Source organism: Xiphophorus hellerii, chromosome 24 (assembly GCF_003331165.1).
Source record: "Xiphophorus hellerii strain 12219 chromosome 24, Xiphophorus_hellerii-4.1, whole genome shotgun sequence".
Classification (NCBI taxonomy): domain Eukaryota; kingdom Metazoa; phylum Chordata; class Actinopteri; order Cyprinodontiformes; family Poeciliidae; genus Xiphophorus; species Xiphophorus hellerii.
Genome location: NC_045695.1, coordinates 6,931,275 through 6,992,204, shown reverse-complemented (window position 1 = coordinate 6,992,204; position 60,930 = coordinate 6,931,275). Strand labels below are relative to the sequence as shown.

General features: G+C 39.3%; 2 protein-coding genes across 8 annotated transcripts; one reads left to right on the top strand and one right to left on the bottom strand.

Annotated features, from left to right (window-relative positions):
- The first annotated feature begins 3,508 nt into the window (after nt 1–3,508).
- Nucleotides 3,509–47,265, top strand: LOC116715522 (protein FAM184A-like). 7 transcript variants are annotated; one of them, XM_032555952.1, is made up of 25 exons: nt 3,509–3,893; nt 9,024–9,101; nt 10,543–10,677; nt 10,771–10,869; nt 13,260–13,466; nt 13,923–14,096; nt 14,179–14,340; nt 15,328–15,463; nt 17,013–17,194; nt 17,286–17,471; nt 20,951–21,073; nt 21,148–21,309; nt 25,512–25,633; nt 26,650–26,800; nt 33,445–33,559; nt 34,071–34,168; nt 35,135–35,288; nt 35,921–36,048; nt 36,136–36,320; nt 37,695–37,841; nt 37,978–38,095; nt 38,509–38,613; nt 42,147–42,272; nt 42,396–42,499; nt 44,040–47,265. In XM_032555952.1, exons 1-25 carry the CDS (start codon nt 3,726–3,728, stop codon nt 44,152–44,154), a joined length of 3,480 nt encoding a protein of 1,159 aa, XP_032411843.1. In that variant the 5' UTR covers nt 3,509–3,725; the 3' UTR covers nt 44,155–47,265. The 7 variants fall into 7 exon arrangements, with proteins under 7 accessions (XP_032411843.1, XP_032411846.1, XP_032411845.1 ...); XM_032555954.1 differs by having other exon boundaries at nt 3,510–3,893; nt 42,396–42,511; nt 44,040–44,158; XM_032555955.1 differs by lacking the exon at nt 42,147–42,272.
- A 2,100-nt stretch (nt 47,266–49,365) lies between these two features.
- pln2 (phospholamban 2) lies at nt 49,366–55,901 on the bottom strand. The gene is made up of 2 exons (XM_032556027.1): nt 55,787–55,901; nt 49,366–49,858 (listed from the first exon to the last, which is right to left on the bottom strand). Exon 2 carries the CDS (start codon nt 49,744–49,746, stop codon nt 49,585–49,587), a length of 162 nt encoding a protein of 53 aa, XP_032411918.1. The 5' UTR covers nt 49,747–49,858; nt 55,787–55,901; the 3' UTR covers nt 49,366–49,584.
- Between the last annotated feature and the right edge of the window lie 5,029 nt (nt 55,902–60,930).

The following is a 60,930-nucleotide window of genomic DNA, read 5'->3' as shown; positions in this document are numbered from 1 at the left end:
ATGCTGTTTGACCTATGATCTCAGGGATTATGGATTATGAACCCATGAAATCATGTAGGACGGGTGAGAGGAAACAGGTGATCTGAATAAGAATATACAGCATATCAGGAAAAGAAAAGCTGCAAAAAGGTGAGGATGTATGGGGCTGAAATGAGGTCTGGTTTGACGTCCTCTGTAACATTTATTTTGATAAAAGTAAAACTTTTAGCATCAGCGGGCGTTCACAAATTATAACATTTAAGAGGCTAATTTATTCACACACCAGATAAATGATCTTAACATAAACTCATCATTCACTGCAGGACAACAATCAATAACATGGAATATTTTAGCATTATATTGCAATTTTTTAGACGCGGAGGATGGATTCCCACTGCGGAATTTCACAAAATACTAACTTTTTAAAAGCGCACCAAAGAAATAAATCCAATACTTCTGTTTTACGTTTATCCGGGTTGACCAGCTGGTGTTTTGATGTCGATTCTGAAGCTTTCCATTTGCTTTCCAGGTGCGCCTCAGCGTGAAAGCATTCGATTTTCGTTCCTGCTTCTTCCCTCTGCAGTTGACTCGGATGATGACGGTTGAGGCAGCACAGCATGGACCCACCTGGTAAGGTTGGGTTCATTGTATAGCATAATATATAGAGTTTCTGCCAGGCGACCAGTTTTTGAGCAACAGTAGTAGATAAGACAGCCATTCTGCAGGAAACATCAGGACTTCTCGTCTTAATTGCAGACACCAACCAGATTTCTATAAGTGTTTTATTGCGACTTGACTCGAAATGGCTGCAAAAAGACCTTTGATGATAAACTTTGCCAATTCCAATATGCCGCTTGATGCTCTTCACAAACTACTTCCATGTGGTTTATTGTTGCCAGATTTTCCTGAAAACCATTCAGAGTTGCCGCTCAACGTTTTCCTGCTGCACAACAGAATCCAAATAAACCTCTCCGAAGGAAGACTTTAATTAAGTACTTAATTAAAGAAGGAAAAATTCAAGTAGGACACAAACTGACACATTGAAACAGACCGTGATTAGTTGGTTTATGCCTCATGTGATGTCGTCAGAAGGTTGATTTGGGAGGGCAGATCTTGTCTTGATTGAGTAAAGAAAAAGTAACTTCAGTTCATCCGTACCAATTGTGTTTAAATTTGTATTTAAATTTTGCTCATCTTCAAATGAAATGAGACGTTTGGTAACCAGCCTTTTATGACATCAATTCTTCACTTTGACAATAAAATGTATTTAATTTACACATTTTTAACTAAGCAGAGGTAGTGAGGATCCAAATTATATAGTTCTTTGCGTATGGATTTTATTTTGAGCAAGAGACAGCATTTTCTTTTGGTTTCAGCTGACAAGATCCCTTCTAGTCAGCTGGTCCTACATTTCTCTCACCTACAAAAAAAAGAAAGAAAATAAACATGGAAGTTTACAGCATGATTATCATATTTATTTTAAGTTTCTGTGAATATGCCATAAAACTGCCCGTGGCTATTTTGGACTGACCAGAACCTTCATCCATTTTTGTAAGAAAAACTCATGTGGGAATCCCTGCTTGACTTAGAATGTCTCTTATATAACAAAAGCATCACTTTGTCATCACTTCAGAGTGTCTGGGACATCAAGGCTCTAAGGTTTTCACACCTGCTGCACTTTAGCTACTTCAGGATTCCCAAATGTCTCTAGGAGAAGAAACCAGTCTAAGTGAACTTCTGTTCCAATCACTTTCAAAGGCAAAAAGCGAGTTATGTTTGATGTCACTGACTGCTTTTCTCATTATAGACACATCGACTCATGTTGTGCTGTGAACAAGTATTAGCTGTCTTGTAGTAATTTTCCACCACACAGATTTCTTCTTTTTTGCGCTTTTGTCACACTTGAATGTTCAAAAGAACTTTAATGTCCATGTACAGTCATGTCATGTCACAAAGTCAGGTCTTCAAACACGGCAGATGCTAAATTGAACGCTCTACACCTGCTACACCTGCTACAGACCTGCAGCGGCTGTAAGAATTAAGAAAAAGCAGGCGCACAGGATCACGGACGTCTTGCGGGTCAGAGGTGACTTCCTCATGAAGGACAGGCCTCTCAAATGGGGGATAGAAGACGGAGACTGGGCTTGGGGTCGTGGTGAGGAAAATTGGCTGCTGGTAGGTTAAAATAAAAATAGATTTGCTCAACAGATTCTCATCACTCGTTATTTTGCTCCTCTTCATGGCATCTGCAGCCCATAAGTTGTATTGGCAAGGATGTACTGCCACCTGCAGGAAATAACGCACAATTGAAACGAATGTAGAGGTGGAGAGCTCAATGTATGGCAAGCTATTGGAATATTTATTCCGTAATCACTACCAAAAGTGATGTCTAATATCTCACTACATTTAATTAACAGGAACAAACAAGTGGAAGATTGTTTTGTGATAGTTAAGTATTTGGGTTAAAAAGCCAAACATGTAAGCTGTTCTACCCAAATTCTGTCAACTACAAGCATAATGTCAACTTAAAAACTATCAGCTATGCAATATACATTGTGTTGGTATATTACAGAAAATCTGAATAAAGTATGTTTGAGGTCGTCTGTGTGTAAACATATAAAAAAACGTTTAAGGGTTATTACAACTTTTGCAGAGAGCATATTAAAATCCAAAGTAAAAAGATGATGTATATTCAAAAGTAAAAAGGTGAAAATATAAAGTTGAACAACAGTCTGCAGTTCAACAGTAACTTTCACCTTTTTTTCTATTTGAAAAATAAAAAATAACAATAAAAACTGATCTCTTTTTGTAGTTGAAGCTTTCTACCAGTAGAGGTCAGTGTAGGATTGATCGATGCTACAGTGCACTATTTTTGGCATATTGAGCCTACTCATATTTTATTCTCATTAATATTTATGTGATTATTCTGCATTACGGTTTTATCCTGAAATAATTTGGCCTGGTTAAACCATTTTCTCCACATTTAAAAAAAAAAAAATCCCTTGTACTCACAATTAAATTAGTTTTATTTTACTTCAATTAGACAAAATATAATTTTCATCTGGTTTTCCTCAGGAGATTTATATATTTTATATTTATTTTATGTTTGTTTATTATATTTATTTTTACTTTATATATTATATATTTGGCAAATTGACAAAGACAATAATACCAAATTTTCAAACTTATTCTGTTGGCATTTTATTGCATTCTCAAAATTGTGTTCAGCTCATTCATGGCTCAATAAAAGGCCTCTAAAGAACATTGACACGCTTACTTTGGACACTTTTAATTTACAGATTTATCAAAACTTTTATCTATTTGTTTCTCTTTTCTTTTGACAAAATATGTTTTCTTCTTGAAACAATTCACCTATTTAATTTTTTATTGTTTTTAGCTTTAATAATTTTGTATTTTAGCCCATAAACAAAGTGAGAAATATACAATATTTTTCAGAATACTTTGTTTTGATGTAAGTCATCTGGCCTTGAGCGCGCGCTATTGGACCAGCATCTGGCGCGCGTCCGCCTCCCCCTCATCACTCCAGCCGCTCGCGCCCGCTGAGGTTGCGTGCGTCGGAGCGTCCTCGCGCCGCTCTCCCCGTCCCGAGCTCGTTTCCTCCTCTCTGAAGCAGAAAGATTATCTCCGCAGACGCGACAACAATGGGAGGACTGGACGCGTGTGGCGGCTCCCGCTCCATCTTACTATAATTCACACCGTCGCACTTGGCTTTATTCCCGGCGAAAATGGCGACGGGGGCAGGCTGGCAGCCTCCGTACAACACCTCGACTAGCAACAGCAAATACACCCAGTCTCCAACAGGGTCCGGCATGTTTTACGACGGGAGCTTAACGCTGGAATACACCCCAGACCTGCACCTGAAGATGAGCAAGAAGATAGCCCAGCTAACAAAGGTGTGTGCGTGGAAGTGAATGGATGACGTAGGGTGTAGTGGTTAAGTCATTTAGAGCAGGTGGGGATGTAGATGGAGTAGTACTGGTGTGGGATGCAATGCCATTTGTAAACACGGTCTTCTACAGTTATGAAGCTATGTAAACATCCTAACTCTGCAACATGCATCATTTTTAAAAGCATATTTCCATGTTTCTGCATTAAGCTTCACCAATGAGATTTAGATTTTAATTGGTGTCTATTTGTTAATTTTGAAATTGGTGCAACACAATGTAGGAGTAAACCTAAATTTGTGCACATCATAGTTTACTCTAATCACATTCCATATAGTCAATAAGCCATAGATGCAAATATTTCTCGTGACTTCAGCTGCTGCCATATCCCTGCTTAACCTGTGTGTGGTTCTCCTCCAAAGCCAGGAGGACCGATCTGAATTATGTAATCTATGGAGGGGTTGCAGGGGCTCGGCTGAGCTGCTTCTTTGTTGTCCACACCTGAAAACCGTTGGAGGATGCAGAGATAGTATGAGATTCAAGGTGGCAGCTCCGTTTAGAGCTTCGGGGCTTCTGGTGTGATGGCGTTGCACCAAGAGAGGCAAGAGCAGGAGTACAAAACGGGAGATTTACATAACAGTTACGGTGATATTATAAACCCGAAGCGGGCTTGGGGATGACGATCTAGGATTAGTGTCTGGGTAGCGGCACAAAAAATGAAAATTGACACTTGTGTGATGATGTTGGGATTAAAATCACTTCTTGTCTGGATGTTTTCCACGTGTTTCCAAACAGTTAAAAGGAAGTTCAACTTGGAAAACCCTCCAATTGATTAAAATGTTTGATAATAAACTTCTCAAGTTGCTTCATTTTTAGTAAAATAACTGACAGATTTACTGCTGTTCTTTGTAGAATTGTTTTAAGTTAGTCACATTCCATGGTTTTTGGGCTTGAGTGTTCTACTTGATCACACGCCACAGCAGATTTAAGTTTGGGCTTTGACTAGGCCACTTTAAAAAACATTTTGTTGGACTTATTGTGTTTTGAATTAGGTGAGCTTAAGATCACCAACTGATTGTTAGATGGTCCTCTTCAGATTTTTTTATTTTTTTTAGAAATTACAACAAATTATTCAGATCCTGTAGCAGGAATGTCATCACACGACCATGTGAACTACTTTCCATGTATTGGGATGTTTTATTTCTGTTTTACACTCACGTTTCCCAGTGTGAGTTGGATTATTCTCGGTAGGGGATCCCCAGTTATAGACTCAGTGAAGGTTTCTGTCCTTCAGCTTTTGTCCACATCTTTCAACTTCATATCTAGGCTTTGCTCACTTCAGTGGCTGGCTTGCAGCTGTGGATTCCACTGGAGCAGCAAAGCGGGACATGCTGCGGGTTTTAAAATACGGGACAACAGAAAGCAACATTTTGGAGAAATTCCTGATTCGCTGTGTAATGCATTTCAGTCTGAAAGGTTTTGGTGTCAGAGGTTTGCTGTATGTAGCTAAAAATTTCCATGATCTGGTGCATGAAAACATTGGACCAACAGGCATCTCCCCCTGAGAAACGGGCTTTCATTAATCCTTTAATTACTGAATATGATGTTAATCCTCTGAAAACAATGAGAGCACAGACGTAGAGTTGCATTAGAGGCACATGCTGCAGTTGTTCTTCTCCTCAATATTTGTGGCCTTTCTCTCGAGCTCAATCAATAGCCGCTGACTGTGGCCTCAGAAGCCTCCCTCCTCGGTGAGCTGTTGTCATTTTTCTTATTCAGCCTCATCCATCCTGCGCAGAGCAGCTCTGTACCTGACATCTAGATCCTGATAAAAGTAGCACGACGCTAAATCCAATTTATTATCGACGCATTGGATGAGAGTATGCTATTGGCTGCTTTTTTTCTGCTTTTAATGAGAGGCCTAGTTGATTTGTAGGGTCATAATCTATTAAAAAACACTCTGAAGCCTTCCCATTGAGAGATTTCTATCACAAAGCTATCTATTTTGATCTGTTTTTCTCTAAAGGTTAGATGACTATTTTAAAAAAAAAATCTGAAAACAGATGTCAGTTTTAGTTTAATTTTATTACTTTTCAGATTTAAACATTTCCCTTTGTGCTTATTTTTAAATTCCTCTTGCATCGGCGGACAAATTTTATTTCATAGCAGTAGCGACAATTGTAGCTCTTTGAATTGAAAAGATTGCTGAGCCTTGGCTTACCACATTACCAATATGTCAGTCAACACCAGATGGGGATGAAAAAACAAAATCTTAGTACTCCTTCTGCCATTTTCTGTCATTTCTTGGGGATTTTTCTACTAAAATATATGCAAAGAAACCACGAAGCACCAGGTCCAAGCTGGACTTTGAACGCTTTGAGTCGTATTGTTTGAAAAATGTTTGAGCTCTTTTTGTTTTCAGCCTCTGATGACACGTTTCCTGTCGAAACTCCAGCTAAAATGGAGAAACAAGATTCCTGATTTATGTTTATGAGAGAGATTTGAAAAAACTCACTGGCATTGTCTTCAGAAACCTAATACCATGACCTTCCTTCTTCTTCTCCTCCTTCTTTGTTCTATGGAGAATTTCTTTCAGAACATAATTGTTTTCATTCTTTTGTGCTTTTTTTCTCAATTACATTTAACGACAAAATGAAAGTTTGCTCCAAAAAATGAAGTCCAGACCACGAATCCAAATTGTTTTCTATGTTCACATTGAACTCTTCCGCTACATCGACATGCTGCAGTACGACAGAGCGCAGGATAACGAGTTCAGTCAACAGCGGAGTTTAGGATACCAGGGGATGTTTGATGGCTTTGCCAAATGATTATTTGTTGAGCGGCGTTTATCAGGAATATATTTCACTCTCTAACAGGATTTAATTGCACTTGAATTGAGAGATTGCGGGAGAATATTTATGCAAAGCCAGCTTTAGCCCAAAAACCACTGCAAGGTGCCTCCATTCCTCTGAGATGGTGAAACAAAGTAGAAAGAGAGGCTGGAGAGAGAGATAGAGAAATAAAGAACAAAAAGAGGGAGAGATAAAAGGATGAAAGCACAGGGAGAGTGAGGAGCCGGAGATGAAAGCAGCAGGCACGCCAGCGTCATTAAAATAATCATGTATAATTGAAGGAACATTTCCATGGGTGACTCAAAGCTTGGAATCTGAGCTCAGAGTCAAGGAGAGGAGAAAATCCACCTTCAGTTCCTCTACTGAGCCGATCCACGATTCACCACTGGAGAAGAACATTCGAGCAGGAAATCCACATCAGCAGAAATCTGTCTGCTCTGGATGTTGAGAGTATATGAGTTAAAGTTTATAGGCTGTTGATTCGCTGCTTTCTGTCTTTTTAAGACTGTAGAGGTAAAGATGTTTTCTTTGAATCTCTTGGTTCTGACTCAGATGCCCATAAGAAAGAGAGATTGGGTGGGTTTTTTAAAATAATTTTCCGTTTTTGTTTTATGTTGTCATAGAGATACATCCCCACTACCTTTCGTTTATTTTTTTTTCATGGAGATGTGGTTTAAATTGTATTCATGGCTGTTAACTATAAAACACAAAGAAGGACAAATGCACTGTTTTTCAATTCGAGTTAGTTTGTTCCTGTTTATACATCTTTTATGTCCTTTACGCATTACAGATAATTTTTTCTGTTAAACTCCAATCAGTGCTGCAGATTGTATGCCAGGGTTTTCCCCAGTGTCATTCATCCACGGGCCGCTGGATGACTGACTGCTAATATACATTTGCAGACTAATGGTGGAAGGTTTTAGTTTTGAATGGAAATCTGATCGTCTAATTGGTGCATCTTGGCTAAACGTCAGAGTTAGTCATCAAAATATCCGGAGGAAGTGACAAGTGAGAAAAATTTTGATTTTTAAAAAAAATGTATATTGATAACAGTAATATGGAGGCCAGATTTTGAGCTCAAATTTGTTGCAAACCCGGGTTCAAAACAATCACATCAGTGGCTTTGCTTTTCACTCCCTGTTGTCTTTCCATCTATGATTTCATTAGGATTTTTTTAAACAGATTTAAAATATTAATAAATACTATCAGACCCTCCATTCCCTCTGGAGTAAACTCTGTGAGAAATGTTAAAAAACTAGGACACCACGCTGCCTATTTTCAAGTCCTCAAACTCCTTAAATGACAAGGAAAAAATTAATGGTCATAAAGTAGATGCCTAAAGGTAACAATATGCATTTATAACCTACAGCAATGTAGCGTTACAGGTTGAAAGATGGCGCCTGTCTGGTGTCAGCATGTTGTTTTCATTCATTAGAGACTTTAGTTCTGGATGGAAAACTTGTGAACATTTCTTCAAAAGCGATTACACGTTGAAGTATTGATGTATTGCGTCGTCTCAGAAAGCTTTTACGAAACTGCCACTGCTGCATCGCTTTAAAAGTGGCGTTAAATGTCAGAAAGTCATTCATCTTTCTTCTCTAGAGGACATCACAAGCCTGTCTAATGCATGTCGTACAGTATGTTTAAGTGAAAACCCTTTTTAACTTCACCTATTACCGGAGCAAATTTTGGACCGTCTGGTTCCGACAGGTCCGCGTTTCAGCTGACCGTGACCGAACATTAGCTGCTCTCCGGGGGCTTCAATTTGCTGGAGCTTAAGGGTTTTAAAGCTTCTGCATATCATTTACCTCCAGCACTCATAAAAACCTGCTTATATTCCTGAGAGCGAGCGCAAGCATGACTGACAAGATGTTATTCACTTAAGCCTGTGCGTGGAGAGTGCAGCAGGAAAAGGAGGGGATATCCTGTATCCATATTGGAGCTTGTGCCGGGCACGAATTTCTCCTCATGTTTTGTCATGTCATCATGGTGACTTGATTGAGTCATGTTAATCTGATTGGTGGTGAAACGTCCACATCTTTTCCAAAAGGATGGAGTGAAAAATGTTGGGTTTTATTTTGCATCACTTAGTGAGGCAAAGCTTTGTCTGCCTACAGTCTGGAACATGTTTGCCTCTTTCACTGATGTTATTGGTATTGATTTTTGCACAGTTGATCTTCTTTTTTCCCTCCCCCATCCTTCTCCGTACAACTATTGATCCTATATTGAAGCTGTTAATAAGAGTTTTTGTTCCCATCTCCATGCTGTCATCTCCTTCTGCCTCTAGGTAATTTATGCGCTCAACACCAAGAACGACGAACACGAGGAGGAAATCGAGTCTCTGAAAGAAGCCCACGAGGATGAGGTAAACTTTCCAGTCTCCTCTCTGTGTGTGTATTATTTTCCAGAACTGTAACTTTCTAATATTGAACTATTCAAAGAAAAGTTGAGTCATTTGGAGCCACTTTATGAATAAAAGATATATGGAGAGCAAGAGTTTGTCTGTACCTGCTGGGATTCATTTTAATTCGACTTTTGAGAAACAAAAGTTATTTTTACTTATTTGTCAGCGGCGCAGACGGCTTGTGGTAGAGAAGTGAATATTTAATTTATGAACAGCAGCTTTGCTTGACGTTACTGTAACGTGTTGTAATCAGCATCTTGATACGCCACACCTGTGAGGTGGATGGATTATCACTAACAAAGATTGAACAATATTTGTGTTTGTAGAGGAAGTCTCAGCTTTTTCAATGCTGGATTTATATTTTCGTTGGATATATGACAGCAAATTATTGGACAATAACGGAAACCTTCAGATTTACTTAGCGTTTCTGGGTTGCATTAAATATATTAACATGTGATTTCAAAAACTTGAGCATTAGGATCTTGACATCTTAAAATCGTGAGTTTTTCAATCAGTTATCACAAGAAAAGAAGTTTGAGAGCTGTCTTACAGATACTGATATAAAGAAATTCATCTAAATATAACAAGCTAATTAATTATTTCCTACTAAAATATATAAACTTCTTGTTCTTGAGATATAATCTTGGGATATTGAGTCTGTAATTAAAATATGAGGTAAAAAAATGTGATTTTGTCTGGAAGCCAGAACTTTCGTACCACAATTCCTAAAAGTTATTGTCACCAAACATCTGCTATTATCTGGAAAAGATCATACCGACAGTGAAACATGGTGGTGGCAGCATCATGCTGCTTCAGTTTTTTTTAGTTTATTTTCAGATGGAAGTAATTTATCTTAGATTCAATCACAATCTGTTCCAGATACTAGCCAGTTCTGACAGAGCATACATGCAGTTCAGCTCATATTGCCTCAGGCATTTTGTTTAAATGTCACCTACTACAACACAATAGCTGCAGTAACATCTTCCTCTATATGACTGTTCACTCATAAATCTCATCAGTGTAGAGAGTCCAGAATCAACCCTAAGCCCATAAAATGTAACGTACAGGCGACTGTCTGTAGTGGTTTGCCTCTAACACTTCAGTTTTATTAAAGGAGCGTAGAAGCAAAGGCTTTTTGAGAGTTGTTTAAATGTTCATTTTTATTAGGATTTACTCCCAAGAGAAGCTTCAAGTTCACCATGAAATATGGTGTTTATGTAATTTGTTCTGAAACTTATATGTTTTCAAGAAGAGGCTTTTCTCTCCTGCAAACATTTCATTAAGGCGACAAGTCCTGCGTGTTGCTTCTTTAATTATATTTATTTCTTATTGCCCAATTCTTATTTTTTATTTTTAGTTGTGCCAGCTATGTCAAAACAAATTCCTTTTGCTTTTTGCTCAGGTCCAACACATAGTGACAGAAACCAGAGACAAGATCATGCAGTACAAGAGCAAAATGGCGGACGAAGCGGACCTGAGGCGGCGGCTGGCCAGTCTGGAGGAATCTGTGGAACTGCACGACCACATGAAGAGACAGGTCACAGAATGCCGCCGGCGTCTATGGCTTTGCATACATAAAACTTCACGTGTGGGTCCTGCCTGATCTCTTTTTTTAAATTTTCATTGCCAGGCCTTGGCAGAGTTCGAGATGTACAGGCAGAGGATGGAGGACTCGCAGCTCTGCACCGAGGCCCAGCATACCCAGAGAGTGGTTTCCATGAGCAGAGAGGTACGGCCTTTTAAAGAAGATTCAAGGACGCAGTGAAACCTTGAGGCTGCAGAGTACGAAAATGGATTTGTGCCACGCTATTCATGCTTAAAAATCATAGCAATGCTAAAGTTGAGTAATTACGCAAGTGCATTCCAGCAGCAGCGCAATTTGAATTGGCAAAAATTAAAAAGAAAATGCACAAATTGTACAAAGATGAGCTGCTATTGCACACAGTGCCAACTCTTTACTTTGCAGAAATAGCACCACTAACTTTCATTGGCTCTGCTGGTAAAGATGTGTAAACAAACTGACATGAAAGTCCAGGAGGACCTGGTACAAAACCAGTGATAATTATAAGCTAGAATGTCATTGATTTAAAAAGGAAAAAGTCCTAAAATATTGATTCATTACACACAATATGACACATTTATTTCTCTTATTTTGGTGTTTATGGCTTACAGGTAATAAAAAACCCAAATTCACACATCCAGGAAATTAGAATAATGACTAAAAACCGCTTTAAAAGAAGGATTTGTAATTGACAAATGTTATGTTTTGGCCCTATCAAGTCAAGATAACTTCAAATATTTACTAATAATCAGGGAGAATGTTAAAAGAAAATAAGTCATGCTGTTCCACACTTTACTTCCTGTATTTTCGAAAGTCCTAATGAGCCATTATGTAACCCTTAGTGGAATATTTTAACTACTTAAGAGCCAAAAGTCAGTAAAGAAACATAAGTGCCCCAGAAAACAAGCTTGGCATATCAGAGGCAGCTTTGATCTCTCCCTTTGCTGCTTGATTCCTCCTTTTTTTATTATTATTATTTATTTGACTCCTAAAACTGAATTGCCGCTTTGAGCAAATTTGTATAATTTTCAGAGTGTTTGTTTACACGATACTTCAGGCAGGAAGTGGAAGTTTGTTTTGGATTAATTTACTCCAGCAACTTAAAAAAAAAGAAATTAGTTGAGAGTGATGACTGGTTGTGAAAATTGCGCAAAAGTGGATGAGAATAAAAAGCAAGAAATATCACATCATATCATATATCATATCACGGCACCTGCAAAACAATCATATTGTTTGATTTGATGACAATTGGACTAAATGGATAATTTAACTGTATTCGGGTGCAGCTGAGTAGGCTCAGTTCACTGTCACTGTGTTGGCAGCAGTGTTCGTCTTGTACCCCATCAGAACTTCATGAACCGGAACCAGCCTGCTCAGGTCACAAAGCATTACATCACACGTTATATTTTTACATGTTTTTCATTTAGACCTTGAAGGCAGCAGGTAGGGCCGCTGAGCAGCTTTCAAAATGTAACTATAGTGTCACACCGCTTGAACTTTCCCTCTTTTTCCACAACTTTGAAAAGTTTTTTTGTAGGATTTCATGTTTTTTCCTCTTTAGAAAAGTATTTATATTCCCACACTATATTCCCTATTCAATTGTCTAAATGTGTCCTTTCTTTCATCCTTCCCTTCTTGATTCCTTGGTTATGTCCTTCCTTTTGTTCATTCATTTTTGTGTCTTTATTTAGTTCCTTTGTCATCTTTCTGTCCATGTCTGCTACCGTTTCTCTCTTCCTACCTCTGTTCCATCTGTCCTTTTTTCCTTTCTTTCATCCTTTCATTCCTTTTTCCCTTCTTCTTTTCCTTCCTTCCTTTCGTCCTTTTTAAAGAAACTTAAAGATAAGCTGGATGTTGTTTTTTGGGTTCTTCCTTCCTTCCTTCTTTGTGCCCTACCTCCCTTCAACCTGTCATTTCTCTCCTTCCCTGTGCCCCTCTGTGCCCTTTTTCTTGTATCCTTTCTTCCTTTCTGTTTCTTTCTTTTCTGTTCTTACTTCTGTTCCTTCCTTTTTGTATTTTGAAATCACTATAAAGGACTAAAACTGGATTTTGGACATAAAAAATGTGCTAAATCTATATAGTATTCAGCCCTACAAAGTCAATACTTTGTAGAATCATCTTTTGCTGCAATCGTTTGTACGCTATCAGCTTTGCACATCTGGAGATTGAAAGTTTTTGACTAATACTTAGTCAGATTGGATGAACTATGAACATCTACTTTCCAGTTTTTCCACTGATGCTTTGACTTTTTGGGTTTTACTTTGACTAGGTCATTCAAGCGCATAAATATGCTCTGATCTAAACTATTTCATTGTATCTCTGGCTTTATGTTTATGGTTGTCGTTCAGCTTGTCAATACTGACAAAAGTCTCTGTCTCTGCTGAAGAAAGCATTAGCATAGTGATTTTAATCTGTGGAAATTGTGGAAAAGCTCGAGCGCTGTGAACGCTGAAGACCCTGCATGCACTCATGGCACACAGAGGGCTTTAACCTTCTTATTTCTCTTGGTCGTCAGTGAAAGTCCAAACAGAATAGATCATGTTTCGTGGTTTCAATAGGTGGAAGAGATGCGTCGCGATTTTGAGGAGAAGCTTCGGGTGTTCAGCCAGGCTCAGGCCCAGTTTGAGGCAGATAAGCGGCGAGCGCTGGACGAGCTGAGGGCCACCCACCGACACGAGGTGGAGGAGCTCCGCAACAACCAGCAGAACCACACCGCCACCTCTGCCGAGGACCAGGAGAAACTGGCCGAGCTGCATAGACAAGAGGTGGGCCACGACTATGAGACACAGGGAGCTATGTGTGCAGTTAACGAGCCACATTCTTGATTGGCTTGGCTTACTGCGAAGATCCTACGCTTAGTAATTTAGCTGGAATTGCTGTTTTTGAGGATTTTTTTTCTTTTGTTTTTTAATGAAAACTGAAAAAACAACAGCTTTACTGGTGCTGTTGTTGGTTTATGAGCATAACTTAAACTAAAAGTGGTTGTAATTTTGATCATAGACCTCTCGTTTTTACGCATGTCATTCCATTTTTTTTTTATCTCGCCTCGTTTTATCATATGCCTTAAAAAGCATTAGACGGAAATAAAACAGTGGGCAGACCTCAAATGTTTTCTGGTTTAGTTGCCGCAAATCTCCGATTGCATTCTGGCAGCCTGGAGCTACTGGCACGCTGGAGTACAAAAACAGATTTTCTTTTCACTTCTCCCACTCCGTGTGTAGGTGGAGGCTTTGATGGAGAGGGTGGAGGAGCTGACGAAGGATAAGGTCCGTCTGGTGGAGGAGTACGAGGCCAAGCTGGCCAAGGCTCAGGAGTATTACGAGCGCGAGCTGGAGGCCATGAGGCGGACGCACCAGCTGACCACAGAGAACCTGCTGGCTTGGAAAAGGACGGAGGTGACGGGGCAAAACTAAAACAAAATAAAACAACTGATTCTTCTTCTTTTGCTGTGTGTAATACGTCTCCGCTCCTGTTTAGGTGGAGCTGCGGAAGGAGTTCCAGGCTCAGGAGGCGGCGCTGCAGCGGTCGCTGTCCAAGCTGAGGAGTGAGCTGCAGAAAGCTCAGGAGGAGGCCCGGGAGAACCGGGACAAAACCAACAGGCTGCAGACATCGCTGGCCAATGCAGAGGGAACCATTAAGGTGCGTCAAAGTGAACAAGTCATATTTATTCTGACTAACCAGACATGTGCAGGTCCTTTTGCCAAACAGGTTATGGGCTTTGTGAAATTGTGGCAAAAAAGCTATTTTGAAAACTACAACAGGCCAGTTTGTAGTTTAGAGCGAGCCATGCAGAAAAATGTGTTAAAAAAGAGGCTGTGGTTTGTCTTGTGTTGTGGAAAAAATAATGCTTTTCTGTTTTTGCAAGTGTTAATGTCCTTAAGTTGTGAAGCACCGGATTTATTTGTTTGAAGATTTCCTTTTTATGTATTAGAACAACCTAGTCAAATCGCCGGCTTAAATCCAACTGAGGATCTTTGGCAAACTCCACAAAGAAGACTGAACAAAAAAGAGAGAGAAAAAGGAAACTCAGTTTTCAAAAAAATTTGAAATCCATGTTTTATTTTATTATGCACAATTTATGTTGACAAATTTGTTGCCAGAGACAAAATGGATTGATTTTCAGCAGCTAAAACATCTGGGCCAATCAAAATAAAAACATGTATGAATGAAACACCAAGTATAGCAACAGTAAATAATAGCAACAATAAAACTTAGTGAAATAGATCGAATTTGGTTGTTTTAGTGTGAAAAACTGCTAAAAGCTTTAAGAAGTATAAATACTTTTACAGACATGGTATAGACACTCAGATCTGTTTGCAATATCACGAGTATTTTCCTTTCTGGGCTCAATTAGGTTGTCATTTCACATCAAAAATGCATAAAATTGTGCAAGAATCCCCCTTTATCTGGTTACACTCTGGTGAAAGTGGGTTAAATTGAATGAAAAACCACTACTGAGAACAAAGGCAGAAGTAAAAGCCTCGGGGTGGAATCTGTTTCCGAGCAGGAGGAAAGGTAATGTAGTGTGCTCTGACAGAGCTGCAGGCTCGTGTGCACAGGAGAGGCTCGAACGGTAGCATCACGAGTGTGTGTGTGTGTGTCGGGGTGTGTGTGTGTGCGTTGCAGAACCTGCACAAGCAGCTGGAAGAAGCCATCCAGGATGGAGAAATTTGGGTGATGCAGCTGAAGGACACCGAGTATGAACTGGAGAGCAGCAGGGAACGGGTGCAGCAGCAGGCCACAGAAATCCTCCACAAAGCCAGTAAGACGTAACTCTGAAGTAGATTTCTGAGTCTGGACTGCTCATGAAATTTTGTCCAAGATGAGTACTGGCGTTTAAAAGCTGGAGACAAATCACACACAGAAAGCATCGGTAGATTTATTATGGGGTTTACATTTTAATCTAGAGAAGAGTTTAAAAAAGGGAGGCTGAATCTGAAAGAGCATTTCTAACTCATGTAACCAGTCTGCTTATGTTAAAAGGAAGCACATGAAGAATTAAAAAATTATAAATAAAAGCATTCATTATGTTATGAGATTGCAGTGATTATGGTTCATCTGATGTTTTATATGTTTGTAGTTCATATTCTGTCTTGATCTGAACTTCTGCATGGGGAAGAATTTACTGTACAGTCGACAGTGTTTGCAGATTTTTTTGTGCAACGTAACTTGAGATTATTTGTGTTCAATTCGCAGAGCATTTTAGAAATATTTGCTAATTGATTTATCATAACGTAAATTTACTTTGAAACTGTTACAGTGGTTAAGTTTAAGGTATATTTGGTAGATCTGTCTGTTTATATCCATTCTGGGTTTTTTTTCAGGTTCCTCATTTAAAGCTTGACATCATGAATAAATGGTTAAGTTTGAATTAATACTTTAAATACTTTAGTTACGCCATATAATCCTACATAGTTCTGCTGAGATGACTAAACAGCAGCTCTAGACACATTATTCGCTTTTAGTTTCCCATAAGCACAGATCTGATCTGTATCCACGGCGACCCATCAGCTTAGATCAAACAAACCTGGCGTTACATGTCGGAATGCATTTGATAAGGTATTAAAGTTAGAGATGCACCATCTAATATCTGCATCGGTTCCAATATTGAGAAAAATTCTAGATCTGGTATCTGTGGCAGTTTACCCTATATATAAGAACAGATCTACAGAGTGTAATTCTACGCTGAACCATTTCACAGAGAAGGTTTTTATTTTTTACGTTTGACCAAGGTAGTCAGCCTACTATTTTTGTCAGTGTGAGTTTCTTCATTATTTATTTTACGTTTGCTTTTCTACTCCTAATTGCGCTGACTGAATAAATGAAAGCTGTTTTTACATATTTGACCAAGCTTGTGAAGCTATCTGTGTGTTTCATTGTGCTGTACTGGTGCAGAGTTACCAGATAAAGTTGTAATTCAGTACATTTATCTCTGGGTTTAAAAAAAGGAAAAAGTCAATTCAGTTGTTTTTCTGTATCAAATCGGTATTGGCCGATACTGATCCTCCGGTATTGGTATCGGTATCAGAAGTAAGAACAAGTGTATCAGTGCATCCCTAATTAAAATAAATGTTAAGAGTTGAAAAATATCTGGTTTTATTGCATAAGACACACAAACTAGAGGGGAGAATAAAGATGCTGTTCAAACCACAGAGCTAATTATGATTACTTGCAATTTAGAAGTATAATTTGGGAGCGTAAGTATGAGGTAACAGATCCCAAACCAGATATCTGAAGGGCGCCACAGGAGAACTGAAATGATTTGTTATGGTCTGGTGTCTGATTCTGGTTTTTGACTCTGATGTTTCCAGGTCAGATTGGTTCCTTGCAGGCCACCCAGATGGCCCATGAGGCGACCATCAGGAACCTGGACCAGGAGCAGAGTCGCCTCAAGGAGAAGATCGGACGGCTGGAGGAGGAGAGGGAGGCCCTGCTGAACCAGAGCCAGGCCGCCAGCGACCAGCACAAGCAGCAGGTGCTCAAACTGGAGCAGGTACGAGCTTTCCCCGTCCGCTGCCGCCGCGAGAGAGAGAGATGGAGAAAACTGAACATTCAAATGCATAACTCTTTTCTCCATGCATCAGTCTCTTCGGGAGGAGCATCAGGGCTATGAGAAGGAGCTCTGCAGGCTGAGGGCTCACTACGAGGAGGAGACACTGCGCTTTAAAGAGGCTCAGGTCCGAGTGCTGGAGGAGCTGGAGGAGAAGCACCGGACGCTGAGGGAGGAGGCCCAGCAGGAGAAGGAGGACGAGAAGAAGCTCCTTGTTACGGTGAGGCTGATATAGGGGTGGGCGGCACAGATTTAGAATTTTATCACAATATTATGTGGTACTATTGTGAAAACAAAAAAATAATTTTAAATGCTATGTATGACTTCTTTTTTTAGTGTCTGTATGGCTGTGACTGCATAGCGCAGCTTTTATAACACCAAAACAACAAATATTGCTCTAGAAAAACATTCCCATCTGAAATATCTTTCTTCATTTAATTTAATCGTATTTTCCTATTCACTGACAAACAATGGAAATAATAGTAAAAATAACATAATACTATCAGTTTTTATTATTCAAAATTAATTGAAATGTATTGAGACACAAAAAATCTAAATTCATGTGACTTTCACTTTCCAAATTTTAGCGCATTTTACTGGTTATATGATTGAACAACACAGAGTACATGGGAATTTTTAGTGGCCAAATCAAATTCTTGTTTGTAACAGAATGTGAAAAGTGTATTTAGCTTGTTTATCATGCAGCAAAACCCAAAAGACTTGCAGCTATAATTGCATTTAAACGCAACACTCTACAAAGTATGAATTCAGGGGGGAAGAAATGCAAATGCATGCAAAAATATGAAAACCATTCATTATTTTTCTCCCACTTCACATCTGCGCTCTGCTTTGTGTTGGTCCATCACAGAAAATCCAAATCCAGAGTTTGTTTTTTGTAACCTTCGAAAAAATGAGAAAGTTTAAAGTGGTGTGAATTTGAATGTGATTTAAAACAATAAGTCATGTTGCGCAGCTGTTTCATTTTCCCCTCACATCGTCCTGATCTGTTCCAGGAACTGAGCAAAACCATCAGCTGGCTGCAAACATCTAATTAGGTCAACATTAAAGCTAAAGCTTGAAAAACCACATCAGCCTCCGTTTGTTTCCCGCTGCGTCTTTCACCCTGTCATCAGTTCCGTCGTCCTTCCCTCTCTGTCTCTCCCCCGCCCTTTGCATTTTTCCTCCTTTGTGTCTCACAGTTTTAAGTGGCTGTGTGAGAGGAATACAAATGTCCTCTCTGCTGGAGAAGCGGGAAGAACTACTGATCACATTATGCAGGTTAAATTAATTTAACCTGGACCATTTACCGTGACAGTGTCTTTTTTTTTCTACCAGCACTGGAACATCGGTGCTGCTTTTTCTTCCTTGCCGTTTAATCTGATCTCTTATAAAGAAGACAAGATCACTCTCAGCTGTTGTCGGTCCGCTTTTGTACTCTTATTGCATTTCATGTTTCTCTCTGAATACACAATATATATTTACTAGAATTTTTTTTTGTACTTTACGAATACATTGAGGTGACCTAAGTTTGTTTACAACAGAGAGCAACAAAATTGAATTTGTTCATTTTTGTTTGTCCTTTTTTATGATCAACTCCAATTCTAAAAACAATCCAGATCCAAGAAGACGTTTTGGTGTTTGTTTTGTAAGTGGAGATCAAATTTAAATTGGGTTAGGATGAATCACAGTGCGAGAAGCTGTAGATTTTTTACTCTCTGTGCCATTTCATTTACTGTAAACAGTGTTTCTTTCTCATTAATCTACTGGAATCAGGAACATAAAATGTGCCAAGCTTTGTAAAAGTATTTTAACATAACATTTTCTCTAAGCCGAGTTGTGGATTTCTGCTGCTCCTCCAAAGTTACCAAACAAGATGTTAGTGGCTAAAAATCGGACAGCAGCTCTTGAATAAAGAGCCATATTGTGGCTGTGAATTAACCAAACACTTGTTGAGTTTCAAGTGCTTTTCAACCTGTCTCTGCCACATTTCTCCCCCCTACATCCCATCTCTGAGCTCCTCACAATTTGAATTTAGTTTTGATTTTCTCTTACTCATTGCATTTTCTGCTCCAGTTCTGACTAGCATTGTTATTTCTCTGATGCCCACCACATTGCTCCAAACAACCGTCATCTGAATTTCTTACAACAGGGAGGCAAACAAGCACTTTTTAGCACCACCTATAACTCTGTAAGTCCATCTCTGCAGCATGTCGTTTGTCTCTAAAGTCCTTGTAAGCTAATGTGTTGGATGGAAATGAAGTTGAAATTCTTCCTCTGCATTTAGCTCATTTGCTACATGTGTTTTTCTTACCTCTTATGCTCCCAGTGTATTATAGCCACCTAATTTTTATTTAAATGCCTGTATCCATTTTAAAACCAAATGGAAAAGCGGATTGAGATTTAACTCTGGTTTTCTAAAATATGGTGATAAATGGACATTAAGCTTCTGCAGCTGCCGTCACACAGAGCAGGACTTAGCCATGTTGAAAATTTGAGTGCTACGCTTTGAAGCAAGGCCTCTGCAAGGACACCAATGCATTTCAATGAGTTAGTCCATTGTCAAAATGACACAATAAGCCACAAAGAGCATGTAGCTGAGGTGAAACTTGCTAAGGGGCAAGTATTTCGACATGCACCCTCAAATATATACACATGAATATACATGAGCTTAAGACAAGAGCCTCTGTTGTCACTTGTGGTAAAGATTTCTGCTCAGCTCCCATCTGGCCTGCATGAAATGAGCTCTTGCTTTGCGGTTTGTCCACATTACAGACAGAAATACTCCTGCGGTCACACCTTCGCGATTCAGAGCGTTAGCTGTGTTTGTAAATTACTCGCCGAATCAATATTTATCCAGCTGAGGCTGCAGACTTTCAGGGATTTAAAATTGCACAATAAAACACCCAGATGGAAACGGCTGTTTTGCGGTTTCTCCGTCTAGCTGGAAAAAAAAAAGTCAAGGTGGATCTAAGGCAGCAGTTTGCAGTCGATTTTTATGCATAATGTCACATCTGCTTCAATTAATCCATACAAGAAAACACATTAAGGAAGAGCAAATACAGCAGAAATGACATGAATAACATGAGCAGGATAAGGGGTTTTACTCGCGCTCATAAATATTTAACGACACGAATTCGGCTTAATTAATAGTATCCGAAAGGAAAGAGGAAAAACCCGCTTCTGCAAAGCCCCTGTTGCACATAAATGCTTTGTGTGTTTTTATAAAGTAGCACATATGGTTGAATTATCAGGAATAAATAAGAAACAGTGAGAAGCGGACATGAGGAGGAGATTTTCACGAGAGAAATTCCGAGTGGCCCAGAAAAGGATTTGATGCTTCGGCTTGAAGGATTAAACCGAGTTGTCGCTTCCACCAGACGGCCGTTGAAAGTGTAAATGGCAAGTCATGTGTCTCCTCTGTATCCAGTAAGACTCTGCTTCACTGAATGGCTGCCAGGCCGCTACACTACGTCACAAATGGGATTTAGAGTAGGGGCGGCTTATTAAATTTGCTGGTGTTTTTTTTCAGTGTAGATTTTATTTTTAGTTTATTGAAGGGTAAACGGGCCACCAAGCCTTCACCGTCTGTGCAGGCAGCTGATAAATTGTATCAGGATGATGGATGAAACGCTCCTTTCAAGGGCGATTCATTTAAATCTCACTGCTTCTTCTTCTTGTTTTTTTTCCTGTTCTGTCCAGAAAATGAGTCAGGAGTTTGAGATTAAACGTCTGTCCTTAGAGGAGCAGAGAGATCGCCTTCAGCAGCAACTGGACAACTTGAAAGAGGAGCTCACGGCCAAACTCAACATGGCCAATCAGGAGGTGGGAAATGATTCCTACGTGTCCGATACTTTCCCAGTGACAATTTGCTAACCTCTTGGCCGGTGCCTCCTCAGGTGTCCCACCTGCAGGAGATCGTGAGGGAGGGGGAGCAGAACCTGAATTCGGCCCAGACGCAGATAAACTGCCTGAAGGAAACCCAGGAGAAGCTGCGGATAGAGCTGGACGCAACCAGAGGCCGCGTGCGAGAGACAAGCAACCTGCTCACTGACCTACAGGTGAGCGTCGGCGTCACAGTTCTCCAGACGTTCCTGATTTTCATGGTTTTTACTCACTTTTGGTATTCTCATGTATATGTACATCAGAACATTTTATTTTTATGTCATGCATATCTGCAAAGTAACATTTAAATTCAAATTTTAATATCAGAAGTGGGTAAAGTTCCCAAAGATTGTACTTGAGTAAGAGTAAAAATGGAGTCATCCAAGAAATTACACATGTAAGAGTAAAAAAAAGTATTGGGTAAAAAGGCTGCTCAAGCTGATCAAAACATTAGTCATTTAATATTTAAAAATTACAGACTCAGAAAGACCAAAATATAAAATAAATAAATACATTTATTTGTACATCCATTTACAATTACCACTAGGTAAATCAAAGGCTTTGCATGAGATAAAATGTATAAAACACAAGAAATAAAAGAGCATAAAACAAAAGAAAAACAAAGTCATGCTCCATAGTATTAAAAGCCATTTTGAACATGTATGTCTTGAGTCTTGATCTGAAGAGGCCCAGGTCTGAGGTCAGAGGTCAGTCTTATTTCAACTGGGAGTTAGTAGGTACTTCAAAGACCAAAATGAAAATAATTCATATCTATAACATAATTACACAATAACAAAATTAGGCAAAATAAGAATTTTTTCTCATCAGTTTCCTTCAATATAAAACTTATGAAACTTTAACAAAAACTGCAGATATGTCTGGTGATTTTTTTTAAACAGCCTTGTTGTTTTTTTTTTCATTTACTGAACTTACAGAGGAAAAGCATAATGAAACTTTAGTCAAGTAAGAGTAGCAATACTTTATAACTAAATTCCTAAAGTAAAAGTAAAAAGAATGGCGTAATAAGAATATTCCTAAAGTATCTTTTTAAAATGTAACTAGTTCTAACTCTGTTTAGTGTGATTCTGTTGTTCTTTGCACACGTATGTAAAATGTGTTGCTCTATCGTATCAATATTTGGACATACAAGTTCAGGATAATCAATAATATGTAAATAATATGTTTTTCTTCAACAGCAGAAAAAGAAATATATTGTTATATCAAAGTGCCACACTTGGATATCTGTGATTTGGAGTTCATAGAAGGAGAAATCCACTGGAACAATCCTGTAAATGGGATTTTCCACTAAGTAAATCTGAGAAATCTCTCCAATCCTGACCTCTAAAGTCTCCCATGGCTGTATCTTTCTCACATAAAACATCAGCACAGATTCTTCCACTAAAAACAGAATTAAGCTTTTGTGAATCTCAAACTGTGTTTTGTAGAATCGCTGCTAAATTTGTAATTTAATTTTAATTTAAATATGTTCCAGATCTGGATAAGTATGTAAAATAATAATAATAGTGTTCAAAAAGACTTGTGTAATTTCTTCTTTCTTTCATTTTCATTCCTTCCTACTTCTTTTATTTCCTTGCATCACTTCATCCTGTTTCCTTTCTTTCCTCTCATTGTTTCTTTTCCTTCTTTCCTTCTCTCTTCCCTTCTTCTTTCCTTTGTCACACCAAATCCCTCCTTCAGATTTGAAAGCAATAGAAGCAAACTAATAAAATATTTGTAGCACCAGTTATTTGCCTTTACCTCTTTCTTGCATCTATAATTAAATTATAGATGCATAATTGTTGGCAAACTTAGTAATATTTTGTAAAATATTAGAAAAGCTTTGGTCTGCTGCTAAAATGACTCTGATGATGAGAAACATTTAATAAAGTGGACATTCTGTGCAAGTTGCACAAGGCAGAATTATTAATATCAAAGTTCACTGTTGTATTAATTATTTGTGTAGTTTTATCAAGTTTAATCCAACAAATCTAGACCAGGACATGCACCTTGTAACTCTTGAGAAGCGCCGCCGCTTCCTTGAACGTCTCCTTCACCCCTCTCCCGCTGATTTGATTCAAACTTCAAGTTGCAGACGTTCAGTGAGTTTGCAGATGATGGGTAGGGGAAGTTTCTCTGTTCTCAGATGCGAAAAAGAGGGGACTGAAAAGTGGGGAACCGGGAGGACTGAAACACATTTGGAAAGCAGAACCGGAGGAAATGAAGGAAACACGTGCTGCGCTGAAGTCCAGCTGTGGGATAATGATGATGAAGCTATTATGAGTTGAGTGGCCGCGTGTCTGAAAGGAACTCTGTCGGTGCGAGCCCTGTGAGCATATATGTAGTGGGGAACGTGCTGTTTACAGAGGACAGACTGTATATTTTAATGCTAATTCTGACCATCGATACCATAGTGCGTTTTTGCTCCATTATAATAATTTTCCTGCTGCTTGAATGAAAAAGTAAATGAGGGAGATGTGGATTGCAACGGAGAGAATGAAGAGGGAGAGATGAAATGAGAAGCAATAATTAGCTGAAATTGCAGTGGTCTGTTTTTCTGTCTTCATAGTGCCTGTGTCTATATAAAGGAAGGGATTTGGCAGAGCTGAACGCAGGATTTTACCTTTTATTCGTTTTTTAGCTCATTGCATTTTAGACAAAAGCACAAAATCGACTGGGGCCAGATTAACTTTAAAATTAGAACATGCTTTTGTTTTGTGGGGACTAAAGCTGGTTGGTTCTGTAGGATGAACTGAAAAATAATTTATTTTTAAATTTGAACCCTCTTGGTCCAAAAGCAACTAAAGTGATTGGCTTGGATGCTGACAGTAGCTGCGTTTTCATTACAAATGTACACAAAACTTTGTAATATTTCAAAAAAACGCAATTTTGCTATTATGTTGTTTCCATTAAGTAAGAAATGCAATTAAAATCCCACATGAATAAGTTCGTTCACGCGATAAGTCATTAAAAAAACATCATCCTCCAACTACTTCCTGTTGTCGTCTTCATTGTTTGCGCCGATGACAACTTCCGGTTGTTGATCACGTGACTCGTGTGATGCGAAAAAAGTGTTTCCATTTCTGTTTTACCAAATAAACCAATTTCAAAATACACACCTCACTCTTGTTCCAAAACCTTTTATTGATAAACGAGTCTTTTCAAAAGTGGCGTGTTTTTACCAGGGGAATGTATTTTGGAAAAGTCGAATTGTGCATCTGCATAAGTCAATGAAAACGCAAGTGGTGACGTCAAAAAGAAAGAGATAAAGCCGAACATATCGGACGTGGTCCAGAGTGCGACTGCAGCTAGCGATTTATTTTAGTAATGGATTATACTATTGATTGTTCAGAGGATTAATCAGATGTAAACAATTTTCACATTCTGCAGATTTTTTTCTGTTTTTTAATACAATATTAGAAATACAGTAAGAACTCCATATAAATAATTTCATTCCTTGCAAAATCATAGAATTCCTTAAGTGTAGCAAAAGATGCATCTGCAGAACTTGTTCACAGAGAAAGGAGGGATTTTTTTATCTTAAATGCAAAATGTACATATACATATATATTTGTGCAGTTTTGGCTTACTTACTGCTCCGATGGTGTTGTCAGAGCAGTAATTAAGCTAACGACCTTCTCAAGTAAGAAATGGGTGGGGAAAAAATTGAACACATGCATAATTGCAGCAATGGTTTAGTGATGACTCCTTCTAATCGGGAGATAAATGCAAACACACAAACTCTGGAGTGAGAGCAGCTTTTCTGGAAAATAAAATGACTATGCATTATTAATTGCTGCAATAACTCTCCAAATGATTCCAATCATGATAAAGAGCTAGTTTAACTTAAAACAGCTGAGCTCATGGAAAAGAGGAAAAAAACAACAAGCACACAGAGATGACGTCAGCATGTCTCCATAACGGACTTTCTCCAAGCATATAATGCATCTATGCAGAAAGAATCATTTTCAAGCCTCTCTGCTATAGGTTTCTTGTTTTTATGTCTTTTTCTTTATCCTAAATGTGAAATTTAGATGCAGCAAAATGTAAAATGTCATCCCGTCATAATTAGTTCTCCGAAGCAGCAGAGTTTGGATTTACCCACTCAAGCAGCGTTTCCCCTCGCAGCTAAAAATAAGAGCATTTAAAGGTTTATAATGAGCTCATCAGCACATAAGCTCTGAATCCTCTTCAGCTGCTGGAAATGACTGACCTGATGAAGTTTGCATCAAAACCAGCACTATGAAAATGAATGTGGAGGTTCAGGTGGCGTGCGTCGCCCGGCAGAATTTTATTTTATTTTTTTAAAAAGCTGCTTCTGCTTAATTCGGAAAAGAAAGATACAAGAATGCAGCTGAATTTCCCCCGTTTGTGTTCATAGGAGGAGATTGAGACCCAGAAGCAGCAGCATGATGCCAGGGTGATGGCCATCCGCACGGAGGAGAAACAGAAGATTGACAAGATGGCAGATGACTTGGATCAGAAGTGGAGAGATGCTCTGCGGTGAGGAGGAAACGAATCCCATCTCATCCCTGTCAGCCTGTCGGTCTCAGCTGTCTCGTTTTGATTTTTCTATTTGTTTTCTAATTCGTGTCTGTCGCTCTTCACCCTCCTGCTACGGTCATCCTTATTATCAGAGGGAGACAGCTTCTTGCCCAAGAATGGACGGCAACTAATGAGACGGAATAAAAACAAACTCCTAATTTTCCAGACTGATGAAATATTTGCAGATCGCCTTATGCCAGCTGGAGAATAAACACACAAGCACAGAATATTAACACAGACGCATCTCAATAATTTCGTTCGGCGGATAAAGCTTTTTTTTATTACGAGAATAAAGTCAAAATTAATACATTATTTTTTGCATTATACGAGTAACACTACTACAACTTGTAATAGTATGTCATAGTATTACGAGAAAAAGTTTACTTCATTCTCATATGACTTTATTCCCATATTATGACTTTATTTTCATATAATTATGACTTTATTCTCATAGAACTTGATTCTGGTATTTTAACTTTGTTCTTGTAAAATTATGACTATTATTGTACAAGTACATTCTCACTATACTATGACTTTATTCTCATGATATGGCATTATTCTAGTTATTTCATGACTTTATTCTCGTAATTTTATGTTTTTTGTTTCTTTTTTCCCTTAGTTTGGCCCTAATATTACGTCATAAGTGTACAGTATCGCTAAAAACCTAATTTGTTTCAGTAATTAAATTGAAACTGTGAAACTAATAAAAAAAACTCGTTAAATATTTTAGACTTTATTTCTGAAAAACCGAATTTAATCTCTCCAAAAGTTAAAAAAGTCACTTAAGACCAACAGACGGGGATTTTTAATACAGGAATGTTATTGTATGTAATGTATCCAAGGATACTAATGGAAAGTCCAGTGGAAGAAAAATCTGTATTTTGAGCTACAAGTCACAATCATCAAAATGAGCTAAAAAAATGTCACTCTGTGTGTAATGTTTCTATATGAAATATTTCCACGCCATTCTCCAGGGAGGAAGTGCGTTTGTTGAAGGAGGACCTGAGCGAGGAGTACGAAGCCGACAAACAGGCGGCTCTCAGTCGGCTTTCCCAACAGAAGGAGCTGGAGCTGATGGCGTCACGAGAAGCCTGGCAGAGGAAAGTGGAAGATCTGCTGGAGCAGGTAAAACATGGTGGCACTAAACTCACTCAGGCTTAATGAAATGTTATAAAGTCTAAGGTCGTGACCCCTACTCTTCTGCATTTTTGCCTCTAAATTCCCCCAAAAAACAAATGGAAAATATCTCTGCAGGAAGTGAAACAACGAGCAAGTTGATTTGAGGAAACAAAGCAACTCTCTCTATCTCTCCCATTTCATTTTCTCAGAACACGAAGAAAACCTCAAATGATTGCAATTTAAATCTGGACCAAAATAAAATAAAAGCCAGACGTTTGACACTGAGCTCTGGTTTCCCTGAAAAAGTGGGCAGTGAATTATTCCACACTGAATAAAGTACGAAAGCCTAAACAAGCTAACAGGTTTTAAAAAAGAAATTAACTTCATATGAACCACAAAACTGGGATTTTGTTTCTGCAGCAAAAAATGATTATAAGGAACAAATGTAGACAAAGTGAAGGGCTGCTGGAAATAGAAAGCTAAATTTGGACCAGATGGGAGTGGGAGGACGGATTTCTTGATCTTTTCTTTGGTTTTTCTGAACAAAGCGATAACCTTTGACCCCTCTGCCTCGTTGGGAGCGTCTGTGAGTGACGGCGCCACTTGATGTCGCGGTCTGTTGACAGGCTGAGGCAGAATGGCCTGTCAGAGGAGACAGACATGCAACCAATCTCACATTCACAGGCTTCCCGTTCTGCTAGTGACTTTATTAACTCCAGTTTTGTCATTTACATCCAGCGACTGTCAAAGCAGCAATAAATTAGTGAGAAAAATGAGGGATTTAATTTGTTGTTTCAAGTTTACTCTTCTTCGCTCACAGCGATGTATAAAACCTTGTTTTTATAACTTTTTCTTTGCCAAAGCAACATGTTTTTAGCTCTGCATGCTGCATGTTATCCTAAAGAAGACCTGGAGTGTGTGTATGTGTTTGAAACTGTTAGTGTATTCGTTTTCTCGAATCCCTGCAGCTACTGTTTTGCTTTTTTATTAGAATTTCAAATTAGCAGAGGAAGGACGGTTGGAGGTGTTGGGGTCGTTTTTTTCAGAGGGACGACTATTTCCTCCTCTGACTCGCATCACTGTTCCTGGGACGCACGCTGCCTCTGGGTAATTCAGAACTCCACTGAGTCACAGCGGAGACTTGAAAGAGGCACGTCTGGATTTTACCACAATGCTGCCTGCCACCAGATAAACATTTGACGAGCACGATTTCAACTTCTGTTAAAGAGCAATCGAACACTTGAAGGCAATTGTTTTATTTTGCAGAAAGCCATACAAAAGATTGGTTTTAGTTAGTTTTTTTGGACAATTTCAGTATATTGCAGAAAAATTCCATCTTAGGATATAGATCATTTGCAAAACACACACATTTCTTTCCATTTGTCATTTTGTTTTTGGTCGAGGATTTCTGTAAATTTGGACTTAAAAGCCTACTTCAGACAAACTCGATGTTGCTTTTTGCATTGAGCATTTACTATAAAAACGATAAATAATTTAATTTTCGTTTTATAGATAGAAACTGAAAGATGTTTGTCCTGTCTGAAGGATATCGTGTTCTCCTCCTGATGATTTCTGTTGCCAACTTTTGGTCCTTTTGGCATTTTTGTGTAAAAATAAAATATATTTTGCAGATCAAATAGGAGTAAAAGAAATATAAACTTTCATGTCAAAGATTGGAAAATGACTTGAAGAAATAGACCCTTTTTTATCTATAATCTATATAGAAATAAAATTTCATTTCTGGTGAATGAAAAATGGTTGCAGGGCTTTAAATCACTTTTCTCACTCTGAAAACAAGATTAGATTAGACCATAAAAATTATGTTTAAGTTAGTTTCATTAATATTCAGTTCATTAAACATAAACCTTTCTATCTGTGCCATACAGTGTACTTGGACTATTTAGGACTATTTAGCTTCGGTTGAGAGTTTTCTTGCTCGATTTAATCATTACTAAACAGATTTTGGTGTTGCTTGTTGTAAAATCAATTATTGATGACATTAATTACTCATCCTGTTTACATCTCGGATTCTGTGAAGCTACAGTCGATCTGGTTGTTGTGTTTGCGGCCCGCGTAGCAGCTGGCCTCTGCTCTGCGCTCTGCTCGTCAGCCAGAAACGAGACGCTCCGACTCGACGCCGAGTTGAGGGAAACGTGCTCATCCGTTGCGTCGCGTTGACAGTTGTTGACAGCCGCGCACAAAGCTGCCGTCTTGCTTTCAAGCCTCCATTCATGCACGGATCAAACAAGAAAGCCGTCGGAGAGATGTCGTTTGCTTTCACCGAGCCAGGTGGGAGATTTCTGCTGCTTATCCACGAAGATTTCCAAAGTACGTTTTAAATCCAGATGTAAACACAGCTCATGTCTACTCGAGCATTAATTAAACACCACGAGAGAGAGAGAGAGAAATGCTCGACTTCTGTCTTGCAGCTTTCCTCTTAGCTGCAAACAAATTGTACAATGCACTTTCAGACTGGATATAAATATTGTATCGTGTGGTGGGTGCAGTGATCTTAACTGTATTGACCTAGTTGCAGCTCCGCAGAAACACCAGCAGAACTCAGAGAGTCCTTTAAGGCAAAAATAACCTCATGACGACATGAGCTGTTGGCTCTTATTTGTTAAATCAGGCTCCCGTCTTCACATGATCTACATTTGAGGATTTATCTCTCTGCACTATTGATTCCGTTCACTAAATTAATTGTTCCAGGAGTTAATTAGCCGTGCTTTTACATCAGTGATGCCCACGTGTGGCAGGCTGAACTCGCAACCCCGACTTCCTTTTATGCTGTTCATTTCACCAACGGTTTCCATGGAGACTCCATAACATGATGAGTCAGGTTGATGTTTACATCCAGCATGAATAAATCACATTCGTTTTGGGCTTTGATGCAGCAATAGTACCATTGCTTATGTATATTACAGCCTTTGGCTCTAGGGATTTTTAAAAGCAAGGGATTGCTGTACAAGTTTGAATTTGTTGGGAGATTTCTCTGACACACACTGGGTCAAAAGTTTACATGCTATTAATAGTTGTTTAGGATATTTAGCCTAAGGCACATTTAGGTTAAATCTGGTTTCAAGTGTTGCCTTGGAGCTTGAAAGTTAGGTGTTTGAATCTTAACCAAGGTGGATTGGCATATTTTCTTCTTATTTCAAAGCCATATTCCCCTTTCCCATTGTCTAAATATTCCTTCCTTGCTTTCTTCCTAACCTATGTCCCTTTACTTTCTACGTTGCTTCCTTCTTTTCTTCTATCCTTCTTTCCTTCTGCCATCTCAGCTATGTGTGTTTCAGTGTTAAAAGAAGTTATTTAGAGAACATGAAAGTCTTCCAGTGTTGCAGGCATGGCTGGATGTGCCATGATTATCTATAATGACATCTTTTTCATTAAGATATTTTAATTACCAGAGTCTCACCCCAGGCTGCAGCTTGGGTGTGTGTGTGGGTGTTTGTGCTCTAGAGTGTGTTTAATTATAAACCAGAAGCTTCGAGGTTGCCGAACATATTTGCTTTATTCTCCCTGTGAATTCGAAGGACTTTTTGTAAGGCGAGCAGGTCAGCTGGCTGCTCGTCTTTAAATCTCCAGCCAGTGAAGAAGCTCACAAACGTCTTCTCAATCCTAATTTTCCCCCATCCTCTCATTGGGGCCTGCCATGCAAAGCAATGGCAGGAACCTATTACTATTGTCGGAGAGAAGCGTCTCTTTAATCTTTATTTTTCTTCCGTAACCGTTAATGCGGCTCGTACCGCTGGGTGCACACCTACAAATGAGGTATCAAAACGTGCAGAAAATTCACACCATTGGAGCTATTACTTCTGGTGGGATTTGGGCTTAACGTGGCGACATAATTCGCAAAAAACTACGAAAAAAAACCCATTATAAGTCATGGAAAAATCCTAGAAATACCCTATTTTTGAGGATTTGCTGTGTCGTCACAAATTCACCTAGAAATGCCATTCAAATTTCATTTTGTAGATACGTCTGTGATCTCTTCGAAAGTGAAGACGCTCGTCGATACCAGTTATGGTTTGTCCACAATTTGCCTCTAAGCGACCCAAAGTTTCTCATTTTTGCTCAATTAGAGTGACAAGCCGATCTAGGTTCAGATCTGGGCACAACATTTCTTTCTCTCATCGCTGTAAATGCTCTGAGTGAGGTACAGATATGAATCTCGGGACTATCGCAGAAGACACATTGCCCTCTCATACGCTCGAAACGCTTTTCGAATATGTATTACGGTTCCCGAACAAGAAGGATTTGTTTCCAATGCTTTTTGTCAGTAAAACGTGTTTGCTCAAACACACAATTGTGTGTTTGAGAGCTCAGAGCTCAGAGCTCACACCCTGCTGAGACCATTATTTACCATAGCAACGGATCTCAAGAGGCTATTGGCTGCTGGTTAGGACTACGAATACGCATCACTGTAGTTCTATCTATCCTCAGTTGAAACAGATCAGGACTGAGAACTGGCCTTTAGAACTACGTGCTGCTATGGGCTGTATATAACTGATTTAACTCAGTAACTGTTACACATGGGATTAGTTTGGAACATTAAAATTAAGCATACTGAAAATTTCAAAATAAAAGCCTTGAATATTGTTACATCATGTAATTGCTCTTTTTGGCTTTGTATGACTTTTTCATCCAAAGCAATGTTACACATGGGATTAGTTCGGAACTTTAAAATGGAGCATAATAATAATTTCAAAATAAAAGCCTTGAATATTTTTACATCAGGTAATTGCTGTTTTTGGCTTTATGTGACTTTTTCATCCAAAGCACTGTTACACGTGGTATTAGTTTGGCCCTCTGAAATGAAGCATACTGAAAATTTCAAAATAAAAGCCTTGAATATTTTTACAATCATGTAATTGCTGTTTTTGGCTTTGTATGACTTTTTCATCCAAAGCACTGTTACACATGGGATTAGTTCGGAACTTTAAAATGGAGCATAATAATAATTTCAAAATAAAAGCCTTGAATATTTTTACATCATGTAATTGCTGTTTTTGGCTTTGTATGACTTTTTCATCCAAAGCACTGTTACACATGGGATTAGTTCGGAACTTTAAAATGGAGCATAATAATAATTTCAAAATAAAAGCCTTGAATATTTTTACAATCATGTAATTGCTCTTTTTGGCTTTATTTGACTTTTTCATCCAAAAGCACTGTTACACATGGTATTAGTTTGGCCCTTTGAAATGAAGCATAATGAACATTTCAAAATAAAAGCCTTGAATATTTTACATGACGTAATTGCTCTTTTTGCCTTTATTTGACTTTTTCATCCAAAGCACTCTTACACCTGGTATTAGTTCAGAACTTTAAAATGAAGCATACTGAAAATTTCAAAATAAAAGCCTTGAATATTTTTACATCAGGTAATTGCTCTTTTTGGCTTATGTGACTTTTTATCCAAAGCACTGTTACACAATGGAATAGTTTGGCCCTCTGAAATGAAGCATACTGAAAATTTCAAAATAAAAGCCTTGAATATTTTTACGTCATGTAATTGCTCTTTTTGGCCGTATATGACTTTTTCATCCAAAGCAATGTTACACATGGGATTTGTTCGGAACTTTAAAATGGAGCATAATAATAATTTCAAATAAAAGCCTTGAATATTTTTACATCAGGTAATTGCGCTTTTTGGCTTTATGTGACTTTTTTATCCAAAGCACTGTTACACAATGGAATAGTTTGGCCCTCTGAAATGAAGCATACTGAAAATTTCAAAATAAAAGCCTTGAATATTTTACATCATGTAATTGCTCTTTTTGGCCGTATATGACTGTTTCAATCCAAAGCACTGTTACACATGGGATTAGTTCGGAACTTTAAAATGGAGCATAATAATAATTTCAAAATAAAAGCCTTGAATATTTTTACATCAGGTAATTGCGCTTTTTGGCTTTATGTGACTTTTTCATCCAAAGCACTGTTACACATGGGATTAGTTCGGAACTTTAAAATGGAGCATAATAATAATTTCAAAATAAAAGCCTTGCATATTTTTACATCAGGTAATTGCGCTTTTTGGCTTTATGTGACTTTTTTAATCCAAAGCACTGTTACACATGGGATTCGTTCAGAACTTTAAAATGGAGCATACTGAAAATTTCAATCCATCTTACCTTACAGCCTCTGCTCTTGTACTTCTACACCGATAAATCCTGCCGGGGATTTAATATCCGGCGGCTGAGGAAACAGAGCCGACTCTCTCAGAAACTCTTGCCAGTCAGAGCTGCTAGCATCTCGTCAAACCAAGCTGTTTGTGCACAAAAAACCCCACTTGGCTTGTTATTCAGGTAACTGCGCTACCGCTGCTCCTCCGACTGGCTATTAGAACAATATGAAGAGCAGTCAAATCCCAGCTTTTAGCTCTAATCTATGCGTCTATCAACATCAGTGTCAGAAATCTGGACTATCTCTGATGAGGATTATCAGGTGCAGGAGCGAATCACGAAAATGTTGATCTATTTAAAGGAGCTGCTCTGCATTTTCTGAAAATCAGGCCTTTTTCTGCACCAAAGAAGTTCAGAGTTAGCATATTTGCTCCATATATTAGAGGTGTTTCTTGTCTATAATTTATTTTAATTCTATTTCAGGCATTAAATATGTTTTGTGTTCCTTTTTTTGTGCAGATATCGCTCCTGAAACAGTCCCTGGAGCTCCAGCTGTCACAGTCTCAGTCCGCTCTCCAGCAGCTGCAGTCTCAATTCAACCAGGAGAGGGAGCTGCTGAGCCAACAGCTTAAAGGTTTGTCTGAAAACCGTCTTAGTTTCAAGATTATTTATTTACCTTTGTAAGTTAAGCGCAACACTAAACGCGCTCAAACTTTCATCCCACATATCAGCTGGAGTCATTTTTGCAGAAAAACAGAAAGAAATTTGAAAAATAAAGCATCCATCAAAGTTTAAAATGCAAAATAATGTTTTGCAAATGTTTTCATTTCCCTTGATTACATGTTACGAGCAACAAGTTCAGCATTTGGTGTGAGTTTTATGTGATCAAAGAAGTGGAAAGAAAATCACAATTTTTAAAAAATGTTGAAAATATTATCTGAAAAGTGTGGTTTACAAATTCAAATATCACATAAATAAGTTTTATGTTGGTCTATCACATAAAGCCCTCATATCGAAGTTTATGGTTATGATGTAGTGAAATATAAAATGTCCCCATCACGTTAAATCTTCGTCCTTTCGGCCGTGTTGCTTTGTGACGCTAACTGCTGACAGAAACCGAAACTTTTCCCGTTTTCCATCTGCAGAGATGCAGAGGGAACATCAGAGGAGGGAGCATCGGTTGCAGGAGGCCCACTGCTGCGCCCTCAGCACCATGGAGGAGGCCCGACAGCACCAGATCAGAGTACGACGCTCCCACACACACACAGAGATACCTTTAGACCACATTTCACACAAATAAGCTCTTACTGCCCTTCGCAGCAGCTGCTGCACCTCTTCTATCTGTAATCAGCAAAAATCAGGAGAAGGTAAATCCCATTTATGAGAGTAAGAAAAAAAAGATTAGCTGGCATCCAGCTTAATTGGTTGCCTCAAGAGGCCTCCAGTGAATGATATCAACCCGAAGTAATTTCCTTCTGAGAGGAAATTAAAACCTCTTTCTGTCTGGAGGGTGTAATCGTCGCTGCTGCTTTGGCAATTTTTTATTTTTTTTTCCCAGTTTAGTGTTAAAGTGTCATGATTGTGTTTGTGTGGAGCAGCTATGGGAAACAGCTTCAGTAGGAGATGCTGTGCAAACAGCTACAGGCTGAATAAGGGAGACGCTTCCCCGTGCTTTAGTGTTTTTTAATGAAATGAAGACAAATATTCATGTTGCATTTGGCAACCCTCAATGGAGATTCACCAGTTGGCTATTTATTGGTGCCTAAATCCTAAAAATGAATGTTACTGAGGTATTTTGAAAAATATATTTTACCTGAAGTATAAATGTGACATGCCTACTTTGGAGTACAGTGTAGGATGTGTCATGCTGTGGGCCCGTTCGTCTCCCAAGAACCCTAGAAACAAAGTCACAGCGAACATGTAAGGAGATTTTAAATAAAAATCTGCCAGTAAACTGAACATTAGGAGTAACTGGGTATTTTTGGAGAATAAAATAAAATAAAAAACAGCAGATAAGGATGTGCCAGCTGTCTGTTTTATAGTTTAGTTTGTCCTTGTAGAGACTGTGTAAAAGCAAATGCTCATTTATGTAAATGGGTTATGAAATTGATCTTATTTGAGCTGCGGCTTCATCTCTGTGGGTCACAATTACAAAGAGGAGTCTCAACTTTGATTTTCGACCTTGGCGTTTCTTCTCTGCCCTCTGCAGGCTCTGGAGGAGCGTCTGAAGCAGGAGCAGAGGGAGGAGGTCCATGCTCTGAAGGAGGCCCACAGGAGAACCCTGGAAATCCTCAGGCAGCAGTCAGAGCAGGAGCTGCAGACGCTCAGATTTGAACTGGAGGACGAGGGGAAAGCGAAGCTGGGTAAAAAGAGCACTTCCCTTTTAAAACTTCACTTTTGACTTTGATTAGTTTTTGTCTCACCACGATGATAGTGTTTATATTCAGGACAGTTTTAATCCACTGAACTGTTTCCGCTTTGACTCAGGATGTTTCTGTATGTGCTCGGATTAAATCCCTGTGATTTGTTTGAAGTTTTCACCTGCTGTGTGCTCAGATATTGTCAAAGAATCCACCTTATTTTCCTTTTCCTCAACTACAGCTGAAGAGGAGCACAGCCAGACTGTGGCACAGTGGAAAAGTTAAAAATATATATACATTTTAGTGACTTGATTTGCTTTTATTACTCTCCTGATTGGAATAGTGCATGTGTGTTGGGATGGAAGGTGTGGAAATCACTATGTTCTGTATGTAGGAGTCTCTAATCAGCTTTCATTCTGATTAAAGACTGTTTTTCATTAATTCTGCAGCTCCGAAGCAGAATGGTTTGTCTTGTAGATTATTTAATCAACAGGGAGCAGAGTTATTTATTTATTTTTTGTTTTAGGTGTTGATTTTACCTGCAAGTTGTGGTTTGATCTCTTAAAGCAACTGCTTTTCATCACACTTAGATAATTTGATCCTTGACTTTATCTCTGTTTACATCTGTCTGGCAGCATCTCTCCGAGCTGAACTGAACCACCTCCACGCCACGGCCATCGAGCACCTGAAGCAGATCCACCTCAAGGAAAACAGCGCAGCTAAGAGGGAACTGGAGAAGGCGATGGAGCACAGCCACCAGCAGGTAACCGTGAACATTTCTGTTCGGACCTCCCGGGTTCGTCCGGAAGTGGTCGTTTGACAGAATCGATCTGCTCGTTTTACTTTTCAGGAGCAAGAGCTCCTGGTTCGCATCTCCAACCTGCAGGCTGAGCTGTGTTCCCGTAGCAACCGCATCACCGATCTGGACCACGAAATCCACTCTCTTAACGAGACCATCAACACTCTGACCAGAGAGCTGGAGATAAAGGGCAAAGAGGTGCTGCGAGTTCGCAGCGACGCCAACCATCAGATAAGGTAGAAACTCCTGCAGGTCGCCTGGCAGTCACCATCATATGTTTGGTTAAAAAGTGCATCGTCGTGCTAGCCGAGGAGTGACTCGACACTAATTGACCCAGTTTGTAAAACAGAAATCCGAACACAAATCATAGGGGAGTAATTATCTGAAGAACACAGCATCCAGAGATGCTTTGAAACTGCAGGTCTTAATTACAGCAGGAAAAGAAGTAAATGAACGCTGGGTTTCTCATCTTTTTTTTTATGAAGCTTCAACTTCAGAACATGTTCCTTCTGTTTGCACAGAAAGCATATAAAACCCAAACATGCCCTCATTAAAATGAAAAGTTTTTGTGTGGAAAAACTGGGAATAATTTCAGAACTTGTTCCGGCTTTAATTCCATACAAACGCTGTGAAAAACAACCAAATCGGAGGGAAAAATCAAAATTTTCTACTTAACGTTTATTGAAGCAACATAAAATTAAACCCCAGTTTTGAGTCTTTCTTGATACCCACCTGTCTTCAATTAAAGAGAATCTGCTCTGTCGAAAACAAAGTTTAGATGTCCTTGTAGTGTTTTCTCTTTTTTTTTACCGTGGCTAGACACAACAAAAATACTCACATTTGGCTGAGGAGCAAGGACGAACAGAATAACTCCAGATTTTCAACACAGAGACTGAACGATTGATGAAATCCTTGAAAAAGAAAAACAAAAGTTAGTATCCAGCCGAAAATCTCCTGAAGTGATTCCAGCAATCTGTTTAAAGCTGCAGGCTGACATTAAAACACGACACAGGTTAAATGGAGTATGAGAGGCAAGAGATAAATGTATATAATACAGTCGTTATCCATCTTTAAGCACTAAATGGTGCTTGTTTGATATCATAAATACTCTTTTAATGATTTTTTTTTAGCGCATGTTGTGCAGCTGGCTGCTGCTCTGAAAGCACAAATTATTTAAAGACTTTTCAGACACTAATGGTCAAGCAATGCTCAGCAGTCTGTGTTATTAACCTGCCTTCAGTAATTCAGCCTCTTCTGCCATATGTGACTACGCCATTTATTTTTTTATTTTTTTGCTCAAATTGCAGACAGGCAAATTAATACCCTGACACAGTAGCCATGGTTACCACTTCTTTTAAGCTCAGAGGGACTAAATTCGCTCTTGCTCCTTTACCTTCCAGCCAAATTCAGTTTGCAGCTGCACATCTGCTGTCGCCCAGTAAGATTAAATAAAACGTGGTAATTGTTCCCCAGCTGGAGTTTAGTTAAATTAGATCGACCAAAATATCATAACGGTGAATAAATCCCTATTATGAAGTGTAAACTTTGCTCGAGCAAATCTGTGCCTTATTTCTGGGGCTAACGCTGAACCATATCCTCCTCCGCCACAGAGCGCATGAACAGGACCTCATAAAGAGGCACGAGAGGGATCTGGATGAGCTGAAAGTGGTTCATCACAGAGAGGTTCAGATTATGCTGGCTGACTTCAACAAGGCCCAGGAGGTTCTCAAAGACAAGATTTCTGCTCTGCAAATCCTGTAAGTCACAATAGCTCTCCTCCGTCATGGCGGTTACCTGTCTGTTCAGAGCTGGGTTTTATTTAGATACAAAGTTTGTTGTATTTAAATGTTTCTTTTTTCTTTTTTTTTTGGCTTGTGTTTCCTTCGTGCGCAGGTTGGAGGGTACGGAGGAGAAGTTGAGAAACAGAGAAAGCCGACCGGAAGATCTGCATCTCATCGCAGAGCTCAGAGAGATGGTGACAGAAAGAGAAGCTCTGGTCAAGAAACTCGTCGTGAGTAGACATTGTAGCAGTCTGGAAAAGTTCTGAATGCGCTTTTTATCATTTTCCAAGTCTGAATAAAACAGAAACAAAATTAGGGTTTGCTGGCTATATTCCTAAAATATAAAAAATTAAAAGATGAACATCTGAATGACAAAGAAAACCGAGTCCTTTGTGCATGTATTTATAGTTAAATGTCATCTTTTCAGCTTCATTTCAGTTGGGTTTGAACTTGCTGCTCATGATACTTGTGATAAGTATGTATAAATATTCTTTATAGCTAGTAGACCTAACAAACCGGCACCATACAGAGGGTTTTAAAAGTACTCTACTTGGCTGTAATGGTAGCAATTTTTGAAGGAGTTAAGACTAATTGATGGTGGTAAGAGTTTGGATTCTTTGTAACGTCAAACCTGTTGCATCAGGATGACAAGAAGTTCTACCAGCTGGAGTTGGTGAACAGAGAGACGGGCTTCAACAAGGTCTTCAATTCCAGTGCCAACGTTGGTGTCATCAATCCTCTTATCAAGGTGAGCGCTCTCTTCACGTTCCCTTCGTAGGAAATCAGATAAACTACAGTCGCTATGAAATATGGAAAAGTATGGAGTTGGTGTTCTCCAAGTCAGGATAGTCGAGGAAAATTTGAAATTAATTAGGAAAAGATTTACCTGATTTTATTATTCTGAGCATAGTTATTGCACTTTGGTAAATAGAAATTGCTAAAAAAAAAAAAAAAAGTGGAGGATTGTTATACTAATTTTGCATAAGAGATATTAAGGAAAGTGAGCGTGTCTGTACAGGCAGTGATTCTATTTTATCACAACTTTACTCCTCTTGTCTGATGGAACAAGCCTTGTTGTTTTAATAACAGATTATGTTGTAAAAGCAGTTTGTGTGCTTCACTTTCTTTTCTCTTCATAACATTCAAGCTCAGCATTCCGTCTCATTATGTCAATAAACCATTTGTCTCACTGCGATGTAAAAAGACGAAACCATAATAAATAATCTCAAAACTTTTTCCACAAAAACATGACTTTTATCTTGTAAAATACAAATCAGCTAAAGGGAAATCTTACAAAAATGTGCATTAAACAAGCCGTATAAATTACATTTTCCTCTCAAAACGTAATTCTCTTATTGATTTCGATACATGTGGAGCAACAGGTCTAACTCCGCCTCTTTTATCACATTGAAAGCACATTAAGCTGTGCTAAGTTTAACAGAAAGTGTTTTGTGCTTTAAAAGCATTAATTCTTGCATTATACCTGTAAGTAGCCAACTGCCTTATTAAAACCAAACTGCATGTCTTTCTTTGTCTTTTGCAGTTTAAAAGACTTAAAAATGTCAGGAAATGTTAAAAGTTTTGTTTTAATTTCTTTTCATTTAACTTGTTTTTTTTTACATATTTGTGACAAAATACCTACAGAATACCTACAAATGACTTATTTTCAACAACATAATACAGAAGCACAAAAATAAAGCATTCCTTTATATTGTACTTAGATTCTATCTGCCAACTTTTCATTATGTTCTCCTTTAAATTGTCCAGATTTGTAGTGAATTACTGATGTTCAACGCTTTGCAATTTCAACTGTCTGTCAGAGACGCACAATGTAAAACACACAGAAACACATGCTTATAATCTCTGCAGCTCAGGCTTTGGCACCTTTTGATGACAAATAAAAAACACTCACCGGAAGATTTTTCACCATAAAACTTAAAAAAGGGGAAAACATCCACATTTCTCCGCTTTGTGTGCCTAGTTTATTTAGCAGTCCTCCCAGGATCCCTTCCATCATCCAGAACCATGGCTGTCATTGTGAAACATAGCATAAATTCCCACCATTGATCCGCACGGAACAAGAGGAGCCAGAATCATAGTTCATCTCCATTGATTAAGCTACTGTATTATATTGAAATCGATCGCCTCGAAATCAGGAGACGGCCTGAACGTTCATCTGCTGCTCTGATAGAAAAACGAAACACTCATTTTTTGTTTTTGTGCTTTTGATACCCGCATGTCGTCTCCACTGCGAAGCACAAATTGACGTCGTTTTGCTTCGAATCCCGCAGCCTTTGCGACGCCCGCTCGCATCCTTCCATCAAGTCTGTCGTGAGGTCTGATATCGGCTTACAGAGCTGCTCGTCACCCTTTCATGTGTTTGCACACAGCTGTCACAGCTGATGCCGCTGAGAGACAATAACGCTTGATTTCGAGTCACAGCATCAGCTCATCATCTCCTCGTTTTCTGTCCTCCCTGTCCTGTGGGCTGCTGGTGTTGAATAACATGCATTCTCCTTTTTCTCAACTACACCCCCACCTCCAAAATGTAATAGAAAGTTACAGAATTTCTGATGAAGCTCTGAGAGCTTTCTTTGCTGCAGCAAGGAAACGAGAAGATTTTAACCTGATTTATGCGAATCAAGCAGCATCTTTGTAAGTTGTTTGCCGTTTTCCAAATGTGAAAGTTGAGAGTAAGTGCAGTTGAGGTGTTGCATGTAAGCCCAGTAAGCAAAAGATCACAACCAGGCCCAGTAGGTTAAGTTTTCTGTGTGTTTGTCAGGTTTTCTCTTTGCCATCCTAGCTACGTCGCCGCTGGTAACACCGATTCCCTGCCTCTGACCCACTTTTGTCTCACAGAATATCAATGTTGAAGCTGGTTCTTCGTATTTTGTGCTGAATTTGGAGTGAAGAAGTTGCTTGTGAAGCTTGGATTTCAGTCTTTGCTTTATTATTTCTCTCTATTTTAATCAGTTTTTGCCCTTCTTCACATTTTGTGATGTTGCAACCAGAATCGTCCATGTATTTGTTTCTGTTGGGACGGCCGTTTTTAAAAATAATCTGCAAAAACTGTACAACCACATGTTGGTTGGGTTACATTTTACATCAAGTTTCACTGATGCAGCAAATTTTTCTTTATGTAAATCCATAACCAACCCTCCTCCTCACGATACTGCTATGATGCATTAGGCGATTAATTCACCCCCTTCGTACTGCTTCTTACCATTAATGTTGAGCTCATCACAGATGGCAGGAGGTAAAAACCTTGTGCTGCCTCTTTCGATTACACAAAGTTAATGAGATGAGGAGGAACTGGATTCATTTTGTACGAAGCGAAGCTGAAACGGAGCAGATGTTGGAGGGTTTTGCGTCACCTTAGAGGAATCTACGGTAACGGCGGGAAAGAGGGTCCTCTCAAACTCCTCCTGCTTCAGCTCGGACTAGAAACAGCTGGGCTCTGCATCATCACAGTTGTCATAGCGTCATCCTCATCGACATGGGAACATGAGGGTCAAATCTGAAACTGGACAGCATCAGTAATCTAGAGCTGCTCTGTCAAATCTGAATTGTGAAGACTAAAGTTTGCAGCATTTGCAACCAGTTTTAGCGGGTTTTAGGGTTCATAAGCCGTCTGGAAAAGTGCAGGTTCCAAACTGAATGTTGGACACAGTAGAAACGCCTGCTGTAGATTCATATTTATATATATATATTGTGTTCAAGCCTTAAACCTAGACAAAAGTAGTTTATGGAATTTTGACTTGAAAAAGGAGGATAAACTCTGAATCTAAGATGATCTTCCTGTGATACATAAGGCATTAGATGCTGAATTATTGTATTAGTCAACTGTATTTCTTTTTAGGTTGACAATTTTTTTTCTCTGTGACAATTTAACTCTGCTTTTTTTTTTCCTCCAGAGTTTGACATTCATTCACAGTTTGGTGCCGTTTTTGTTTCCATGTTACACATGTGACAAGTCTTCATGTGCTTTTGTATGGAGATGGGGAAGAACAAGATCGTAATTTTGCACAAACCTTTTTATCGCCCATGAATTTTAGAGAATCTGATCAAAGCAAGGAGGAACAGAGCTGTGAGTTTGCCTGAGGCTTTAGAAAGCATTAGAAGAGCAGATAAATATTCCATTTACTGAGACGATTCGCCTCATGAGAGCGGAGGTTGTGTTTAAATCAGAAATGTTTTGCTGTCAAGTCCAATTAAACCAGCATTTAACCCAAATCAGCTAGCTAGTCAGCATTCATGTGTCGCCTCTCTGTGTGTCTGTAGTCAAAAACAGGCAGCCAATCAGATCAGCGCCTCACCAGCTTCCCTAGCCATTCAGCTCTCCGATTCGTCAGCCCTCCCACCATGAGCCACGAAGGCCAGGAGGAGGGGAGGTGGGAGGAGGGAGAGGTAGGACCAGGAGGCCGCTTTGCGCTTCCTCACTCCCCCCTCCAGAGGTCCCTCCCAAGACATAAGAAAGCCCTGCCACTGTTCAGCCCTCTTCCTCCTCCTTCTTCTTCTCCTCTACCTCAGCATCCTCTTCCTCATCCCCCACACCATCCCATGCCAAGCCTCGCTCCTCCTCATGCTCCTCAGGATCCCCTCGCGCAGCATCAGGGCCTGCAGAGCTGTGGGAGGTGAGAAATGATGTGAGTTCCCGCCGCCGCTGCAACTCTCCACTTTGGTTTTCACTGCAAACAGATCATGTGTTCACGTCCGCCACCTCCACCACCCGCATCTCTGACATCACTGGTCTCGTTTAGTTCTGTCTTCAATGCCCAAACTCTCACTGAGCAGCTTACAGGTTTACTGAACACACAGTCGCTTTACAGAAGCTTCATTCCTCCTGAGACTTTTCTCATTTATTTACGTTGCAAGCTGAAGTTGCAATGGATTATTCTGAGGTTTTATGTGATAAGGCAACAGAGTGGAGCAGTGAAGTGAAAGTCATCATCAATCCGTCTATCATCCGTCCATCCATCCATCCGTCATTCATCCACCCATCATCCAACCATCCATCATCCATCTATCCATGCAACAAATTATAGCACAGTCTAGCCATCCATCCTTTCGTCAACCAACTACCTGTTTGTCATCCATCCATCCATTCATTCATCCTCCCTCCATATTCATCTGTCCTCCACTGTTGGCCTGTCACATAAAATCATACTAAGCCTATTAAGGATTAGTTTATAACAAGAAAAAAAGTAAAGTCCCAGAAGACATGAATAAAGTTAACACATTGACCACTTTTTGTGCAAGTTTAAATGTCCCAACCGGCACCAGTTGCATCGTTCAATCTTCAACTTTCAGGTTTCAGGTCAGCAAGCTCGTTAAGTTTTAAGACAAAGTGCCAGCTATATGTAGTCCTTTATGATCACGCTGAGCGTTAAACAGTGTATCGAATCTAAAGCCAGGCGGGATTGAAATTGGAATTTTAATTTGGGCCTGGAGCCATCACAGAGCCCGGCTCCGATCGACTCATTTCACACAGCGCTGCAGTCTTTTGCAGCCAGACTTCATTAGATCAGGGTCAATACACAAAAATAATGAATGCATAATCCCCTATTTTGATCCGCTGTGTCTGAACATCCCGTTTTTTTTTTCTTCTCTCGTCCAGCCTCCCCATTTTGACACCACAGACAGTTTTGCCTCTCATCCTTAACTTTCATCTCCATCTGCTGCTGGTTGCAAATAAATAAAAGAGAAGATAGGTGGGGAAACTCGAAACTTTGCAAGTTCAAATCAGTCTCAGTGGGACCTGAAAGGGAGAAAACTGCACTGCGGCAGCTTAGGAGTTGGAAAACTTGAAAGAAAGAGAAGGGGGTGAAGAAAAAAGAAAACAGCAGCAGCTGCTGCCTCTGTCTTCAGTGGACACAAAGCAAACAGATGAAGGAGCGCTGCTTCCTACTGCTGATTAGAAATCACTGGAAGGTTTTGCCGTCGGGGGGAATAGACTGCAGCTGACTCGAAGAGTCGGTGTGAAACCTGAGGATTTGTTTATGGGCCACTTTTAGCCATCTTAAGCCCTCCGTGGATCCTGCATCACTGTATTCTGTCACCGGTTCAGTCCACAATTACAACACACGAGCCAATCACCGTTACTTTCTGCCGTCTCTGTCTTTCTTTCCCTCCCCTTCTTCTTAAGAGCTGTTATGTCTCTTTATTTCCCCGCAGCCTTCCTGAAGCCGGCGTTCCCACGCCAACCGACTCGAGAGGGATCGAGGCAGAAAAAGTCAAAGAATATGTCCCAAAAGAGGAAGACTTGTACTCGCTGTACTTCTCTTTCTGACTGGCAAAAAAACACCCCAAAAAAACACCCCAGTTCTGTCAAAAAATTTAAATAAAGTAATGGGACAGGGAGCTAAAGTGTGACGGTGAATCAAACTGTGCGATTCGAGTCGCTTGATGGGTTGAGATAACAGACATCCGGTCCTCATACGAGCATTTCATGTTTCCAGTCTGATTTTTTTTTACCTTTGGGCTTCCGTACATGGTGAGCATGAAGAGGAGCAGTGCCTCATCATTATTAAAAGATTGTGAATTTAACAATAAGGTGTCTGTTGAAACCAGATTATTATCTTCACTTTATTTAAAAGTACACTTTTTTTTATCTTGCATCAAATTAGAATAAACTTTAAGCTGTTTCGGGTAAATTAGAATTAAAAAAACACATTTTTCATTTATTGAATGCCAGAAATTGTGAGTTTTAAAAGTTTGTTCACACATTCGACCCCAAAACACACTGATCTCTGGGACACAGAAGCCGTCTCCTTCTTGAACAGCGTAACATTGAAATGATTAAAACTTATGAACACGTGTTGGATTAAAGTCTAAGAATTCAGCCAACCACCCCATACTATTGATTTTATTGATCTGAACAAAATGCTGCTCTCTTACTGGTGAATTTCTTCTTGAAACTCTCATTTTAAGAGCACGAACTCTCCAGTGTAAGATTACCTGAACGGTACAAGTTTTACTGATTAACTGAAACTGATCCATAATCCCTGGAATGTGTTAAATCGGCTTTACACGATAGTGTGTGATGGATTCCCATACCATGATGCCTAAATCACCATGTTACCCACTGTACTGTGGTTTGAGGTCTTTGAACAAACCATTGGCAGCTCCTAGCCACAAAAAGTAAAATCTTACCTTCATCTGCTCACAAAAGTCCAGGTGATTTTTTTTTGTCTTTTTTTTTTTTTTTGTCAATTGTCATTTCAACAATAGATTCTTTGATCATCCTGGAGCTGATTATTGATTTTGTCTTTGTCACTTAATCGATTGGCAAACTGACAAAACAATTTTCTGTTGGTGGTTTTTTTTTCCATTTGAAAGCATTTCAGATGACCTTCAGAGCGTTTTGTCACCCATTTTATTCAACACGTACAGCGTTTGTTGCCTTCATCCTTAAGTCTTTTTAAGGATTTTTAAAAGAAATGATTGAACAAAATCAGCTGCTTTTACCTCATGACTGAGTCTGTTGGTTTTCTATCACTCTACTACACCTAGTAAACTATTTTCCATGTGATTGATCTGTTTTGTTTCTTTAACTTGGATCTGTCTGCCTGCTTGCTCCTGTGTGTATTTCTGACTTCATCATTCACGTTGGTTCTGGTTGTGCTTTTTGGCCTCTGCAGTAAAAACTACACCAGCAAACAAACAAACAAAGTAAGAGCCTCACATCAGCTCGCTGTCCCAGTGCTTTGACTGTGTACATACAGTACATGTGTGAAGGTCGTTTTCAAACGTCGGAGCTAGCCGAGGGGCGCTCGGTTTACGCTTTCAGTCGTCCATAACAGTCTCAGGAGGAGAAACGCGCAGACGAGCTGAACCAAGCGTCCCATGTATTTTTATTATTCCCACTATTTATAACGTATGAACACTGTTTTTCCTGTGGTCTGTTTGTTGCGCCACAGGACCAGAGACGTAAAGAGGAAGAGTTCTACCTTTTTTTTTTCTTCTTTTTTTGTTATTTAACGCCAAGGAGGGTTTAGTCCAAGTTTAACGACAAGCGTCAACGTTTGGTGTCCGGGTCTGAACTCCTCTGCTGCATGTCTCTGGCTGTGCGGACAGACCACAGAGCATGTGAAAACAGACACGCACATGCTGCTCTCATTCACTTGAAATACTCATATCTTCTCGGTGTACTGTCCCATTTTTCTTTCTTATTTTTTTTTTTTTACAAACTCAAAGGTTTACGTAGTCATCGTGCTGGGCTCCATTCAGAAATCTGTGCAGTTTTTCCAAGCTGCATGCTCATCTTCAACCCAAAAGAGGCTTGGTTTGTCCTCGGAAAGAGTTTGACGCGTAAACGTTTCAGTTCAGTCCGATGTCTTCCTTTAAAGAGCAAGTAGACGCCGCAGGAAGTCAGAAATCAGAAAATCTGCTAATTTAAACGTTGTCTGATTAGACTCTTATTTTGATGTTTCATTAAATGATTTAGCACCCTCCATGTTTTTTGGCGCTCCTATTCTTAATAATTACTACAACCATCTGAAAAGTAGTATAGCACTCGGAAAAACCAAATCATGACTTAGTTTCTTAGCGTTTAATAGATTTTCGATTTAAACAGTCTAGAATTTTCCCCACTCAATAAATGCATCTCATGGTTTTTCTACTTTTTTGAAGTCTTAAAGTGTTTACACATCTTTACTGGAGGTGCCAATGAAAAAAAAAACAGAGGGTGCTGTCTAAATTTTCCCGAGCCTGATTCAATACTTCCTGAAACACTTTAAACATCACAGAGGGCCCAGAAATCTGTCCTGTATGTCATGAATGAAGCATCCAGTCTCTGAAGTTGTGCTGAATGTGCTAACCTGGTTAAATTGTAAATACTTCTATGTAAAAACGAGGGAATAAAGGAGAGTTCAGAGGATCTTAATGGTATTGAGGTCCAGATATACTGAACCACAGCTGGTTCATTGCTCCATGCACACTGTGAAGTTTAGATTAATTTAATGACTATATAAAATATGGGCATTTTATCTTGGATATCTGCACTGTAATGTGCAGAAGTTCTTAATTTTTTAGCGTAATATATTATCTCAACAGTTTTTGCTTTTAATTTTCCTCCTGAAGCTCCTATTATGAATGGTTAAAGGACCATTGGGATTTTTGTAACGCATTTTCAAACCGTTATATTTAATGTTTTAAGATGTTGTTTATTTAATTGCATTTTTTACTCTTATTTATTTGTTGTTTCAAAAGTTTACAGAACTGAAATTAATACAATTGTTTAACTGAACTGGAAGTGGTCTGAAGTTAACATGAAACTCATAATTGCATATCTGTCATGCCCTTTTTGAAGTAAACACATTGCAGTTATAACAATATTTATATTTATATCACTTCTGTTGTATGTTATGGAACAATAAAACACTGATTGTGAGAAATTAAATAGTTTGGGCTGTCATTTTCAGCTATAACTCCTTCCTGTAGAAATTATCATTAAAAGCTTTTTATTCATGGAAATGTTGCAACCCTGGAGAAAAAGATTCTTGACACTACAAACGACGACTACGGTTTATTTTCAAGGTAAAGACTTTAATTTTCTTACAACTCAGGTTTTTTTAAGGACATCCTCCACCATAGCTGGGACATAATGAAGAAATTGGGGATATTTTTATAATTTTGTCACATTTTTAAAGTTTAGTCAGAGCAGTAGATGATTTATGACATTTCAAAACGAAACCTGCAGCATCCTTCAATTTAACGTTTTGCCACTAGATGGCGCCTATTAGCTTTACATTTTTCCCTGTGGCATAGTTTTGTCCTGAGTGTTGTTGTAAGAAGCCTTTTATGGCATAAACATAAAGGACTTAGTTGAAACCTTTTATGGATGTTTTGTGGAAGACGTTAAAAACAAAACAAAGAATTTTTTTTCTCTATGACTTTCTTAAATTCCGCTTCCTAAACGCATCTTAAAAAGTTGCGTTTTTCAGGAATAACGTTTTAAATTGGAAATTTACAACCCGCTGTTCACTGCTGCGCCTCCACTTTTAGGTATTTGCCTTTGGGTGGCGCCAAAGTCAGATTTTTTTTTCCTCCAATAGTTCATTATTTATATTCCCCCAACGATGTTATATCATGGCAGCAAGTACTTGTGAATGTTTACATTTTTATTTTCAAGTCAGTCTCTGCAACAGATCTTGTCAAACAGTGAGATTAATGACTGTTGGGATGAAACTGATAATTTATAGCATATTTCTCCTCATTTCTCAAGTTGTTATTACATTAGCAAATGTTTGGTCAATCTTTTCTTGTTATCCACATTGCTGTTTGTTTTATGTGACAAGAACTGATATATTTTAGTTTCCATCAGACTAGGAAAAAATTAGCTTCAGCTGCTCTACTCTTCTTTTTCTATTTTGAGAATCCTCAACCTTTCACCGCTTTAGCCATGCTTTGGACCTTCTTCATCTTATATGTCGCTTGTGTACATTTTATCGCCACCTTTTGGATGCAGCTGTATTAGCATTTTTTGATTAAAATCAAAAAATGATTTTAATCATTTTTTGATTAAAAAAATGATTAATCAAAAATCATTTTTTGATGATTTTTGATTTCATTTTTGAAATCTGTAGATGATTTTTGAAATCATCTAGTGATTTTCACTGTAGATGAAAATCACTGTAGATTTTCATCTACAGTGAAAATCTTCACTGTAGATGAAGATTTTCTCAAGAGGTCCTGTCAGTTGTTTTTATTTATTAGTAGTATTAGCTGTAGCAGCCATAATTAATGTGTAGCTCAAATTTTCCAGATATTTATTTTTCAAAAAAAATTTAAGTATTAACATCCCAGTTCCTTAAATGAATTAGTCATTAGTTTCTGAGGGCAAACAATAAAAATGAGACTTTAGCTCTTAGCTGAACAGTGCAGTTCTTTATGTTCAGTTTTAATTGTCAACTGTCAGCTATTAATTGAGATTTTTGTTTGTCCACTAGGTGGTGCTGCTTTTCATACTTTTAACGCATGTAGCAAAATTCATCACATTTTTACTGTTTTCTGCAGAGGTAGGTTGGCACGGAGAATGAGTGTGTGTCACTGCTGATGTTGCATAGTTGTGTATTGCTGTTTTTTTAATATAAGAATGTTTAACATATTTGTAATGTTGGTTATTTTCAAGAAGACCCTGGAGGAAACACATCAAACCCAATGACTGACCGTCATCAGAACTCATCGAAATGTGTTTCATGGAAGGTCTGTCAGTATTTATTTACTCTACTCCAATGAAAATGTGGAGTTAAGTAAACATCATTATATTTTTGGGTTCAAACCCCAAAAATATCATTAATATTTGAAACTGAAGTAGTTTTAAAACACCAACATGTTTAGGGTGGGGTGGGGAATCAATTCATAATCCTTTTACAATAGCTTTTAGTAAATGCAGTAGGGGACATCTTGGGGGTTGAAAATCTGTGCAGATTGTCTCCCAGTCAGAGCAGACAGAGAGAGAAATGTTCATGCAACAGGAAGCAAACCTCAGAGATGCATGAATGTTTTCCACTTCATGTGCATCGTGTTTAATGTTGCTTATACACAGTGGTCAGAAAATGCGGTGCATACACACAAACAGGATCAAAAATGATAAAACGGAATAAGAGAAGCAGAGATATAATTACTTATTTTTTTAAAAATCTGATATTTCTCCGAAATCCCCCCTTTTTTTCAGCGGCTGAGCTCTGCCAGGCTCTGCATCTGTTCCTTTCTGCTCTCAGCTGCTCAGCAGGACAATGATGTAGATGAGCAGCAGGCAGATGAGGATGAGTGTGAAGTTGACAAAGAGCTCCTGCAGGTTCCTCTTGGCCTGGGGGTTCACCTCGATCTGAGATGCTCGACGGATGGCCGACTTGGTCATGTGCTGGACGCGCTCCATGAGGGCGGCGGAGCTGCGGGTCAGTGGGGGTCGGTGAGCTGGGGCGGTTCAGTTCGGCTGTTGAAGCTGGAAGCGGTAAACTCTCTTGTCCGCTCTTTACGTCGTCTGTTATCTGTTTCAAAAAAGAGAGAGAGGGGGAAAATGTTAGTCTCTGGTTCACAATATAGACACGCAATTTGACATTTAGATAATCCATCCATCCATTTTCTAACACCCTGGTCCCTAGTGGTATCGGGAGGGATGCTGGTGCCTATCTCCAGCTAACTTTCCGGGTGAGAGGCGGGTAGACCCTGGACAGGTCGCCAGTCTGTTGCAGACATTTAGATAATAAATTTGCTTATTGGAAAAATGGCAATTTCGAAAAAATATTTTGTTTCCTAAGAATTTTTGGCGATGAGATGGGGCTTTTTCGGGGGGAGGGGGAGCATATTAAAATTGGTTTATTTCCCGAAACTGCAGTGGAAACACTTTTTTTTACACAACAGAAGTCACATGATCAACAACCGGACGTTACCACTGGCTTAAACCACGAAGAAGAAAACAGGAAGTAGTGGGACGATGAAGGTTTTGCATGTTTTTTCATGACTTATTGAGTACAAACTTACATGTAATTCTAATTATGTTACTTACTTAATAGAAAGACTGCAATTGCAAAACTTTTTTTTCTTTTTTGACATTAGCGAGAATACTGACAAAGTTTCCCACACATTTTGTAATGCAAACATAGCTATCCTCACTTTGCTTCCTTTTCATTGCAGCCTCTCCAGGTTGAGATACGTGACCCCCGTGTCCTTCGGCGCAGGGTGTGACGATAACAGAGCTGCAAATGTGCACCAGCCAAGGCCTGGTGAAGTGCTAATCTCTGCTCTGTCTGGAGAAATGTCAAGACCACAGAGCGTTGGAGCCATTGTTGCAAGCAGGCATGCAAAAGGGACAAAGTGCCTGGTGATAGAGCCGTGCTTTACTGCGATTCTGTCGTCTGAACTGGGGCTTTCCTGGGATCAGCGCTGTCAGGTCACTGTGGTTCCAGTGGTTCCTGCTAACCACTTGTAGGGTAGCATTGAGAAATTTCTATTTATAACTAGAAAAGTAGTTATAAAATGGTGGATTTAATTTGCACTACACCCCCTGAGGAACTAAACGCTTGTCCGTACAGGTTTAACGATTTGCATCTGACTTGATTTTTGCCGCAACTATAGCTAAGTGGTGATAAGAACCGACTTTTCAGTTCCCCTCCACAAGATTTCAAAACATCCTTTTCATGCTTTCACTTTTCTTTCTTCCTTCCTCGCCTAATCTGCCTTCAAGTCACTTGTTAACACTTAAGACCTTCATCTGCATCATCACCTCATGAAATGAGGCGAAGTTCAAGAGAAGTCGGTCTTCCGTAGGAAGACACTCAGAGGGTTTTTACTCTTAAGCAATAAACACTTGTTCTGTAAGCTGGAATATGATGACGGCAGAAACAGGCTGTCGCTTTAGGTCAATGCGTTTTGTTTTCTGTGAGATTGTCTTAGAGATTACCACAGTCCTGCAGGAGGGATTTACTTCAGTCTTCCGAGCCTTTATGCTGCCATTTATGGGATTTTCATGCTGTCCTGGAGGAAAACCTGAATATTTCATTTTCACAAAGCTCTCCCATCTCTTTGGAGATTTTTTAATTTTTGGGGCGGGGGATGTAAAATGTGTTGAGCGGCGCGATACTCAGGAAGAACACATACTGAGAAGATTTTGAGCCTTTCATCTCAGAGCTGAAGCTGAGATTTCAGATCCTTAATTTGTTTTTTGTTTTTGCAGTCCTGCAGGATAAATAGCTGTAACAACTCATATTTTACATCTACTGGTGTCAAAAATATCCCCCCTCCTTGACTGAAATCAATACAGGGTAGTGCATAAATGTGAAAGGAAGGATAAGGATACTTTTTTTTTAAAAGAAATAATAATCTGAAAGTGTGGCATGCATTTATATTCTGCTTTACCTGAGTGGAGTACGGAAGAATTGTTCCCAATTTTTTCCAGTTATTTGGAAAACAGCTCAAGCTCAGTCTGTGAACACAGATTTTCAAGTCTTGCCATTGTTTTAGGTCTGAACTTTGACTAGGCCATAGTAACACCTGTATAAGATTTAATGTAAGCCAAATCTGCCTGTATGTTTGGAAGGTGAGCCTCAAATCCCAGCATTCCTTCCAGTATCTTTTTATCTTTAGCACGTTTTACTGTAATACGTTCTTTTTTTAAGGTCTTTAATTCATGTTTGGAACTTTTGTTTTCATCCTGGCGCCATCTAGTGACTTGTAATGTAGCAGTATTTGTCTTTCTACCACCCATCCATCCATCCATCCATCCATCCATCCATCCAAAATCCTTCATCGTATCATAAACTTTATTCTAAACTCCGTTTTTAGTTTGTGTTGTTTCACGATTAGTTTCTAAGGTTACATTATAAACTGATGGATTAATACTGAGCACTTTATGTATTTATTTATGTGTTTTTTTTTCTTTTTGCTCTATCCCAAACCGTTTCCTTGTCATCACTCGGCCCTCTGCTCTTTTGTTTGCACATCTCGTGTTTCAGAGGATCAAACGGGCACAGCTGCTCTGTCTGCAGGGATCGGCTCGTCTGTTAATAACCGGCGGTAAAACCGAAGCGCAGGTGGACAAATCGCAGCAACTGCAGCAGTCAGGCGGATCGCAGAGGATGGGCTGCCCTTGGCTTCAATGTTAGGTGAGTTAACACTTCGCTACATCGTCCTGAGGCTCTGAGAATTCCTCTGCTAGGAAAACGGAGGCTGCTGTCTGAGAACAGACGGGTCGGCGCTGACCCTGACATTTTTCTTTGACTTGAACTTTCTAACTTTAACTGCTTCCAGCCACAAGTTAAGAGCTGAACAGGAAGGACATCAGAGATTATGTAAATAAGCGTGTGAATGATGTGAAGAGTTAAATATGTGAGGAAACTCAAATAATTGGAGTTTATGTCTATTTCCAGACTTCATTCCCTTTGCTTTGTCTAAATTTTACATCCTTCCATCTTACTTCCTAAATTGATTCCTTTGTTTCTTCCTTGTCAACTTCTTTTCCTCCTTTATCTTTCCTTCCTTCCTTCTGTTAATTTTTTTTGTTTGTTTTTAACCTCCCTTCTTTCTGTCTTCTTTTTATTTCCTTGTCTATGTTTTCTTCTCTTCTTCCTTTCTCCTTCATTTCTTTCTTTCCTTGTGTTTCCACTTCCTTCCTACAAAATCATTTGTAGATCAACACTTTAATCTGACACCTAATCGTGTCAGATTTTCTGTTAGTTTGTCTTTTTTTTTTTAAATTCCCTGAAAAGATCCACTTTTGTCTCATCGGTTCACAGAACATTTTTCCAAAAGTTTGAATATTTTTTGATAAATGCCTTGGAACTCTCCCATGGGCGCCATTTTTGCTCAGTCTCTTGAGTGTTGAATCGTGACCTTTGACCTTAAGCTTAGGAATGCCTTTGTAACTCCTTCCAGACTGTTGAACATGACATTTTCTCACCTTTTCTGAAATGTTCTGAAACCTTTTACCCTACTTCATGTTGTCAGGCAGGCTCTATTTAAGAAAGTTCTTGATTCCATAGACCTGGATGTGACCAAAAGGTTTATTTATTCAGTTATTTTAAGGATTAACAAAATGGTGGTCACTGAAATGCTTCAGGCCAACATTTGAATTTGACAAAAGGCAAAAACATGTATTTAATCCCTTTTAAGTATCATATTTGCACTTTAAAGAGTTCTTTTTAATTTTAGATAAATGTTATCGTGAAAGCACGCCTCTGCAGAGTTACGCTGAAACATTTTCATGCCGCTCTGATCTGGAGCACCCTGAAGTCTCCTAGATGCCAGTCATTCCTCCGGTGTGACTTTTATCTGCGTGTGTGTCAGCACATGCGGCTGTTGTGTTGAGCTTCACACACGCACGCCCCCACACGCCCACACACACAGGTACAAATCCTGAAAGCATTGCTGCGCTTAACCTACAAAACATTTAGTGTGTTTGGTTTGATGCGTTTGTTGGCAGGAACTTTTACGCATCAACCTGACCGACGCGTCGGGGGTATGTAGGTTAGACAGATGCTCGTACTTTCTGATGCCGACCTAATATTCGAACTGGGGCAGCACTAGGTTTGAAGCCAGCTGTCAGGATGTCATTCTGCGCACCCGAAAATTTCAAGAAACCAAATGTTCATCAAACGGATTGTTCTGTCTAAGACGACTTCAGAGAAAAAGGTCGTCCAAATCAACCCCATTGAAAAATGTGCCACTCCTGTTAAGTCATAAATAAAGTAGGATTGATGACATTTTTTGGTTCAGTATGAATCAGCCACATATATCTAATTACTGCCAGACTAGTTGAAATTCAAGAAGAGATGATTTATGAGTCTGGTAAAAGAGTCACAAATTAAATTTGGGACTCCAGTGAACCTCAGTAGCTGCATTCCCATTGACGATAAAATTGCGCAAATTGGAATTATGAAAATAAGTTTGCTTAATGTAAAAACCTCCTGTTTTTGATAAAAAGTTTTATTTTTGGCTGTATTGAAATTAGTGTAATTTGAAAAAACTGCAAAGGAAACACTTTTTGCATCACACAAGCCATGTGATCAACAACAGGATGTTACCACTGGCGGAAAAGGCAAAGAAGACGACAGGAAGTGGTAGGAGGATGATGGCACTGCATGTTTTTTAAAGACTTACCACATGAACAAACTTATTCATGTGTGATTTTAATTGTGTTCTTATTTAATTGCAAAAAAATTATTTCTTTTGTTCTACATGAGCGAAACATCAACAAAGTTTTGCGCACATTTGTAACGGAAACACAGCTGGTGAGAAACATTTTCTACAAATGGAGAAACCATGCGTCAGTGGGGAAGCTTCTCAGTGGTGGATGACCTTCCAGAATTACTCCAAGAGGGTACCGACGACTCTAAGCAACATCTACACCCCTTCAGGCCTCGGATAAGGTCAGAGGTCACCTCAACAAGAAGATAGAGAGACAAAGGACCTCCATGGAAGAGTTAGAAGAACGTCATTTTGCCCACATTTACCAGAAAACGTCTTGGTGATCTCCTAGACTTTCAGGATAATTTTCTTTGGACTGATGAGACAAAGGTGAAGGTTTTCTGAAGTCATGAAAAGAACATCATGAAAACCACCAGCAAGGTCTGGGGCTGCTTTGCAGTTTCATTAGAAAACCCTGAAGCAGAATGTCCAACCATCAGCTTGTGACCTTAAGCTCAAGTACGAAGGAGTTACGCAGAAGGACGATGAGTCAAAGCAAACCAGCGAGTCCAATTTTGAATGGCACAGATAGAGGTTTCAGTGTCCCAGTCAAAGTCCAGACTTTAATTCGATTGAGAGTTAAACAGCTTTTGCGACTGTAGAGTGAGCCAAAGCTGTTCCACCGTGTTTAATTTCTATTAGCAGTTCAAAGTTTAGGAAGGTGAACACTTTTCCACAGCTGTGTAATAATCATCTTCACTCATTTTTTTATATTTAGCTGTGAAAACATTTAATCTTGCAATCAAAATCAAAAGGTGGTCATTGTTGTGGAAGAGACAAGCTTCCCACTGGACTCTACAAATCAAAACCAAGTGCTCGTTCTTCAGCTTCCAACAGAACCGTGCAGTGAAATCTAATATGATTTCCTTTCCTTAAGAATGTAGAGATTAGATTCAGCTGATTTGGCTCCTCGTCGCTCCGAAATAAGATCATGTGCTCATTTTGGGAGTCCAGGGAGCGAGTGTTTATCCCTCTGGGAGGTTCAGTCCAGTTTCCATCCCCCTGCTGCTCCTCTTCTGTTTACTCTACGTGAACACGGACACTTTTACAATTCGTCTCGACATCGCAACGTTAAACCTCGCCTCCCTTTTCTTTTCTTTATTTACCCGCCAGATCAAATCTAACGTCGTGCTGTTCCTCGTTTTCCTGCTCGTCCCCCGGTTAAATCCGAAGACGTCTCCTAACTTCCCGAAATCGAAGGGGGGCAAAAGTTGGTAGAGGATGCTGAGTCTTACCTTGCAGAGATGAGAGCGGAGCTGGTTGGAGCTGGAGACAGTAATGTCAGATATGCAGCGCTCCGCAAGGCTGGAAACACTGAGGAGGAGACAGGAGGAGCAGAAAGAGAGAGAAAGAGAAAGAGGGAGGGACAGGAGGAGGGAGGGAGGACATCCCAGAGAGGATTTTAAGAGAGCCAGGATACCAAATTTGTATTTGCTGAACTGAACATGCTGGACTGAGGCGCCACTGCTCAGTTTAGCTGAATTGGAACAGAGAGGAAGCTGGAATCAAACCCACTTCTTTACCCACTGACTCCACAGTCACCCCTAATTTTTATTTGTGAAAACGTTTGGCAATTGTTGTTAAACCAGGAATAATTATTCTTTCGTTTCATGTTTTTCACCCATAACGAGAACCACTAAAGAAAGAAAGACCACTGGTGGTATTTCTGTTTTAGCGACATTTGCAGTCATCCTGCACTTTAATTTATGATCTACTCCACTACGACAAAACCAGAAACAAAACTTTACACACATATTGATGTGTGTAAAGGTGGGATCACTTTTAGGAGTATCTTTTACTACAGTTTGCATTTTATTTTTACTTGGGTAATTTATTTTTATGACGTGTATCACTACTTTTGAGTCAAATTTTCACTCTACCAGTGAAGTGAGTAACTTCACTGTGTGAAGAATAGACTTGTTAAAACTAAAACTTCACCAGAAACAAACACCTGCAGGTGTTAGATAATCTGACTCAAAACAATCTTTATTTTGCCTGATTTCCTTTTGTACTTATTTGTATGAATTACTTTCATTTTGATATTTAAAAACATCAAAATGTCCACATAACTTTATACTTTCAGTCCACCTGCAGTAATTGTTAAATATATAAGTCGCCGTTCAAACTACTGTTGTTTCTTGATAGTCTTTTTAAAAAAACGTCGTTTTTTTGTCTCATCTGATTTGCGCTTCAGAGCCGTCAAAGCTAAAAGTTGGATAAAAAAAATATATATATAGATATATTCTCATCTTGACCCGAGTTTCCTCCTCGTGTCCGCCCGGTAACAAATGGGTCACTGTGTTTGTTTAAAGCGTCCGCTCCATGTGAGCCGGGCAGCGGCGCTGACGCATCGCAGAGATCCCTGACAACCTGGCGCGCAGTCAGAGATCGCAGCTGGACCCTTCTCTATTGTCTTCATCCTCCGGGCACCCTCCCCCCCACCGACATGCACGGTAACGCAACAGCTGATGACACGTCTAAATATAAAACTGGACCGATGACCGCACCGATAAACAGCCCGGGTTTTTTTTTTTGTGGTGATCCTCTGGGACAGCGGCATTGTTGAGGCACCGAGGCCAGATTCGCGGTCGGCTTAACGCGCAGACCTTTCTCGCGCTTGGATCCAAACGCACATGTTCTGCACGTGCGTCGACGCGCGTGGAGTCCTGGACAACGTCGCTGGGGGAAAGAGAAAAAAAAAAGTAAAACTGGAGAGAGAGAGAGAGAGAGAGAGAGAGAGAGAGTCGAAAAAGTCCGGAAGAAGTAAAAATAACCCGGACGACTCATCCCAGCTGCCTCTTAAGGAAGACCGTCAGTCACGTAAAGCGCAGTCGGATTATTGCCGATAATCGCTCACTTCTACCTGTCACACTGATACAGTGATGGGGCAGGGGGAGTATTTACACCCTTAATAGATTTCTCGTGGCATTTTCACTTTAAGTCTAATTGTACTGGCAGTTACTTGAGTAAATACTAAATGCAGTTTTGAGAAGATCATTTTTTAAAAAAGCAACAAAAACGAACCACACCTACCTAGTTTGAAATCAAAAGCAAAACCCCAAAATATTGTGGTGGCAGTGTCATGATGTGGGACTGCTTCGATGCTCTGGGATGTTGACAGCTTTGCATATTTGGTGCAACCACGTTTTCTGGCGGGTTATCTAGTTGGGAAAAAACAAACAAACTTGAATTCATATTTTTCAATTTAAAGATTAGAATTGACAGAGAAGAGTAGAGTTTTTTTCACATATATTTTATTGTGTTGCCAGATGGGTCAGGAGGTAAAACTTTTGCTTTTCTTAGTTGAAGTGACAGGACAGTGGTTAGTGATGGACCCACGGTGAAGCTATTTTAGAGGAACTTCCTCCAGTCCAGGAACAGAGGAGGTGTGAACAGTCCAGTTTTAAAACAAACAGCAGTAAAAGGTTCAAACGAAAAATAATTACACCCCCGTCTCCCCCTGACGCTGTGTCAGGTTCCTTCTAGGTGATAATAAACACAAACCAAAAATATCTCTGGGTTTCCTTTTTAAATCATCTTGCTCTTCCTGTTCCCTGTGACCTTGCGAAGACATTTATTTTCATAGCGAAAACATAATTACACAAAGTCTTACCAGGAGGAAAATTGTTTTCCCTTCACTTTTTTTTATTTCTTTCCTTCTCTTTTCGTTACTCCTCTTTTTTCAGTCAGAGGAGCAGCTCGGCTCTGCAGCCTTACATGGTGAAATACCACACAGCTCAGAGCTGGACTGAAAACAAAGAGGAAAAAGGCAGAAAACTGCAGTCGGCTCAAGAAAACAGACAGCGGCGATAAGGGCCTAGTCAAAGACTGATCACCACTGATCAAAGTGCAGCTTACATAATGAAAACTAGAGAGGGTCTTACTCTAATTTTTTTTTTTCTAACTCAGGAAATTGTGCTGGATGTTTGCAGAACTCACAGGAGCATTCTGCCTGTTTTCTCTTATGTTTAGTTTGGATGTTCATGCAATTTGGACATTCACAAAAAATGTCTGCTTCTTCTGCTGACGCCAGCTTTGCGGTGTTTCTGACTTGCGCTGGGCTTCTAATAACATGCCGACAATTTGTCGCTATAATCACACTCAGCTGACTCTTGAATGCAATTTCACAAAGATTGAGTTATGGGAAGACTGAATTTCAAAACTCGTGGATTTTTGAAGACACTTTAAGTTGAGACAAAGACGTTTTATTAAACACGGCGGCACAGTCGAGTCTAAACAGCTTTTAGGGATTTCGAAGCTTTTAGATAGCAGTTTCCAAAAAAATCACATCCTAATATTTCCAATGTCAACAGCATATAGATAAATACTCTGCATCTATTGTTGCAGAACTGCAGCTGTGCTTCAGAGCTTATAGATGGAGAGGTAATGTCAGCAAGGGGCTCATCGAGATTAATGATGCCAGATCTAAGAGATGAACTGTTGCGTCAGAGCACAACACACAAACGTGTTGATAGAGAAGTCTTTTGCTTGAATTTGAGTGTATTTAGTTACTCTTGTTTCCTATGGAACCAATTTTTGGGGTTTTATGAGTTCTTGAAATATGTCACTTTGTGTGTAATTAATCTTTATCATGTGAATATCATTTTTCAGTGACAACCTGATTTAGGTGCAACAGCTTTCTGAAAATAGTGAAGTACACGTGCATTTTACGGTTTGTAATTTAATGTTCTGCTGCCTGTCGAAACATATCGTTGGATCAACATTTGGCAACAATTTGACCACATATGTTCAACCCAAGACTCACAAACCAAACTAGCCACTGTTTGATCTTACGCTGAAATGTGACTAAAATAAAACGTCACTACGAATGCAAAAGAAAATTGACTTTAAATAGTTTTACCGATGCACAACAAAAGCTAAAAGTAGCCACTGCATTCTGTGTCCGCAGCACCATTCCAGCACACTCCCACCTGTGTGTTTGGACCGTGCAACAACACTGCAAAAAGCCACTGCTGCTCAAGGTCCAAAATAAAAGCCCACAAAGCCCCGGCACCTGATCTGTGTGGTCCCGTCGCTAAAATACTCACCCAAATCCAGGGCCTCCAAAGGACGGCATTCCCCAGTGATGCTCGTCTACAATCAGTCAAATTCACAATGCCCCCGGACCCGGGGGTCCCTAAAAATAATAACACTAAGCCGGTTCTTAGACACACACTGTGTTCCTCCAAAAATGGAAATCCAGACGCACTGAAAGTATTCAAACTAACCCAAGATAATTTGACAGTGCTCCTCATTGTTCCTGTACGAGAAACAGGACTTGAATGGGGTTACCTCAGGTTCGATGTGCTAAGACGTTGTAACCACACAATGAAACATTGTATGGTTATTTAAACTGAACCTAAAAATGTGAATAGTCACACTTAAGGCATGTTTCGGTAAGCAACAACTAAACAGGGTGAGATTAACTTAGAAAACTTTTTTCCCCCTTTAATAAATGACATTTTGAAAACTATTTTGTATGTACACAGGTTATTTTTGTCTGATAAGGACATTTATTTGATGATCCGAAACATTTAAGGGATTAAAAACACACAAAAAAAGAACCAATCCATAGTCTACAATCAAATGCTCTTTTCTCTAAAGTTAACTTAGCTAATAAAGCAGAGTATTATTAAGCAGAGTGCCAACAAATCTGTAGCTTTGTTCCTCCAGTGAAGTCAGGGAGGATTACAGGAAGCATGCTGCACACAGCCCAGGAGACTAACAATGTAACTAGCTGCTCTTATCGGTGGCCTTCAGTGGGCATTCTTTCCACTGATACAGTATTGTCATCACATCAGACCTATTAAAAGACTCCCTATCCTCACCAGCCGCTTTAAAACACAACAAGGCAGACTGGATAATACCAAGTACCTGTGAAAAGACACTCTCATTCTGGAGTTACTTTGGGTTTAGAAATCGTTACTTCACATACGGACTCGCTTTGGAACAGTATAACTTCCTAATGCAGACATGAAGGTAGCCTTCATGGTAGGATTATGATGGTATGTTAGTGTTGGTAAACCAATCTGCATATCTTGCAAACACACTCTTTCAAAATGCCAGCTTAAAATTCACCAAGATATTCAATATTGAACCGCCTATAACATTCCAATAAACTGTAAAGATGCTGGTTTCAGTAGACTGTATGTAATCTATATAGTATAATCTATTCACCATTATGTTTCCTCTCCTCAAATGCATTGAAATCTGAATGGAAATCTGAAATCTAGACCACATAAACAGCTAGAACTGCTGCACCACATTTTTTGTCCAAAATACCACCAATACATCCACTTTTTCCAGATCTCCCCAGTGGGACTCTCCAGCTTACTCTGGAGGATCCCAGCGCGTTCCCAGGCCAGAAGTGACATATAAA

Bases quoted from the DNA above. Each gene is read 5' to 3' on its own strand.
- LOC116715522 (XM_032555950.1), top strand. From the start codon at position 3,726: ATGGCGACGGGGGCAGGCTGGCAGCCTCCGTACAACACCTCGACTAGC. The intron at 10,870-13,259 runs GTACGGCCTTTT...TGGTTTCAATAG, and splicing joins TGGTTTCCATGAGCAGAGAG to GTGGAAGAGATGCGTCGCGA. The intron at 14,097-14,178 runs GTGACGGGGCAA...GCTCCTGTTTAG, and splicing joins TGGCTTGGAAAAGGACGGAG to GTGGAGCTGCGGAAGGAGTT.
- pln2 (XM_032556027.1), bottom strand. From the start codon at position 49,746: ATGGAGCGCGTCCAGCACATGACCAAGTCGGCCATCCGTCGAGCATCT.